General features: G+C 37.2%; 1 protein-coding gene across 10 annotated transcripts; it reads right to left on the bottom strand.

Annotated features, from left to right (window-relative positions):
- Positions 1 to 35,049: 35,049 nt before the first annotated feature.
- abi3bpb (ABI family, member 3 (NESH) binding protein b) lies at positions 35,050 to 64,304 on the bottom strand. Of its 10 annotated transcripts, none has more exons than XM_051095429.1 (22): positions 64,032 to 64,304; positions 57,883 to 58,062; positions 54,566 to 54,634; positions 54,245 to 54,377; positions 53,164 to 53,345; positions 53,019 to 53,071; positions 52,498 to 52,534; positions 51,760 to 51,831; positions 51,474 to 51,548; positions 49,661 to 49,861; positions 48,329 to 48,496; positions 47,192 to 47,257; positions 44,903 to 44,971; positions 44,616 to 44,726; positions 44,413 to 44,502; positions 44,098 to 44,307; positions 42,016 to 42,121; positions 41,350 to 41,429; positions 39,929 to 39,958; positions 39,154 to 39,312; positions 38,950 to 39,072; positions 35,050 to 36,394 (listed from the first exon to the last, which is right to left on the bottom strand). In XM_051095429.1, exons 1-22 carry the CDS (start codon positions 64,120 to 64,122, stop codon positions 36,279 to 36,281), a joined length of 2,421 nt encoding a protein of 806 aa, XP_050951386.1. In that variant the 5' UTR covers positions 64,123 to 64,304; the 3' UTR covers positions 35,050 to 36,278. The 10 variants fall into 10 exon arrangements, with proteins under 10 accessions (XP_050951386.1, XP_050951385.1, XP_050951388.1 ...); XM_051095428.1 differs by having other exon boundaries at positions 44,616 to 44,729; positions 64,032 to 64,303; XM_051095431.1 differs by lacking the exon at positions 47,192 to 47,257.
- Between the last annotated feature and the right edge of the window lie 7,785 nt (positions 64,305 to 72,089).

Here is a 72,089-nt window from a genome sequence, read left to right as displayed (position 1 = left end):
AAAATGATAATATAATATAATATAATATAATATAATATAAGTCTAAGAAAGTTTATTAAAGTCATCTCCCAAATAATGTAACTATTAATATTTCTTATAATTTGTTCACAAACACTGAAATAACACATAATAATATAATAATATAATATAATATAATATAATATAAAACTTATTTCAGAAAGTTTATTAATCTCCCCAAATAATGTAAATAAGTAATAATATATTTTTAATTCATGTGCACAATCACTGAAATAATATAATATAATATAATAATGTAACTTATCTAAGAAAGCTTATCAATCTCTCCAAATAATATAAATAAGTAATAATATTTCTCAAAAATTGTTCACAATCACTGATAATATAATATAATATAATGTAATATAAAATAAAACTTATTTCAGAAAGTTTATTAATCTCCCCAAACAATGTAAATTAGTAATAATATTTTTAAATTCATGTGCACAATCACTGAAATAATATAATATAATAATATAATATAATATAATGTAATATAATATAATATAATATAATATAATATAATATAATTTGTATTATATAATATATATTTATTATATGTTTTTTTTTTATAATAATTGAAAATTTAATTAGTTCAAAAAGAGAAATTTTGGGTAATAATAAAACTATTTCTCAGTGCAAAATGAATATTATAATATTTAAGTAAAATATAAAATGTGAAGGTTACACTGAAAAAGATCCAAATTAAAAGCAATTAATAATAATAATCATAATAATAATATAAATTATTATAGCTAATATAATAAACATTTGCAATATATATATTTTATTTTACCCATTGTATTAATAAATTATATAATTTTAAAAGAATTACAAAAAATTGTAAATAATAAATATCTCATTCTTAAGGATATATTTTGCTGCCTGTGCTTTCCTAAAGTGTGCAGCTTAAAGTAGAAAGGGTGCAAGAATTTTGGAGTCTAAAACTGGGTCACAAAGTGAAAAAATATGCAGAACCACTGATTTAAATCAAGAGGATTTTAGGTTTCACAATGGACGGCCGCATGCCAGACACCTTCACTGACTTCTGCTGAATGATGAAGATACCCTGCTGACTTGTGGCCGAGGTAATTTTCACCTTTAATACGCTGGAATTAGACTGCGGTCTTGTCCGAGACCATAAGCCGAGACCCAGATCCAGACCAAGACACTGAGTAATGAGAGCCACACCACGGTCACATTAATGTGGTCTCGAGAGGTCTCGGGAACAAACCCGCAACATCAAGACTCTGATTAAAAGCGTATTCATTTGAAAATATTAATTGGAAAGATTGGTACCTGACATGCAAATGGAAACCCTATTTGTCTTCAGAAAACACTTTGGATGTTCCAGCAATGACACTGTGGTTCGTGTCTTCCAGTTTTCTTGTCCGTTTCAATGCCGTCTAAGCGCTTTGATGAGCTGAGAGTGGAGATGTGGAGAGAGTCGGATGGCAGGACCCAAGCCAGTGTGGTTTCTGCGGCAGACCTACTCTGACAGGTATAAACAAATGAAGTCGAAGCAGAAAAAAAAGCAGGATAAAGCAAGTACGCTAATGCTAAGGGGTCATTTATGGTATCAAAGTCAACCGAAAATGCTCGTCAGATCGAAATAACGTCATTCTTTTGTGAACAAAACACTCCTAATGTGTCTAACGTCTGATTCCTGGACAGGCTTGTCAAAGTTGAGAGGTTTTTAATAATTCTTGTGCTGTCCACGATGGTGAAACTGTGGCAGGGCTTTGGCCTTCTCTCTCCGCCTGTTGCCTGCCATGACTGTGAGGTTCATTCCATCCTGATTATAATTGCTTTCATCTTGTATCGTGACTGTTTTCAATTCTTCACGGCCCTGTCTGCTCAGCGAGGTTCACAGAGGTTGCAGGAGTCCCATATTGCTGTGATTTAGGTGAGGATTTAATAAACACTTGTTTTGGGCTCCGTTATCAATGTGAGTTTTGTTAAAGAAATTATTTGGGTTTAAAATTAAAGGGATAGTTCAGCCAAAAATGAAAATTCAACTGATTTACTCACCCTCAAGCCATTTTAGGTTTATATGACTTTCTTCTTTCAGACGAGTACAATCAAGAGTTGTATTAAAAAATGTCCTGGCTCTCCCAAGCTTTATAATGGCAGCGAATGGGTGTTGAGGTTTTGAAGCCCCCAAAAATGCATCCATCCATCATAAAAAGTACTCCGCATGACTAGGCCAGAAGGCTAGTAAAGGCCTTCTGAAGTGAATCGATGCATTTGTGTAAGAAAAATGTCCTTATTTAAAATCTTATAAACGGTAATCTCTAGCTTCCGCTAATTGTTGTACGCGCGTTTACGAGAGTGGCGTTCCAACGACTGACGTATCGCATCGATTCACTTCAGAAGGTCTTTATTAACCCCCTGGAGCCGTTTGGAGTACTTTTCATGATGGATGGATGCACTTTTTGGGCTTCAAAATCTCAACAGCCATTCGCTGCCATTATAAATCTTGGAAAGAAGAAAGTCATACGAGGGTGAGGAAATCATGAGGTAATTTTCGTTTTATCCCTTTAAGCTATTTACTTAATTTTAGTGTTATTTAAAAGTAAGTTATTTACATTTAAAAATTTCCTGTATATTATTTATTTATTTAATAATCAATGGCATATTTTCTGTAATTCAATTTTTTTTTTTTTTTTTTTTTTTTTTACATTTTTATGCATGTTTAATTTAATATGTTGAGACATTTTTACAAATTTTTGTTGAAATTTTTAAATTTGGTGTTACAGTTTGGCACATTTTTGTAATTTTGCACATTCTTGTCAAGTTAAAATTACTTTTTCTTAAATAAAAATGTATTTTCTGTCAAAGTTACACTACCGTTGAAAAGTTTGGGGTCGGGAGATTTTTTTTACTGACCCGAAGCCAAAAACTCTAAAGTTTTTAATGCATTTTAAATATCCACCTCCAAATATCATTTCATAACAGGGTTGACATTTTAATATTATGTTAATAGTATCTTGAAGAAGAGTTGTTTTTTTTTTTTTTTTGCAAGATTTATGGTGTTATATGTTTTCATTTTTTTTATATTTAGGGAATAGTTTAAGATGAAAATATGATAATAAAAGGGTTTACTTTTTAGTAATGTCTTACTGACAAACGTAATTTATATGTAACTTACTTGATAGGTTTTATTGTTTGTTTTTTTGTTTTTTGTGTATTTGTAGAACAATTTAAGATAAAAATATGATGGTAACAGGGCTGATGTTTAAGTATTGTTTTACCAACAAACTAAAAATATAAGATAATACCTAACTGAACTGGTATGATGGTGTCATTGTGGTAGTGTTATTTTATGTTTAGAACAATCTAAGATACAATATGATGATAAAAAGGTTGACCAAAAAAAAAAAAGGAATAAAAAACGTTTATAAAAGTTTGGGGTATGTAAGATTTTTAAATGTTTTTGGAATTAAAAAACATATATATAATAATAATAATAATAATAATAATAATAATAATATATATATATATATATATATATATATATATATATATATATTTTTTTTTTTTTTTTTTTATATTTTTTTTTTTTTAAGAAACATTATTAATGATGTTTCACTGGTTTTCAGTTTCATTTTTTTTGCAGAAAACAGTGTCAGATTTCTCTCCCCAGGATTTTTTGATAAATACAAAGGTAAAAAAAAAAAAAAAAAAAAACAGCAATTATTTGAGAGAAATCTTTTGTAACTTTTTGAAATGTGTTTACTGCCACTTTCGATCAATTTAATCCATTTAAATTTAGCCAGGCTAATATCAGATGCAGAACTTTTATCAATATTACTGTAACAGAACTGGTGTATTCAGTCTGAGACTGACATATTCTCATTTCAGTGTTTGGATAAGAAAGTGTCTGCTAACTGACTAAAGTAGCTAATCATTAAATACATTCTGGGTTTAAAAATGATATTATCCTTGTCAGGCTTTAATGTTCTTGCCAATTGCAAGATGCAGTTTCCATGCCGTTTATTTTCCATCTATTGTACTGTAGGTCCAAGTGACGTTAAGATGAATCATTAAGGAGTATATTGTAAGGTCCTTCCAGTACTTTAATTAAGAACATGTTCACATGGAAAGAAGTTTGATGTGTTTGACATGAACAGATAAAAAATTACTTCATTGAATCAGCATAGTAAGCTAAAATGCTGATTCATGTTGCTGATTCATGTTTATTTCATGTATGTATAGCTGCATATCCTGACAAACTCCTACACTGCGATCAATGCATTTCACTTCATGCTAATTTATCCTACAGGTGTTTGATTAAATGGCCTGGTAAAAAAATCAGCTCTCTGAGGAGGAAAATGTATCTATCAACCTGAGATACATCACATAATTAAAGACGTAGTGGCTTAGCATATGTATAATGCATTATTTTAAGCAGCTCACTGGGGTTTTTCTATCTTCCTGTCTTTTCTTTGGCAGCTGACAAAAGGATGGAAGAGGAACAGGAAGACAGTTTTTGCCTTGCAGTGCTTTGGAAAGAATCAATCTGAAGAAACATATGTTGGGTGGTGAAACAGGCACCTTTTCCAGTTTGAGAAGGTGAAAAGTACATTTTGTACAATTTTAAACATTCTCTGAGACAAAAAATACACTAATGAGTTCATTGTGCCATCACAAGTAAAATAATATACAGTATTTAATGCATTTTTAATATCCACCTCTAAATATCAGTTGTTGAAGTCACAGCATGGTAACAGGGTTGACATTTTAATATTATCCTACCAACAAAGTAAGAAGAAAAACTTACTTGAAGAGTGAGTTTTTTTTAGGATAAAAATATGATGGTAACAGGGTTGATGTTTAAATAGTGTCTTACCAACAAACTAAAAATATATGATTACTGTACGATACCTAGCTTCAATGGCTAGGTGATGGCATCATGATGATGGCATCATTATGGCATTTTTTTTAATGTATAGAACAATCTAAGATAAATTATGACACACACACACACACACACGAACTACCATTATGACACCTGAATACTTTAAAGAATTTAACTTACCAAAGAAGTTACTGCATGCATTTGTCACAACATCGTGTCCGGGGAATGAGGAGTAGGGAATATTTAGGGAATAATTTAAGATGAAAATATGATGGCAACAGGGTTGACATTTTATTACTGTCTTACCAACAAATTAAAAGTACAAGATAATAATACCTAACTTTCTTGAAGGGTTTTTAAACTATTTTTTTTAACTATTTACTGAATTTTTTAACTATGATGGGATTTTGTCTTTTTTAATATATATATATACACTACCGTTCAAAAGTTTGGGGTCAGTACATTTTTATTGTTTCTTTTTTTTTTTTTTTTTTTTTTTTTTAAGAAATTAATACTTTTATTCACCAAGGATGTATTAAGTTAATAATTAAAAGTTTATTAAAAGTTAATAATAAATAATTTACATTGTTATAAAATATTTATATTTCGAATAAACACTGTACTTTTTAAACTTGTAATTCATGAAAGAATCCTGAAAAAAAAAAATTACAGGTTCCAAAAAATATTTGGCAGCACAACTGTTGATATTATCCAACATTGATCATTCTAATAATAAATCCGCATATTAGAATGATTTCTGAAGGATCATGTGACACTTAAGACTGGAGTAACAGCTGATAAAAATTCAGCTTTTCATCACAGGAATAAATTCTATTTTAAAGTATGTTAAAATAAAAAAACATTATTTTATATTGTAAAAACATTTTGCAATATTACTGTTTTTTTTTTTTTTTCTATATTTTTAATCAAATAAATGCAGCCTTGATGAGCATAAGAGACTACTTTAAAGACTATTACAAGTCTTACTGACCCCAAACTTTTGAACGGTAGTGTATATATACTTATAGAACAATTTAAGATAAAATATGAAGATAACAGGGTTGATGTTTAAGCATTGTTTTACCAACAAACTAAAAATGTAAGATAATGATAGCTAACTGGACTGGTACCTAGATACCTAACTGGTATGATGGCGTCATCGTGGGTTTTTTTGTTGTTGTTGTTGTTGTTGTTGTTGTTTGTTTGTAGATATATAGAACAATCTAATATGCAATATGATGATAACAAGGTTGACATAAACAAAATGATAACAATACATAACTTTTTTGACATTTCTTGAAAGTATTCTGGTGTCATAGTGGTAGTTTTTTTGTTGTTGTATTATTTACAGAACAGATAAAAATATGATGGTAACAAGATTCATTTTTTAATATTGTCTTATCAACAATCTAAAAATATAACTATAGATACCTAACTGGTATGATGGTGTTATTTTTTAATATATATAGAACAATGTAAGATACAATATGATGATAAGAGGGTTGACATAAACAAAAAGATAAGAATACATAACTTTCTTGACAAGTTCACTTTTTGTGAAATATTCTGGTGTCATAGTGTTTTTTTTTTTTTTTTTTTTTAATTTACAGAACAGATATTTTTTATATTGTCTTACCAACAAACTAAGAATATAACTATAGATACCTAACTGGTATGATGGCATCATAATGGTAAGTTTTTATACATAATGATTTTAAACATAATGATAACAGGGTCGACATAAACAAAAATATAACAATACATAACTTTCTTGACAAGTTCACTTCTTGAAAGTATTCTGGTGTTGTAGTTTTTTGTTTGTTTGTTGTTGTTTTTTTTTAATTTACAGAACAGATAAAAATATGTTGGTAACAGGGTTGATGTTTCAATATTGTCTTAATGACAAAACTAAAAAAGCATTTTGAAAAAGCATCTTAAAAAGTTTACTTTTTTAAAAGTATGATGGTGTCATTATTATACTTATTATTTAAAAAAAAAACGGATTATTTTGTGATAAAAATATGCTGGTAACAGGGTTGATTTGAAAAAAATATATATATATATATATATATATATATATTTGTCAATACTCTTTGAAAAAATCACTTCTCAATGGTGTCATTTTTTAAATAGAACAATTTAACATAAAATATGAAGGGAACAGGGTTGACGTAACCTTGTAACACACAACTTTAAGTCTGTTAAGTATCTTCAAGTTGAATAATACATTTTTGAATACACACAGAGAAAATAAAGGCAAAATGTATTTTGTTTTCATGAACAAAAAATGTGAAACATAACACAAGATAAAATAAGAGAGATCAATTAAAATAAACATTTTTGCCTACATTTATTTGAGGGACATAAATACTGTCACTACCTATTCTGTAACTCGAGGGCCTAAACAGAACAGATGCTTATTTCTGGATAGATATCTCTGCAATAACAACATGAAGGTTTATGCTGGAAGGATCTGCTTTGGGTCATTGCAGTCTTGCAGTGTTTATGTTGTCCACCATCTTTTCTTCATCTCAGAACATGCTGTTCCTGAGAGACGTGTCCTGTTGAAGGTTTGCTTACTGAGTTTTGATGTCTTGTGATAGTATCTGGTCTCTTCATTACGACAGTCCCTCTTGAGACAAACAGGGTGAGTAAAAACATCTCCCTTCGCAAACTCATGCGTAGTTGCGCACCAACTTTGGCGTGCGTCATGAAGACTTATAGATCATAAGAATTGTGCAGAGAAAAGAATGAATATGTCTTCTTTTGAATGGGAAAACACGCTTTTTGGGTCCAAATGATGTGGTTAAAACCATGACCTGTTGTCTGGAACTACATGTAATTCCTAGTGTAAAGCGACATGCGTTTTAGGAGTTGATGATAATTTGTTCCAATGATTCTTCCTTATGGTGACATAAAGACAGTGGAGTTGGCCAAATGTCCTGAAAGAGTCGGCCATTAATCTGGCGCACAGACAGACGTCAGCGAAGCACCAGGATCGTTTGAAATCAAAGATGACGTTCATAGCGAACATCGAAACAAAGGCGCTTTAACGTCGAGGGACTTTACCCTTCACTTTCAATTGAGTAATTTCTCGCTGTACATTTGGATGAAGGACTGATGGAGGGTTAAATGGATCAGATTGGCCAGTATGCATCAACAAACCATTTTCCCTTCACACCTCAGTGCTACTGGCCTCATAAATTGAGACTTTGAATTCTTGCACACATGGCTTTTTGCTTGCCAGTAGTCAATATGACTATGAAACGTCTGAAATGAGATCCTTCATTCAACAGTTTGAGTGTCCACACGTGCTGCCAAACTCTTCCCTTGATGGTCTGTTCCCCTCACGCTCTCACTTACCATGGTGGTTGTTTGAAGGAAACTTCATAGTTTTTTTTTTTTTTTTTGGCTGGAGAGTGGTGACAAGATTAGCATATACTCTTCAAAGGAATATGCACGTCGCATTATTCTTCAATGCAATACTTGGATGTTGCATGTTACAATATTATTAGCACTACTAATAGTAGTAGTAGTAGTATTTAGTATTTAAAAAAACAACAACAACAACATAAGAACATAATATTAGAAGAATAATAATTGTATTATTTTCAAATGCATTTTTTTTTTTATTAAAAAAAAAACTAAATAGTACTACTACTACTACTACTACTACTATTAGTAGTGCTAATTTTGTTGTTATTATAACAACAATGATAAAAAGTAAAAAAATATATATATATATTACAAATTATTATTATTACAATTGTTGTTGTTGTTATTATTATTAAACATTTTAATAAGAACGGTTTATTATTTATTATTATTATTGTGTTAATTAATTAATTAACTATGTATATACATATTTATATATTAATATAATTTAATATATAACTTAAGTTAATTCTTAAATTGTTATTATTATTATTATTATTATTATTATTAACACTAAACATTTTTAATGATAATAGTAGTTGTTGTTGTTGTTACGTATGAATTATAGTTAGTTAAAATAGTTATATAGTTTAATTAATTCATGTATTATTTATTTATATATTAATTTAATTTGGAAAACAATTAAATTAATTATTATTAAACATATTTAATGATAAGAATAGTTTTATTATTATTATTATTATTATTATTATTATTATTATATGTATATATGTATATATATATATATATATATATATATATATATATATATTAATGTAGTAATATTATAAGTGTATTAGCAACACCACCACCAATAATAATAATAATAATAATAATTATTATTATTATTATTATTATTTGTGTAATAGATACTGTTTACATATGGATTATTAATATGTGTATTATCATCTATAATAATAATAATAATAATAATAATAATAAATGTGTAATGGAAATTGTGTAAATACATATTTTAAAAAATATACATTTTGTAAATTTATTTTTTTGTATTATTAATAATAATAATAATAATTCCTTTCTAATCAATATTATGAACAAAAACATATTTTGTCAGCATTATCGTCATAATCGCCATTATAATGATTATTATTTGTGTGAATTCAATATTTAAATATGCACATAAATAAATTACAATAACTGTAAGCGAATAGCATTATACATAACATATTTAAATATATTTCAAAATATTAATATATAAATTAAAAACACAAATTTACAAAAATATTATTATGATATAGTTGCAGTGTCTGTATCTGTTTGTTATTTGTTGAGCTTATTTGCTTATACAATCCAATGCACCATTTATTCTTAACAGAAGACGTTTTAAGATTAAATCCTAAGATTAAGATTTCTTAAACCTAAGATTTAAGTCTGATTTAAACAAATTCCATTTCACGACCGTTTGTTTATTCCACTACAAGCCTTTTCAAATTGTTTTACAGTAACGACCGCCTGACTGTACAGTACATAATGCCTTATATGCAACCAAATGTCTCTGCTAAATTTCATGTACGCTGCTTTAATCAACCACAGGGCTATTAAAACAACCAACGAAACATTCAAATAATTTAAAAATGACCGATCTAAGGATGGCGAGGCAGTGCACACAGTCCATTCATCAGCGGTAATTACATTACATCACAAGCGTGCAAGCCGCAAGGCCTTTCTTGCTTATGTAACCCTTAGTGGTCTTTCCCTCTCTTTCCGTAGACAAATGAGAACCATGCATGTATGCGCGCAATCACGCAGACGTCGTGGAATCATAAACACTGTCATTTAAGATTAAAAGGACGGGTTGCGAATGCAAGACAGTGTGTTTTTTTGTTCCTGAGTCACGTACTCAATCGCGTATCATTTTTTTTGCTCTTTGATTTCAGCATCCTGTGCTTTTCCCGACTGACAAACCTCTAAATTGGATCTGCAGACGACCATCTTTGCAGTTTGGAACTGGACCGTAGTTTTTCTCTATTAATGCGCAATTGAACCGGATCAGAGTAGCGCAATTTAGCAAATCTGTTTTCTTTATTAGGAACCGCTCGGAAACAAACAACCTGGCGAATCGCAAGCATATGTGGAGAAACTCTCACCGGGCCCAAGGCCTTTCTGCACCTACAACGATGCCGAATCGGTGACTTCTACGCATAAATCCACGAGTTGCGCCAAAAGTGGAGATTACAATCGTTCGAAGGGCTCGCTGCCTGATTGTATGACAGCCAGGTTGGCGGGCACAACGATGGCCTGCGACTGCAGAGCTCATCAGGTGGAGAGATATTCGGAGGATTCGTTTCCCTCTTCTTTTGTCTGTTTAAACAATTAAGGCCTGGACATGACAGAGAATTGGACGGGCGTCCCCTTCGAGGTCCCTGGCGTAAGATCCTGCTCCAGCCGTGATTAAGTGATGTCTTTTGGAGCCGGTGCCGGTTTAGTTATTTCTTTTGTTTTGGGCTCCAAGGAAAATCTCCACCAGAGCAGATGGTGGGGTAGGCAGGAGTGAAAGGGAGATGAAGGAAAGCGAGAGAGAGGTGACACATTTTCTCCGGGAAACCTCAGAGGGCTCATCACGGACTGCTGATCGTCCAACTGCTTCAGAATATTTTAGTGTTTTTCCTTCTTATTGCGAGCTTAGAAACTCGCAGCGCTGCGCTCCAGTCCATCGCGAGTCCAATATTCGTGTCAGATATTATCTACGGCTTCTGCTTCCAGAGATGTTTTCTTTATAGATCAGGAAGAGTCGAAATGATTCGGTTGTAAAGAGCCAAATGATGCAAATAACTTTTTTGCAGGTCAATTTAAATACGAGTGGAAAATGGCTTACGTGAGGTTTGGATTGCATTGTTCAAATCTACAGGCATTGCAACAAAACTCTCATGCTGTTTCAGACTTGTGCATTTACAATGGAGACCGGACCTTTCAGGCTTCTGAAAGGGCACAAAAGCACCATAAAACTGTCAAAAGTACTTCATACTCTATATTCCCGATCTCCCTTATGAACCTTTTTGTAAGGGGGGAAAAAAAGCAATTGGATAGTTCATACAGAAATAAAAAATTGTCATCATTTGCTCACCCTCATGTCGTTCCAAACCCGTAAGATCTTTGTTCATCTTTGGAACATAAATTAAGATATTTTAATGAAATCTGAGAGCTTTCTAAACCCTGCATAGACAGTAACGCAACCGACATGTTCAAGGCCCAGAAAGGTTGTAAGGACTTTGATAAAATAGTCCATGTGACATAAGTGTTTCAAACATAATGTCATGAAGCTACGAGAATACTTTTTGTGTGCAAATAAAACAAAAATAATGACTTTATTCAACAATTTCTTCTTTTTTGTGTCAGTCTTTGACGCGCATTCACCACGGTACCACGTTGCAAATATTCCATGTAACATGGAATATTTTATCGATGTTCTTACTACCTTTCTGGGCCTTGAATGTTTCAGTTGCTGTTTATGCAGGGTCAGAAAGCTTTAAGATTTCATCTAAAATATCTTAATTTGTGAAGATGAAAAAGGGTCTTATGAGTTAATTTATGACAGAATTTTCCATTTTGGGTGAACTATTCCTTTAAATATTTGGTTACCACACTGCAAAAAATTCTTTGTTACTTAGATTTTTTTGTCTTGTTTCCAGCTTAAAAAGTTTTAAATCAAGAAGGATTTTGTAAAAAAAAAAAAAAAAAAAAAAATATATATATATATATATATATATATATATATATCTTGATTTAAGAATTTTTAGATATTTTGGTTTGGAAACAAGACAAAAAATTGAAGTAAGAAAAGCATTTTTTGCAGTGCAACATTCAACACTCGACTGGATCGGTCTGGTTCATAAACAATTCATTCACACTAAATCGAAAGATTAACTGAAAATGTTCGACTCGAACAATTTTCTGTGAACAATGTATATATATCAGTGTGTTCCTCACACTGGGTCTCATTGTGACTGCACATTTTCATCAACTTTTGCACTTCAATTTCTAAATTTATAAAAATAAAATGTAGGAAGAACTAAAACAAGTGCATTTTCTCCAAGGAGGCAAGGGAGGCAGTGTCTCCTCAAAATATTAGATGAGAAAAAAATTCATAGTACATAAATAAAACAACACCAGTATTACAAAATTAAATATTAACTCCCCTCCAGTGTTTCTGAAAAAAGTTGCCAGCCACCGCCAGCGTTTTTCACTAAAATTTCATGGGGCCCAGAATGTTTTGTTATATAAATATGTGAACATGCAATACATCAAAATAAAGAACAGACCCTCTACTTTTAACCTTTTAACTGTCACCCCCATTTTTGAGCGTACACTGTCTCATGCAGTGCAACACATCTTCTTCGCATAGAATTGATCAGGTTGTTGATTGTGGCCTGTGGAATGTTGGTCCACTCCTCTTCAATGGCTGTGCGAAGTTGCTGGATATTGGCAGGAACTGGAACACGCTGTTGTATACGCCGATCCAGAGCATCCCAAACATGCTCAATGGGTGACATGTTTGGTGAGTATGCTGGCCATGCAAGAACTGGGATGTTTTCAGCTTCCAGGAATTGTGTACAGATCCTTGCAACATGTGGCCGTGCATTATCATGCTGCAACATGAGGTGATGGTCGTGGATGAATGGCAAAACAATGGGCCTCAGGATCTAGTCACAGTATCTCTGTGCATTCAAAATGCCATCAATAAAATGCACCTGTGTTCATTGTCCATAATATACACCTGCCCATACCATAACCCCACCGCCACATGATCCGCTTGATCCACAACATTGACATCAGCAAACCGCTCACCCACACGATGCCGTACACGCTGTCTGCCATCTGCCCTGTACAGTGAAACCCGGGATTCATCCGTGAAGAGAACACCTCTCCAAAGTGCCAGACGCCATCAAATGTGGGCATTTGCCCACTCAAGTCGGTTACGACGACAGACTGCAGTCAGGTCGAGACCCCAGTGAGGTTGACGAGCAAGCAGATGAGCTTATCTGAGATGGTTTCTGACAGTTTGTGCAGAAATTCTTTGGTTTTGCAAACCGATTGTTGCAGCAGCTGTCTGGGTGGCTGGTCTCAGATGATCTTGGAGGTGAAGATGCTGGATGTGGAGGTCCTGGGCTGGTGTGGTTACACGTGGTCTGCGGTTGTGAGGCCGGTTGAATGTACTGCCAAATTCTCTGAAACGCCTTTGGAGTTAAGACTTTGAAAAAAGACTTTTTGTGACAAAAGTCAGAACTGCTGTTATCATGTAGATTTTTGAGGTGCACTCTTGTCTATTACTTTTCCAACATAATTTCTAACAAAAAAACAGTGCTAAAATATCCATTTAGGAGTCTTAGACCTTTATGATGGTTTGTTATGATTAGATTAGGATTTATTTGTAATATAGTGAAGTAAATTTAGGCGTCCCACTAAGTGGACGAGCGACAGTTAAAAAGTTAAACAAAAATCAAATACTACATCTGGATCATATTCAGTACTATCAAAGCAAAGATGCAGTTCTTTACCACTTTCTTGATTGACATTTCATTTGGAAACATTAGACAGTTTTCATTTATATGCGGTTAGTGTTGATGATCATATTACTTTTCATATGCATATGCGTACATATGAGATTGAGATTGCTTGTTTCTTCGTCTTCCTCGTTTGTGTTTTTAATCGGCACATTCTAGACTCATTCAGGATCTGTGGGAGTTTTTAGTGAGTAATCAGCTTGGTGAAATTTAAAGTACATCTCTGTGTCTGTGACCAATATTTACCGAGCTTTGAATGCTCAAAACTTTTACCATTAGAACGAAGTTGTGAGAAGTTCTCCTTTGCGAGAAAAAACAAATAACTGACACATTTACTAGTGAACAGAAACCATCGTATGACTTCAAATAACATTATATATCACTCAAGTTGCATATAACTCACTTTTTTGATACTTTTATGATGTTTTTTTGTAAATTTTAGAGCTTTGCTCATTCATTTTTATTATACTGAGAAGAGTAGACCGGATTGTCTTCAAAATTTTACCTTTTGTGTTCCAGGGAAGATGGCAAGTCATATGATTTTGATGACGAATTTCACTGATTTTTCATTTACTCCCTTAAAGCGCACCATAAAACATTTTGTTTTACATCCACTGGCATTTACTAGCAAATCTGTACTTGCGTTTTGAATTTGGATGATATAACTCCGACTTCCTTGACTCTTTCAGAACCTACTCCCACTGCTTTGTGTAATGCAAACCAGCGCTGTTCTCCATCATTCTCTGCGTATTTCTGGCTCCAGAGGTCCTGTGAAGAATTGCTGTCCACTTTTGGCCTTCAGACCAGGCCAGAAAACAGGTGGTGAAGCCATCTCCAGCAGCTTTTCTTTCACTTTAGCTCTCTGCGTACTCGAAAACGAGCCATGTGGCACGCAGAGCCACGTTAAAGGTGAAGGCAGGGATGGGTCAACACGGGCAGAGGATGGAGAAAGACTTTCAGGAAATTCTTGAGCAGAACAAAACGTTTGACACAAAGCCTGGTCTTAAAACCGATTGCTACATTTCTCACTCCTTCTCTCCAGCGTTTGCCGTGCCATATGTTTGATTTTCGTTTTTTATATACGAAGAAACCCAATGCCCTTTTTTTATCACACCAAACGGCACTGCGTTGCAAACAGCATTGACCTTTTTACGGGACCGAACTTTGCTGTTACTGGAGGCCTTCTTGCTAAACGATTTGAACACACATGATGGTAATTGACAGCGTATGTTCTTGCTGAAGTGCAATATGGAAACTATTCCTTCTCTCAAATGTAATTTCAAATCGCAGGTGTCCAAATACATGAGAATCTGTGGAGTGTTCCTTCATTCCAGTTGATGGGGTCAAGCGAATAAAGAGGGGGGAAGGATAATGACTGATGCAGTCACTCTGAAATGACTTCAGTGGATTGGAAATATCTGAAAAATTTCACTCTTGCTTGCCACAAAGACATTACGGAATATTTAAATGAGTGGCGAACCATACCATCACAGTCATGGGCTATTGAATACGGTCCTCAATGTGGCCCATTCACACTACAAAAAAATATTTAAGTAAAGTATGCTTTTTTTTTTTTTTTATGGAAATGTGTTTCCACCACATTATAAAAGGTAATTGATTTTTTTTTTGAGTTTATATCTGACAAAAGACTTTGTTTCTCAATATTCTGACTCTTTTTCTCAGCAAGGAACAAAGATAAAATATCTGAGAAAAAAATGCTAAATATCTCATAATTGCATTATAATATAAAATTGCAATTGCAAATTCTGAGAAGAACAGTCTGAATTGTGAGATAAACTCACAAAATTGCGAGATATACACTACCAGTCAAAAGTTTTTTAACAGTAAGATTTTTTGTTTTTTAAAGACGTCTCTTCTGTTCACCAATCCTGCATTTATTACAGAAAAAAACAGTAAAATTTTGAAATAGTTTTACTATTTAAAATAGCTGTTTTCTATTTATAATGTAATTTATTATTTATTCAAAGCTGAATTTTTAGCATCATTACTCGTCACATGATCCTTCAGAAATCATTTTATTTGCTGCTCCAAAAACATTTTTTATTATTATTATGTTGAAAACAGCTGAGTAGAGTTTTTTCAGGTTTGTTTGATGAATATAACGTTCAGAAGAACAGCATTTATCTGAAACAGAAATCTTCTGTAACATTATAAATGTCTTAAACATCACTGTTGATCAATTTAAAGCATCCTTGCTAAATAAAAGTATTAATTTCTATAATTTATTTCCATGAACTCCCTCGTAATTGCGATTTAAAAAGTCACTTAAAAAAATGAAGAGAATTGCGAGAACTGAATTGTGAGATATAAACTCAGTTCTTAGGAAAAAAATGCTAAATTGCAAGCTATTAACTCATAATCTTGAGTCTATAACTTGCAATAAAGTGAGATAAAAAAAAATCTGAATTGTGAGATATAAACTCAATTATTAGAAAAAAAAGTGCAAAATTGTGTAATGTTAACTCACAATTGTGAGTTTCTAACTTGCAATTTCAATATATAAAATTCTAAGAAAAGTCTGAATTCTAATATATAATATGAAAATTCTGAGAATTAAAGTGTAAATTGTGAGGTATAAACTCGCAATTGCGATTAAAAATCACAGACTCTTACCGTGAGTTAACATCTTGCAATTTTGTGTTTTCTTTCAAGAATTGTGAGTTTATGTCTCACAGTCCTGACCTTTTATTTCACAATTGCGAATTTATATCTCACAATTTAGACTTTTTTCCTCAGAATTAAGTTTATTTCTTGCAATTGTGAGTTATAAACTCACAACTGAGAGTCAACATCTTGCAATTTCAAGTTTTTTCTAAGAATTGTGAATTTATGTCTCGCAATTCTGACCTTTTCTCGCAAGTGACTATTATAATTGTGAATTTATATGTATATATATCATGATTCAGATATTTTGCTCAGAAACAAAAATCAGAATTTCAAGATATAAACTCACAATTCTTTGAAAATTTCAAGATATAACTCGCAACTGCAAAAAGAAAACTTAATTCTGAGAAAAAAACTAAATTGTGAGATATAAAGTCAGAATTGCGAGATATAAACTCACAATTCTTAGAAATAATCAAAATTGCAAGATGTCAACTCACAGTTGTTAGTCTATCATTCGCAATTGTGAGATATGAACATAATTCTGAGAAGAAAAGTTTGAATTGTGAGATATAAACTCACAATTGCGATAGTCCCTTGTGAGATAAAAAAATACAATTGCAAGATATAACCTCATAATTCTTAAAAAAAAAAAAAAAGCTAAACTGTGAGATGTAAACTCACAATTGATTTTATAACAATTGCGAGATTATTTAATTGTAAAATATAAACTCGCAATTGCAAATTCTGAGAAGAAAAGTCTGAATTGTGAGATATTAAAATTGTAAAAATACAAATCACAGTGCAAACGAGAAAGCTTACGGTCATCGCGATCACAATGACCAGTGTTGGGGAAAGTTACTTTTAAAAGTAATGCATTATATTGAGTTACTCCCTAGAAAAGTAACTAATTACGTTACTTAGTTACTTTTTATGGAAAGTAGTGTGTTGCTTTACTTTTGTGTTACTTTTTAAATCTGGGCAGGGCTTGCTTGTTTGTTTTTAATATAAAAAGTTCTATTTTTGGCAAATGTAAAAGCCTTTTCACACCAAAAGCCTCAGACTTTGAGAAAAGTAAATTCACGTCTGTACAGTAGACCGCAGAAGAAAATAATGTCAACTCTTCAGCAATAAAAAAAAAAGGAAAACAAATGTTAGATTATCTTGAGTAATTTTTGCTTATTAGTATGGTTGAATTGGGCGGCAGCAAAGACATTGGTTAATAAAATGGGATTAAATGCGTAAAGTATATTTGTATTATTTAAAGTATATTCTGAGTTGAACTTTACAGTTTTTATTCATTTTGAGGAATACTGAATCTGTTTTTTGTGAGTGAGATGAATTTATGCATGTTCACATTTATTCTAGAACTTACTAAATCTTACTCCAGATTTCCCTTTAACATGGGGACTGGAGAGCTTTTAATCAATAAATAGGGGGAAAAGTAACTGGCGTTACTTTTTGGAAAAAAGTAACTCAGATATTTTCTTGTCAATTAAAAAAGTAATGTGTTACTTTACTAGTTACTTGGAAAAAGTAATAATATTACATAACTCGCGTTACTTGTAATGCGTTACCCCCAACACTGACAATGACAACATCCCGGATCAACACTGTTCATGTACTGCAGTTTAAGATGAAATGTGTTTAATCAGTTTAATATGGAGAGGCACTGAAATGTTGATCTTCATTTTGTATTTTTGACCTACACTGTACATGATATGAAAACTGTGGTTTAGGTTTGTGTACATTAGAATGGACTTACTAACTTCAACGTTAGCTAGTTTTAACCAGAGATATCTTGCAAAAGCACAAGATGACATTAACGTTCTGCTTGAGTAGATGAAAAGAAAACAAATGTTTTCATCTTCATTGTGATTGGGATGGAATGCTTTAGGGACATTTTGCTCTGTTTTGGTTGGGTTTAGGAAAGCATCTCAGCATACCTAATCAATGTTACAAGTACCCCAGGCACATTGTTTTTCCATTTTTGTAGCATAATCAACCTGATGAAAGCTTTGGATCTTCCGATGTTTCTCTATGGCGCTGAAACCTAAAGATACTCAACTGCCACTGGCTCATCTGCGTTCGAGGGGAGGGGCTTACCAATAGGTCAATTGTGAGATATAAACTCACAATTCATAGAAAAGAAACGTCGAGTTTATTACACACATTTCCATGCTATAAACTCTTAATTCTTAAAAAAAAAAAAAAATCTGAATTTTGAGATATAAGTTCGCAAAAGCAATTTTAGCTATTTTCATTATACAGTTATTGAACTTAAGTTTCCCTGTTTTTAACTTTAAGATCCTTAAAACAAGCATAGTATAGTTAATTATATAAAAATAAAGTACATTTATTTGAATTTTTTTAAGTCTTTGAACTGGATAATTAGACAGAAATCGTTAAAAAATTGGGTGAATGGAAAGCAGCAATAAACAACCAAAACCAGAATAAAAAGTGATCTTTTCAGCAGGACACTGTTAAGCGTTTAGGCATTACTTTAGAGAAGAAGTCATTTTAATGAAAACATGTTAGGAAAAACTACAAAGACAGCTCCTGACCTACATGTCAGTTAAAGAAATTCAAAATAAAGATCATCTTGTAGCGTCTGGTGGAAAGATAGTGAGAAGCAATTCAGTTTCACTCAGAAATCAGGTCACCAAATTATCTTTATGGACAAAATCTTCTTTTGTTTGTTGAGAAGATTTTTTTGGTGTGTGGCCTTTTTTGAATCCATAAATTCAGGTTTTTCTTTGACAGTCACAATTTGGCACATGGGAAACCCCACTGCATGCGAGTGTAATTTTATCTCTCAGGGGTCGACAACTTTTTGTTTTATTAAGGTCACTTTTTTTTTTTTTTAATATTGTGCCTTTATTTATTTGTTCTGTTTTACCATTATCATTATTATTACCATTATTTTCATTTTATTTTTGGTTTCAAGTTTTAGGTAATTCTGTTATTGTGAATTATTATTATTATTATTATTGTTTAGATATTTCTATAGATTAGCTTTAGTTTTTATTTCATTTTAAAATGTAGTAATTTAAATATTTATACAAAAAAGTTTCTTTGGAAACTAAAAAGTAGTTAAGTTTTTAAAATTTTCATGAATATTTATGAATATATTGTTAGTTGTAAGTCTGTTTCCCATGCATAAATTATTAGCTATAAAATTAACCTTAGCAAAAACAAACACGTCTGTGGAAGCCCATTTCTGCCAAAAAAGAAAAAAAAAAAAAAGGAGGTTTTGCGATTTTATCTTAGAATTGTGTGATATAAACTCACAATTGCGAGAAATAAAGTCACAGTTGCAAGATAAAAACTTGCAATTCAGATTTTTTTTCTTTACAATAATGGGTTTATATCTCCCAATTCTGACTTTTTCAGAATTGAGATGTAAACTCGGAATTGTGAGTTATAAAGTCCAGTTTTTAAAGGGGAGAAAAGTTAATAAAACTTGCAATTGCATGTTATAAAGTCAGAATTGCGAGAAAAAAAAGACAATTGTGACGTCATATCTTGCAATTCTTGCTTTATTTCTCAGAATTGTGTTTTTTTTTTTCTTTAAATTGCGAGTTTGTCTCACAATTCTGACTTCGCAATTGTGAGTTTATATCATGAAATTCAATAAATTTCTAACTAGTAAATTTATTTATTAGATTTGCAACAAAATATTTCACAGAGTTGAGTTTATTTCTTATAATTTAGTTTTTTTCTTGGAATTTCCCTATCTGTCGTACACTCCGAGTTGTGTCGAGTAGTGTACGACACTAGGGGTCGCTCTTGAGAGCCCAAACACCTCTGACAGTTTTGAGAAAGGCCAATGAAAATTGGGTGTGCAGATTTGCATAGCTGGCCACGCCCCGGCCATCCGGGTATAAATAGGGCAGCGTGTGCATCTGCTCACTCGTTCTGTTCTTCGGAGCCGAATGCAGCGTCTCTGTGTGAGAAGCGGCAACATTCACCTCTCTCGTCGTTGGATCTACGGCACAGACAGCGGTCTCTCCCTCTCTGACACGGCTCGTGTTGTGAGAGTTCCCCTGGGTGCATCGACGGCGATCTTCAGGAGAAGATTTTCCTCTAATCGAGCAAATTTTCTCTAAAAGAGCTCCACGGGCGGATTGTGTGTTTCACTATGCCTTTCCGTCCGTGTCCAACTGGTTGCGGATTCTACCTTTCCCCTAACGATCGGCACGATCGCTGTGTTCAGTGCTTGGGGCGTGAGCATGCTGATGCAGCGTTCGCTGAGGGAGGTTGTCAGAACTGCGAGGACATGCCCTTGGGCACGCTTCGCTCACGAGCCGCGTTCTTTGCGAAGAAGCCGCGGCGCGATTCAACTGCTTCCCGCTCCGGTCCTTCTACTTCCGGGTACGAGGCCGCGGCAATGTGCGTTGAAGAAGAGCGACAGGTTTTGAACGACGCTTTGCCGGGTACGTCCTCGCAAACCGTTCACCCTGTGTGTCCACCGATGAAGTCTCCGGACGATTTTGAAAGCTCGTCTCAGTATGGGCTGGATCTTTTGTTCGGGGCTCCTGCTGAGGAAAAGGCAGGATCAGTAGCATCAGAGGGAGAGCCGTCAGAGGCTGACGTCACAGCTGAACTTGCCGCTCCGGCGGTAGAGTCTCAGTCTGTGGCAGATGCCGAAATGGCCGCCGCACTAAAATGGGCAGCAAAGGAGATTGGGGTTGTGTGGGTTCCCCCGCCCAGCCCTGAGCCTTCGAGGCTGGATGACTGGTTCCTGGGCAGTGGACGTGACTCGAGGCCACGTTCCTCCCCGGTCCCGTTTTTCCCGGAAGTGCATGAGGAGTTAACAAAGTCGTGGAAAGCCCCTCTGTCGGCTCGTTCACGGCACGCTATCTCCCCGTCCCTCACCACCCTCGATGGCGGTCCAGCGAGGGGGTATACGGAGGTCCCCCAGGTGGAGAGAGCGATTACGATGCACTTGTGCCCGCAAAACGCCGCCTCCTGGAGGGGCCGCCCGAGACTCCCGTCCAGGGCTTGTAAGTTTTCGTCTGCGCAGGTAGCGAAGGCTTTTGCAGCCTCTGGACAAGCTGCGTCCGCCTTACACGCTATGGCGATTCTGCAGGTCTATCAGGCTAAGGTTCTCAAAGACCTGCACGAGGGTGTTCCTGACCCAGAGCTGTTACACGAGCCGCGCTCTGTGACCGACTATGCGCTACGAGCTACGAAGGTTACGGCGCAAGCTCTGGGAAGGGCGATGTCCACTATGGTGGTCCAGGAGCGCCACCTATGGCTAAACCTGGCCGAGATGCGAGACGCTGAGAAAGCACGCTTTCTTGACGCTCCCATTTCCCAGGCTGGTCTCTTCGGCGAAACCGTGGAGGAATTTGCCCAGCAGTTCTCCACGGTGAAGCAGCAGACGGAGGCCATTAAACACATCCTGCCTCGGCATGCAGCGAGCGCTGGCCCAGCTCAGCGGACGCAGCAACCTCCGCCTGCCCCCCGCCGAGGGAGACCCCCTACAAGGGTAGCTCAGGCCCCGCAACCTGCCGGTCCTGCAGCAAGACCCGCCCAACGGTCCAGCACTCGTAGGAAGGTGGCACCGCCAGCCCGTCCTCAGGCCACTAAGAACCCTCGTCAGGCTTCAAAGCGTTCCTGAGACGGGCAGCCCAGGGAAGGAGGATCATCTGACCTGTCTGGATCCACACTCGACGAGGGGACGAGCGCTGGATTCGGCTTCTACCCGGCTGTCTGCCACCTGGCAGACAGCCACCACATGGTCAATAAAAGAGCAATTTCCATCTTCTCTGGGCGCAATACACAGCACCTCCGACCCTCTACTCGACGGTCGGATGCTGTCTCTGTTATCAAAGACATGCGGTCGCACAACACCTGTGCCCCCGTATGCTCTGAAACAACGAGCTCGTTCAGACGATCTCCCCTCTCGGACGGATCATCTGCACAGCTCTCACGGATCGGACTCCCTGGGCAAAACAGCCAGTGCGGTTCGGGGCTTCTCACCTCCGGCCACACACTGTTTTCCCAGCGACGGTACCCCCACCCTTGGTACACCGAATGTAACTCCTCTGAGACCCCTAGCGGAGAGTTTTTTGGATTGGTTAAATCTCCCCAATCCTTCCCGCTGGCTCCTCAGGACCATTCGGCTCGGCTATGCCATCCAGTTTGCACGTCGTCCACCCAAGTTCCGTGGGGTTCTCACTACGTCGGTTCAGGGCCCCAACACCACGGTTCTTTGGGCGGAAATCACAGTCCTTCTGACGAAGGGTGCGATAGAAACTGTCCCCTCAGCCGAAATAAAGAAAGGGTTCTACAGCCCCTACTTCATTGTACCCAAGAAGGGTGGCGGTCTCAGACCAATCTTGGATCTGAGGGTCTTGAACCGGGCCCTGCTCAAGCTCCCGTTCAAGATGTTAACCCTCAAGCACATTCTCACGTGTGTCAGAGTTCAAGATTGGTTTGTGGCTATAGACCTGAAGGACGCGTACTTTCATGTCTCAATCCTCCCAAGACACAGGCCGTTCTTACGGTTTGCCTTCAAAGGACGGGCATATCAGTACAAGGTTCTCCCCTTCGGCCTCTCCCTGTCGCCCCGGGTCTTTACGAAGGTAGCGGAGGCCGCCATTTCCCCCCTCAGGGAAATGGGCATACGCATTCTCAATTATCTCAACGACTGGCTGATCCTAGCTCACTCGTGGGATTTGGTTTGCGCACACAGGGACATGGTTCTCAACCATTTGGCTCAGTTGGGACTTCGGGTCAACTGGGAAAAGAGCAAACTCTCCCCGGCACAGAGGATCTCTTTTCTCGGCGTAGAGCTGGACTCGGTCAGTATGTCTGCGCATCTCTCACCGGAGTGTGCACGGTCAGTTCTGAGGTGTGTGGCAACACTCAGATGCGGGTCAGCGGTCCCCCTAAAACAGGTTCAGAGGCTCCTAGGGCACATGGCATCTTCAGCCGCGGTCACGCCACTGGGTTTGATGCACATGAGACCGCTGCAGCACTGGCTTCATACTCGAGTCCCCAGGTGGGCGTGGCATCGAGGCACATTTCGAGTGAACATCACACCATCGTGTCGCCAGACACTCAGCCCTTGGACAGACATTGTGTTCCTACGGTCAGGAGTTCCCCTGGAACAGGTGTCCAGACGCATCATTATCACCATAGATGCTTCCAAGACAGGCTGGGGTGCCACCTGCAACGGGCAGGCAGCTTCCGGGGTCTGGACAGGCCCCCGACTGTTCTGGCACATAAATTGTCTGGAGTTGTTGGCAGTGCTCCTAGCCCTGAGGAGGTTCCAATCTATGATTCAGGGCAAGCACGTGTTGGTCAGGTCCGACAACACTGTGACTGTGGCCTACATCAACCACCAGGGCGGTGTACGCTCCTTTCGCATGTCACAACTAGCTCGCCACCTGCTGCTCTGGAGTCAACACAGACTCAAGTCTCTACGAGCCACTCACATTCCGGGCGAAGCCAATCGTATGGCCGATTCCCTGTCACGACAGGTTTCAGGCGAGTGGAGTGGAGACTCCACCCCCAGTCGGTCCAACTGATTTGGGATCGATTCGGCCAGGCACAGGTAGATCTCTTTGCCTCACCGGAATCCACCCACTGCCAGTTGTGGTACGGTCTAACCGAGGCCCCCCTCGGTATAGACGCACTGGCACACAGTTGGCCGAGGGGCCGGCTCAAGTATGCGTTTCCCCCAGTGAGCCTCATCGCACAAACCTTGTGCAAAGTCAGGGAGGACAAGGAACAGATTCTCTTGGTGGCCCCCTTCTGGCCCAACAGAACCTGGTTCTCTGACCTGGTGCTCCTGGCATCAGCCCCTCCCTGGCGCATTCCTCTGTTGAAGGACCTCCTTTCTCAGGGGAAGGGCACAATTTGGCACCCGCGCCCCGATCTTTGGAACCTCCACCTTTGGTCCCTGGACGCGACCAGGAGGACTTCAGAGACCTTTCACCTTCAGTGGTGAACACACTTCTACAGGCAAGAGCCCCCTCTACCAGACGGCTGTATGACCTAAAATGGCGCATCTTTGTGAACTGGTGTTCTTCTCTCGGGAAGGACCCACGGAGTTGTGGCATCAAATCAGTGTTATCCTTCCTTCAAGAAGGCCTGGACAGGCACCTGTCTGCCTCAACACTCAAGGTTCATGTTGCAGCTATATCAGCTAACCATGACTTGGTGGGAGGCAGATCGGTGGGGAAACACGATTTGATAGTCAGGTTTCTAAGAGGAGCCCGGAGGCTTAACCCCCCTCGGCCGCATCTCATCCCCTCTTGGGATCTTGCTGTGGTTCTCCAAGGTCTACAACAAGATCCATTCGAGCCCCTTCAGTCAGTCGAACTCGATGCTCTTTCCTTTAAGACGGCTCTTTTGACTGCGCTCACTTCCATCAAAAGAGTGGGAGACCTCCAAGCCCTCTCTGTGAACAGTTCGTGCCTGGAATTCGGACCAGCGGATTCTCACGTTGTCTTGAGACCCCGGCCTGGATATGTGCCCAAGGTCCCCACCACTCCTTTCAGAGATCAGGTAGTGACCTTGCAAGCTTTCTCTTCTCAGGAAGATGACCCCAACCTGACCTTGTTATGCCCAGTCCGTGCCCTGCGCATCTACATGGAACGAACGCAGCCCTTCAGACGTTCGGAACAGCTCTTTGTTTGTTACGGAGGACAGCAGAAGGGGAAAGCTGTCTCCAAACAGAGGATCTCCCATTGGCTGGTGGACGCGATCCGTATGGCCTACCTGGCCAGAGGCCTACCCTGCCCTCTGGAGGTAAGAGCCCACTCAACCAGGGGCATCGCTGCCTCAGCAGCCCTGGCGAATGGGGCCTCATTAACAGACATCTGTAGAGCTGCAGGTTGGGCTACACCTAACACATTTGCCAGATTTTACAATTTGCGCACAGAACCAGTGTCAGCTAGAGTCTTGATTGCTAACTCTTGACTCAGCACACTGGTTGGTGTAGAGCTTGCATAAAGCGCTTCCCCTAATGGTGATTACGCTTCTGAGTTTCAGTAGGTTTCCTGATGCGAACCCTGGACACCCTCTCCATCTTTGGCACTTCTGCACATGGCGGAGTTTAGCGGAGAAACTCGCTATGGAATCCCTTCACAAGGTATGAACACCTTTATTCATGATTGGATTGTGCCCCATATGTAGTGGCTCCTTATGTGGCCCCATATGTGTATTTCCACCTATAACTCTTGTGGTGCGGTGTTTTCCCCTGAAAACAGGTTCTCTAGGGTCTGAGTCTGGCCATCTCCCCGGGTGTGAGATCCACCTCAGGTCCCATGTCTAACAGTGTCACTCTAACCCCCCCTGTTGGGCAGGTCGTGAACTCCGTAATGTCTGTTCCTTCGGGAACAGGCATTTTTCCCAACAATCTCAAGACACTCAGCCGCTCTTTGAGGAAGTCCCGGCTGCAGGACCCTGCTATACAGGTCAGTCCTTGGACGTTGGATGGTCACAGAGGAGGTGAGCTGCACTTACGTTAACACGTTGCCCTGTTAAATAAAAGATTATTTCTAAGAATTGTGAGTTTATTTCTCAGAATTGTGAGTTTATTTCTAAGAATTGCAAGTTTATTTCTAAGAATTTTGAGTTCATTTCTCAGAATTGCAAGATTATTTCTAAGAATTGTGAGTTTGGGAATTTTGAGTTTATTTCTAAGAATTGTGAGTTTATTTCTCAGAATTGTATGTTTATTTCTAAGAATTGCAAGTTTATTTCTAAGAATTTTGAGTATATTTCTCAGAATTGTGAGTTTTTTTCTAAGAATTGTACGTTTGTCTCAGAATTTTGAGTTTATTTCTCAAAATTGCGAGTTTAATTCTAAGAATTGTGAGTTTTTTCTAAGAATTGCAAGTTTATTTCTAAGAATTTTGGGTATATTTCTCAGAATTGTGAGTTTATTTCTAAAAATTGTGAGTGTTGTTTTAAGAATTGCAAGTTAATTTCTAAGAATTTTAAGTTTATTTTGAAAAATGTATTTCTAAGAACTGCAAATTTATTTTTAAGAACTGCAAGTTTGCCTCAAAATTTTGAGTTCATTTCTCAGATTCGTGAGTTTATTTCTAGGACTTGCAAGTAGAATTGTGGGTTTATTTCTAAGAATTGTGAGTTTATTTCAAAGAATAACAAGATTATTTCTAAAAATTTGGAGTTTATTGCTAAGAATTGATTATTTCTAAGGATTGCAAGTTTATTTCTAAAAAAATGCAAGTTTGTCTCACCTTTCAGTTTATTTCTTAGAAATGGGAGTTTATTTCTCAGAATTGCGAGTTTATATCTCAGAAATGGGAGTTTATTTCTCAGAATTGCGAGTTGATCTCTAAGAATTGCAAGTTTATTTCTAAGAATTGGGAGTTTGTCTCAGAATTTTGAGTTTATTTTTCAGAAATGGGAGTTTATTTCTCAGAATTGCAAGTTTATTTCTCAGAAATGGGAGTTTATTTCTCAGAATTGCGAGTTGATCTCTAAGAATTGCAAGTTTATTCCTAAGAATTGGGAGTTTTTCTCAGAATTTTGAGTTTATTTTTCAGAAATGGGAGTTTATTTTTCAGAATTGCGAGTTTATTTCTAAGAATTGGGAGTTTATTTCTAAGAATTGGGAGTTTGTCTCAGAATTTTGAGTTTATTTCTAAGAATTAAGTTTATTTCTAAGAATTGTGAGTTTGTCTCAGAATTGCAAGTTTAATTCTCACAGTATCTATGTAACTCACAATCGTAAGTTTATATCTCACAAGTCAGAAGTCACAATTACCTTTATTTATTTATTATTCATGGGCCTCCATTGATGTCAGCCATTTTAGTTCAAATAATCTTACAAATGTCACTTCCACCACTGTTGTTTTCATAGTTGAAGAAACACTCAGTACCATCGGGCTGTACAAAACATTTTTATCCATTGACGTCCATAAAGGCATATGGCTGCTAAACACAGAGCTAGCATGTTGCTATTAGTCATCTGAAAGAGAGGAGAAAATAAAAGCAGTTTCCCTTGTCTTTCTCATGATTAATGTGCCATAGTAGTATGTGATTTGGCTTCATTAAATCGCATACTGGATCGATGGAAATAATTTTGGTGTTGAAAAGCAAATAACATTACGTCTGTATTTGTGTGTACTGTTTTTCTGCTGAAGGTGACTCTCAGTGAATTATTGGAAATACTGACTCCCTCTGTTTTTCTTTCAGGTTGACAAGTCTCTCCCACTGGGTTGAGATTTGACAAATCGCATGGAGGAAATACCCTGATCTTCCCGGTGCTGGGATTCCCTGAGTGAGTGGAGCTGGATAAAGACGTGGCCTGCTTGGAGAAGGTGCCTGGCTCACAAGAAAGCGTGTGAGAGAAAGAAAGAAAAAAAACAAAAACAAGATTGATGGTGCTTGTCTTTGGGTTGATTGGCTGGCTGATTGGTGAGTAGTTCATCAGGATGGTAATGGTAATACCAGTCTCTCTTCTGTTGTCATCTCCTCCAGGTCTCAGTTCATCTAACATCAGTAGGTCCAGATTCTGACCAGGATGATTAACTTTAGTGGGCATTGGGAATATCAGAGGGGACACAAATGTGTTACGTTACCCTACATTAAACATGTTACCAATGCATCAACCTTGAGCAGTGCTGCAGCGTTAGTGTTATTATTATATTATCAACAACACTAACAACAACAAGATGTACAATTTGATTGTTATTTTATATTTTAGTTTCTGTTGTTTTGAAGTATTATTATTATTATTATTATTATTATTATTATTGATTACCAACAAGAGGAAGCATAGTTGTATCAAATGGTCGTCTAAATTAATTAATTTTTAATGGTAAAGTATTAGGAATAATAAGTTATGCAATGTTGTCAGTAGGTATTTTTGTAATGTCAGCTATGCTGTAATAATAATAATAATAATAATAATAAATTTATTTGTAATTAATACTAATAATTATACTATTACTACTACTACTGATTATTATTATTATTGTTATTATTACCAATAATAATAATATTGTTGTTGTTATATCAAAGTTTTATCGAAAAAAATAATATGAAAAAAAGTTTAATAATAATAATTGTTAATATTATTATTATTATTATTATTATTATTATTATTATTACTACTACTACTATTATTATTCCTTGTTAATAATACTAACTAATAATTATACTACTGCTGCTGCTGCTAATTATTATTATTATTATTATTATTATTATTATTATGATTATTATTACTGCCAATAAAAAATGTTTTTATTGTTGTTCTTGCAAAAGTATTTGGAATACAGTTAAAACCAATACATAATGATGTTGGTAGTTATTTTTATAATGTCAGCTAAACTGTTATAATAATAATAATAATAATTATTATTATTATTATTATTATTATTATTATTATTATTATTATTATTATTACTTGTTAATAATACTATACTGCTACTACTACTACTAATTATTATTATATAACAGTATAGCTGACATTATAAAAATAACTATTGACATCATTATATTATTATTATTATACTACCAGTAATGTTTTTATTATTGTTACTGCTAAATTATTAATAATAATACAGTATATACAGTTAATATCAATATATAATTATGTCAATATTTATTTTTTATAATGTCAGCTACCCTGTTATGTAATTATTATTATTATTATTATTATTATTATTATTATTATTATTGTCATTTATTATAATATTTCTTAATAATACTAATAATTATACTACTACTATTGTTACTATTATTAATGTACAGTTTTACCATAAATGTGATGTGTCATATAAAATAATTATCAGTTAATTGTTAATGGTAATACTGTGACATTTTATATTGCAATGATATATACAGTAAATATCAATATGATGGAAAAAGTAAAGTTTAGTAATGGTAGATTTTAGTATTTTTAATATATTTAGTTTTTTTTTTATAATGTAGTTGTTATATAATATATAAAATACAATGAATAATAATAATAATAATTATTATTATTATTATTATTATTATTATTAATCATCATCATCATCATTATCATTATTATTATTATCATCATCAAGGATATAATATAGTTCAAATTAATGCATAATGACAAAACATGTTGCAGTAATGAAATTGTGATTTTTGAATTTCCTTGGAATTATTTTGAATAAATTCCAGCAGTTCCATCAAACTGCAGTTCAACATCCTGTGGAATGTGGCCAATTCAGTTCAAATTCACACTAATTAAATAAGCATATTTGTGTGAATATGGTTGCATTTAGAGAAGGAAAATGAGAAAAATAATAATCAAACACTATGTGGCATGCCACGTTTTCCTCTGGCTTTAAAACATTTCTTTAATAACTTTTTGGAATTTAATTCCAAGGTGGATTAGCAGATTTTCTGTGGTGCTTATGAGCAAAATAACATAGTTATAAAAGCGTTTGAAGTGTTTATAAAGAACACTCTCACTTCCACTTCAATATTTCCATCTTGGTTACGAAGCATCTTGTGAACAAAATGCACATGCACATCTGGTTTGAAGTCTTTGAAGAGGAAAAAGAAGAAAACAAACGGATACTACACTCCTCCAGATAAAAATGGGGGTGAAAAAAAAAAACGGAGAAACTTACATTTCAAAACAGGATAGGATAAATGACAAAACTAGTGAAGGATGGTTCTGTGTTATGGTCTGAATCTTTTTAGTGCTCATCTATCTTCTGCTTCTAAGACCATATGCTACATATTGAACGCTTTAATCCAACTGGCAGATTTTCAGTTAATTCTGGGAGTCTGTGTCAAAGGGTCAATGTTTTGCTAGTTAGCATGTTCTGTTAGCCCTTGAAAGCAGATGTAACTGTTTCTAAATAACACTGAAAATATGTTGGTTCTTGTGTGGATGTGCATATGTGTCTGTGGTAAAAACCAAACATATATCCATCTCGCCACAACTGATCGAGGACTTTTAGTGACAAGGACACTTGCACACGTGTACACACATACACATGAAAAGAGCAATTCAGCAGTACTCCAGTGAGCCATGAAAATTACCACAGCACATTTTAATATGTTCTGTGGAGTTTATTTTGGTTCGGTTTGGATAGTCAGCACATTCACTCCTCTTCCCTATCCATCTTATAACCCCAAAAACCCTTTGTATTGTACGCACAGTTAAGGGCTTTAAAACTCAACGTTAATCAAAATGAATCCCAATTAATTGCAATATTTGCTGGGTAAGAAGACTCATTAAGGAATTGTTCACCCAAAAATGAAAAATACTCCATGATTTACTCACCATCAAGCCATCCTAGAGTGTAGGCGTATATGACTTTCTTCTTTCAGACTAATACAATCGGAGTTACATTAAAAGTGTCCTGGCTATCCCTTTTATCCTGCTTTTTAATGGCAGTGAATGGCTGTTGAGATTTTGAAGTCCAATAAAGTGCATCCATCCATCATAAAAAGTGCTGAAACGCCACCCTCCCCTACAACAGGTTTAACCCTTAAATGCATGAATATTTTGTCAATCACTATTACATATTCGGGTCCTTAAACAGTGCCACCTCAAGGAATAAAGGGGAATTGCATTCATTGAGTCATCAGATATTTGAATATTTTTGAGCAGAAAAAATATACTTACACTAATAAACACGCAATTGTTCGTTTATATTTTGCAATTTTGACCTTATATCTAGCAATTCTCACTTTATAACTTACAGTTGTGCATTAAAATCTCACAGTTCTGAGAAAATAAGTCAGAATTCCGAGATATAAACTCACAATTTGGAGAAATGATGTCAGAATTGTGTGAGATAAACTAGAAATTCTGTGAACATGTCAGTCTTTTTTCTCTTCAGAACTGGACTTTATAACTCGCAGTTGTGAGTTGTATCTCATAATTCTGAGCAAAAAAGACAGAATTGCAAGATACAAACTCACAATTGCGAGAAAAAAGTCCAGACTTTAGACTCGCTTTAAAAGACTTTATAACTCACAATTGTGCATTTATATCTCAGAGTTCTGAGAAAAAAGTCAGAATTGCAAGTTTATATGACACAATTCTAAGAAAAAACTTAGACTTGTGAGATGTAAACTTTAAATTGTGAGAAAAAAAGTGAGATAAAAAGTTGCAATTACCTTTTTAATTTTTTATTCAGTGGCGGAAACGGGCTTTCATAGAAGAAAATGTAATTCTCTCAGAATGTACATTTTAGAGCCATTTCTCAATGAGTTCGAAACGATTCATTCGAAGTGGTTCAGAGCTCACAGTCTGAAAACCCCTCCCTCCCATAAACCTACTCTACTCAATGATTTGCAGATCCTGAGCAACATCTAATTTTCTAAAATGTGTGTTAAAGTACAGTGCCTTGCGAAAGTATTCATACCCCTTCATTTTTTTCACGTTTTATGTTGCAGCCTTATGTTAAACTGTTTGAAATTATTTTTTTCCCACATCAGTTTACACTCCATACACTGTAATGACAAAGCAAAAAACAGATTTGTGACAACTTTACAAATTTATTAAAAATAAAATACTGAAAAAAGTACATTGCATCAGCATTCATACCCTTAACTCAGTACTTAGTTGAAGCACATTTACACCCTCAAGTTTTGTGAGAGTCCCATTTTTTTATTTCTGATAAATTTGCAAAGTTGTTACAACCCTGTTTTGTGCTTTGTCATTGTGGTGTGTAGAGTGTAGATTGATGTGGAAAAATGTAATTTAAAGCAGTTTAATATAAGGCTGCAACATAAAACATGAATAAATGAATGGGTATGAATACTTTTGCAAGTCACTGTACTGCCACTCCATAGTATAAACATAGTATGTGTGATCGTGAATTTTGTGAAAGTAAAAAGCAAGCGCAGGTTCAAAAGCGATTTCAGTGCCCCACAGACTTGCTGTGTGCTTAGGTTCATTGTCCTGTTGGACGGTGAACCTTCTGCCCAGCCTGAGGTTGTGAATCCTATCTCAAAGCTGTCTCAATATTTTGGAGCACTAAGCTTTCCTTCTACGCTACTCCAGGAGGCCAGCTCTAGGGAGAGTCCTAGTTGTTCCAAGCATCTTCCATTATGGATAATGGAGGCTAAATGCTTCTGTGAACCTTCAATGCAGCAGAATTTTTTGTGAACTCTTCCTCAGATCTATTCCTCGATGCAAGCCTGTTTATGAGCTCTACAGGCAGTTATTTTGATCTCAGGGCTTGGTTTTTGCTCTGATATGCATTTTCAGCCTTTTCTAAGAGGTGTGTGCCTTTTCAATCATACTCATTCAAATGAATTTGCCACAGCTTAACTCCACTCAAAGTGTAATAACATCTACAAGCGATATGAGTGCTTCTGAGCTAACTTTTAAGTGTCCTAGACAAGGGTATGATTCATTTCAATGGAATCATTTTAGTTTTTTATTTCTGATAAATTTGCAAAGTTGTTACAAATCTGCTTTGTGCTTTGTCATTATGGTGTGTAGAGTGTAGACTGATGTGGAAAAATGTAATTTAAAGCAGTTTAACATAAGGCTGCAACATAAAACGTGAAAAAATGAAGAAGGGGTATGAATACTTTTGCAAAGCACTGTACTGGCACTCCATAGTATAAACAGAGTATGTGTGATCGCATGTTCAAAGGCGATTTCAATGCCCCACGTATTAATAGCGGCTCCTTGCGAAAGTATTTATACCCCTCAATTTTTTGTCAAGTTTTGTTATGTTGGGGCCTTATGTTAAACTGCTTTAAATGACCTTTTCCCCACATCAGTTTACACTCCATACACTATAATGACAAAGCAAAAAACTGTTTTGTGACAACTTTGCTAATTTATTAAAAATAAAGCACTGAAATAAGTACATTGCATAAGTATTCATACCCTTAGTAGTTGAAACATATTTATAGCCTCAAGTTTTGTTGGGTATGATGCGACAAGCTTTGCACATCTGCATTTGGCAATTATCTGCTATTCTTTACCTCACCTCTTCACCTCTCAAGCTCTGTCACCTTGGATGTGGGCTGGCAAACATTTTCAGGTTTCTCCAGAGTTGTCTATAAGCCACTCTTGCTTATGCTTAGGCTCATTGTCCTGTTGGAAGGTGAAACTTCTGCCCAGTCTGAGGGACTTAGTATTTTGGTGCATTGAGCTTTTCTTCTACTATGGGGTATGAATATTTTCGCAAGGCGCTATACTGCGACTCCGTAGTATAAACAGAGTATGTGCGATTGCGAATCTCGAAAGTGAACATAAAAAGCAAGCTTGCTTTTAAAAGCGATTTCAATACCCCATATATTAACAGCCCGAAATTTATAAACAGAATAATTACCCAATTATATAATTGCGAAAGAAAGTATTGAAATATATTTTTTTCCATTCCCTTCAGGGGTTCCGTAGTACATTTCCTTTTCGGATATTCGAATTCTACCACATCCCTGATTTTAATGCTAAATTGTGTCGAGTTGTGTAATTGAAAAAAGACACTGCATAATGTCTTGCAGTCTTCGCATGAATACCATGTTTTTAAAATGACTTGTCAAGATTAAAAAGGTTGAAATTTGGAAAGAAACGCATCCTGTATACACAGCTTCTTTTTAAACAACCCAAAACTAAGCATTTTCCTGCCAGCTCTTAGTACTTCAGCAACCCTCAGGCTTGTATTGAGCAAGCCATTGTATACACATTTGCAAATTTGCAACCAAAGTCTCGTCAGTACACCCACAGCCTATTTAATAACAAACCAAAGTGTATTTATGATCGTTCCCCGGGTCCTCCCAGCACGTGTTGGGACCTAAATTGGACACTGGACTGGTCGCAGGACGCTTAATTCTTCCTGGCTGCGTTCTTGCTGACACGGACCATGCAGTGGCTACTTTGAACGCAGCTGTGAGAAGATTAAAGTGAGCTGTAAAGTCTGCAGAGAGAGAGTTGTTGATTTGTGTGAACGCCTCGCTGTCGAAAACAGCCAAGTAAAGATGTGAGGGTGGCCTGGAATCGATAAGTTTAGATTAAACGTTGTACCAGGCGAAGCTTTCCGTCAGTGTCTTCTGAAAATCTGGACTTCAGACCCATTTCCCCACAAGCTCTATAGCCATACATACGTCATTGAGTTGGCTACAAGGTTAGGTTGCATAACAGCGACGTTTTTATGTAAAGTTTTGGAAAACTATGACCAAACAGATTGTTTTGCCATTTGTGCTTATTTGGATGGAGAATATCTGTCTTTAATTCTGTCGTCAACCCAAACTAACGTTTATATCTTTATATCTCTCTTATATACGCTCTCCCATTCTTTCTTTTGGTTGGAAACCTAATAAAGTCACCGAGAGGCATTTTGAATTTTATAGTCTTTTTTTTTTCCCTCAAGCTTTGTGGTTTTCGGAGAATGTCCCTGTATTGGGTTTGGCAGGGCCAACTCCTCTCTTTTTCTAGCTCTGGAAAAGTATAGTAATGCAGTAAAGCATGTATTGATGTTTATTTTTATAATTTGAGTTGGTGAGATGAGTGGAGTTTAATGGCGGTCAAATTCCCAGAGTTCCAAGAGTTAACCGACCCACCTGAGAGACTGCGTTTCATCGTATTCTCTAAAAAAATCTATAAAAAGCTACGCTACAACAAAGACAGGACGCAGAGGATTAAAAAAGAAACAAAACTTCTGTTTTTTATTATTGTAAAATACATACAGAAGAAAACAAATCCAGAACAACAACAAACAACAGTTTCATCTTACAAACAAATTCCATGAAAATACGGATAAGCCAGAGAAACTCTGCCAAGGGCTTGGCAGGGACAAAACTGTACAAAATATGGGACCCGGACAAGCTCTACAAGTATTACGATCTTCAAGACTCCTTGAAAGTTCTTGAAAACATAAAAAGTGTTTTTATTTAAACTTGTATCCTGTTTCACAAGCTTGAGGGGAAGGGTTCGTTTTAATTCTCTCAAAGGTTTCCTGAAAAAATACTCTCTCCATATACATATAAATATATTTGTGCTGTGCAAATTGCAAGCGTAAGGTCGTCCTTACGATCTAGAACCATCAAATATACCAGGACTTACATTGGAAGACTACAGCCATGGTACAAAGCGTCTGAGTGAATGTTAATTTGCATGTGTACGTGTGTAGATGTGTGCGCGTGTGAAGGAAATGATTATGTTCATCCCAACCCGTTGTAAACATAGACGTGTCGTCGTCTTGAGTCCGTTGTTTCTATTCTAGTGTGGGTATCCTGACTTGTCGAGCCAGTACAATGTGTTCGTAAAAGCAACGTAGCAAAGAGTCCCAGCTATACATATCATCTGACATATCAGAGAGCTAAACTAATACAGCTGCCTCTGGTGGTAGACAAAAGCCCAGGCTGTCTTTAAAGCGCTTAATAAAAGCCTGGATCTTTCTCACTGGAAGAAAGCCAGTGAAGAAACCACAAACTTCGATAAATAATATTACACAAAATATCAAAATAGTTTCAGGGAGCCAGCTTCCCAATATTTAAACAAGTATTCTTACCTTGCTTTTTCTTATGTTCATCACTTCAACATATCCGAAGTGTTTTTCCTCATAATGAGCTATTTTTTTATTCTTTTTTAAAAAAAAACTTTTAGTTACTGTATGATAAATAACAAGATGAGGCACTGTTTTGCTATTACATGTCACAAATGCACTCAAAAGTATTCCCTGACTCTTTAAACCTGTACACTATTATACATGGTACGAACTTTGGTGACGTAGGCTGAGGAGTGACCAAACTCACCGTCATTGGTGGGGAGAAAACAGAAAAAAAGCCTGTCATGTGACCTTAGCACGCACCAACCCCAACCAATGAGAGCTACTCTTTAGGGTTCCTTGCAGACGCTCACTCCGGTCCTACCATTTCCCTGGGATTGGCGTACCGCATTCGTACCATGCGACGTAGGTGATATGGGAGTTTCCACCTATCTGGCCGAAGTGGACTGGCTCTTGTCTCATTGCTCTGTAGAAACCTGAAAATCAGCAGGAAAAGCATTAGACTCAAACCAGTGATCATTTCATTCTTTTTTTCTCAGAATTGTCAGATAAACCCGCGAGCTATTTCGTGCAAATGTGAGTTTATATCTCGCAATTCCATTTTTTTTTTCTCACAATTCTAACTTTTTTTCAGAATTGTTAGATATATAAACCTGCAAATGCGAGTTATAAAGTCAGAATTGTGAGATAAAAACCCGCAATTATGACTGTTTTTCGTGCAAATGCAAGTTTATATCTCGCAATTCTGTTTTTTTCTCGCAATTCTTTTTTCTCAGAATTGTCAGATATACAAACCCACAAATGCGAGTTTATATTGAGAAATTCCGATTTTTTTCTCGCAATTCTAACTTTTTTTCTCAGAATTGTCAGATATATAAACCCTCAAGTTATAAAGTCAGAATTGCGAGATAAAAACTCGCTATTGTGACTGTTTTTCGTGCAAATGTGAGTTTATATCTCACATTTCTGTTTTGTTTTCCTTGAAATTTTAACTTTTTTAACTTTTTTTTTAAACCCACAATTGCGAGTTTATATTTAGAAATTCTGATTTTTTTTCTTGCAGTTGTAACTTTTTTCTCAGAATTGTCAGATACATAAAACAGTGAGTTACAAAGTCAGAACTGCGAGATAAAAACTCGCAATTATGACTGTTTTTCATGCAAATATGAGTTTATATCTCGCAATTCTGTTTTTTTTTCTCGCAATTCTTTTTTCTCAGAATTGTCAGATATATAAACCTGCAAATGCGAGTTATAAAGTCAGAATTATGAGATAAAAACTTGCAATTTTGACTTTTTCATGCAAATGCGAGTTTATAACACGCAATTCTGTTTTTTTCTCACAATTCTTTTTTTTTCAGAATTGTCAGATATATAAACCCACAAATGCAAGCTTATATTTAGAAATTATATATATTTTTTCTTACAATTAAATTTTTTTTTCAGAATTGTCAGATATATAAACCCGTGAGTTATAAAGTCAGAATTGCGAGATAAAAACTCGCTCTTATGACTGTTTTTCTCACAAATGTGAGTTTATATGTCGCAATTCTGTTTTTTTTTCTCGCAATTCTTTTTTCTCAGAATTGTCAGAGATATAAACTCGCTATAATGACTGTTTTTCTCGCAAATGTAAGTTTATCTTGCAATTCAGATTTTTACTCTTTTTTTTTTTCTCAGAATTGTCAGATATATAAACCCACAAGTTATAAAGTTAGAACTGCAAGATAAAAACTCACTATTATGACTGTTTTTCTCACAAATGCAAGTATATATATTGCAATTCCGGTTTTTTTTTTTTTTTTTCTCGCAATTCTAACTTTTTTTTCAGAATTGTCAGTTATATAAACCCACAATTGCAAGTTATAGTCAGAAGTGCGAGATAAAAACCTTGGTATTATTATTATTATTATTATTTTTTTTTTTTTTTTTGCAAATGTGAGTTTATATCTTGCAATTCTGATATTTTCTCACAATTCTAACTTTTTTCAGAATTGTCAGATATATACACCTGCACATGCAAGTTATAAAGGCAGAATTGCGAGCTGAAAACTTGCAATTCTGACTGTTTTTCTTACAAATGCGAAATTATATATATTTTTTCTCAGAATTGTCAGATATGTAAACCCACAATTGTGAGTTATAAAGTCAGAATCACAAGATATAACTTTTTTTTTCTCAGAATTGCATGATATAAACTCACAATTCTGACTTTTTATCTTGCAGTTGCTAGTTTGTATTTCACAATTCTGACTTTTTTTTCTCGTAATTGTAAGATATATATATATATAAATTTACAATTGTGAGTTATAAAGTTAGAATTGCAAGATATACACTTGTAATTCTGACTTTTTTTTCTCAGAATTGTGAAATAAAACCTCAGAAAATCCAATTCTGAGAGGAAAAATAGACTGATATGTTCTCAGAATTTTATATCTCATAATTCTGAAGTAACTCTCAACTGCGTGTTATGAAATTATAAAATATAAAAAAGATTTAAACTCACAATTCAGAGAAAAAAGTTTTTTCTTGTCATTTCGAGTTTATATCACGCACTACTGACTCTATAACCTGCAACTGCAAGTTTATATAAAATATTAAAAATTCAGAACTGCAAGTTTATATCTCGTGATTCTGACTTAATTTCTCACAATTTTAAGAAAAAGAGTCTGAACCGAGACAAAAAAAGCTTAGAAATGCGAGTGATAAAGTTCAATTTTATGAGGGAAAAAAAGACTCACAATTCTGTTATAAAATCAGAATTGCGAAAAAAAAAAGTCACAATTGCGTGATCTAAACTCACAACTCTGAGAAAAAGTTCTGACAATTCTGACTTTATTTCTCAGAATTGTGAGATTTTTTTTCTCTCAATTGTACATTTATATCATGCAATACTGACTTTATAACTTGGAACTGTGAGTTTATATCACACAATTCTGACTTTTGGAACACCAAAAAGGTGAGTACATATTGAGATTTCTTCCATCAAGGCACAATACCATCCTATTTGTGGTTTCTTGTAGTGTAAATACCTGGCCTGGTTGGTAGCTGGTCTGCAGGAAGCTGAGTACCCGTTCTGCCATCAAGGAATGAGTCCACAAACTGGCAATGGTCTTCACCATGACCCGTCTGGTCTCCAATATTGTAGAATTTACCTGAAGGGATAAGAAAAAAACTTGTAATCTACTCTAGCACAAAATTAACCCAATGTATGGATCAGTTTTCGGAAGACTGACCATTGAGGGAGTCGCTCAGGTAGATCTTGTACCGTAGGGAGTTGCAGAGTTGGATGCCAACAAATTTGCGGTACCACGTCCTCTTGACATACTGCTTCCCATTGCACTCGGAATAGGAGTCGGTTTTGAATGGGAACTGGGTCCAAATGGCATCTTTACCTGTATGGCATGCCGAGAAACCCCAGGATGTTATTTTACAAACTGACGAGGCCAGATATTACGTTCTGGCACAGACTATGCAAAACATTGTTTTTTTCAGTGGACTTCTAAAAAGATCACTGGAGTACAGACCCTGCTTTTGTTTATACACGTGTTAGCAAAGGCCTTCTGGACATTAAGAGCTGAGGGGCTGCTCCATGAGTGTCTGTTTCCATTGGCTCCCGTCATAACCTTGTCTTACTATTGGCTAATTTTCCACTCTATAGCCATTGTTCCATTTCTCTGTCAATTTTGACTAGAGTAGACAATACACAGGAAGAAATCGAAGGAGATGGATATCAAACTGGCCCTTTCTTGCAGCTCAATGAGTGCGAGAAAGTACAGAGGCACAGGGATGGAGAAGCATGGTGTTATCCATTTGCCACTCTTGGGTAAATGTTTTGTCTGGCTGAGAACTTGGTATGGAAGAAGTGAACTCATAGGAAGTCTCCCCAGCTCCTTCAGCCGTTCTTTTTCTGACTTTCCTCTACTAGGACTGCTTGTTACATTATCCATTTATTCAACAGATAGGAATTTGTCACCTGAGAGAAATAGGGTGCAAAGAAGGAACACGTACCTGAGACGTTCTCGCTCACTCGCGGATCCGCTGCAAGAGAAAACAGGGCGAGAATGAGGAGATATCAGAAATTATGGTTTTGTTTTAGAGCCACCTGGTCATAGAGACTATCAAAATGATCTGTAGAGCGTAGGAAAGTTACTGACACAAATCAGCCAACTCTGCATTGGCTATCCATGGGTGGGCAGAGTGCCTCAAGCAAAAAAAAAAAGTACAATAAATTCCAACAAGCAGAAAATACTGCGCTTTTCCAGCGGATTTTGAATCTCCCTTATGAAGAGAGATCAGCTGGCATGAACTAACCTGCCGGACCTGCCAAAGCTATAGGGGAGAGACTGAGCCTCGGGGGCTTTGGCGGTAAAATCTCATCATTCAGTTTTCCTCTATTTCTTTCCCGTCATCACACATATGGACTGTCTTTCCTTCCTAGTTGCCTTTGCCCTGCTTTCCATTCTGTTGCTAGTCTCTTTATTCACGCAGGCCAAAGCGAGGTTTAAAACTAAAGCCCCCTCCCATAAAACATGTGGATGATATGGGTCTTTATTTGTTTCTTTTTATGATATGTTGTTAGTGAGCTTGTAAGACAGGGAAAGGTTGGCTGTGTGACAGCACTCCAGGGGTGCATCTGCCGGCAGTGATGGGGCCAAACATTACAACAGTATGGGGACATGCTGGAGTCATTATGTTAACGGCAAACAACTCATTACATATATCTCTGAGAGATAAAGGAGAGATCACAAATATTGGCTGACGCAGACAGCAGGACCGCATGCAAAGCCACGGCGAAGCAATTTGCAGTTCTTCCCCTGGGGATATTGGCATTTTATGCCTAATGTACGACTTTCAAAACATATTTTATGTTAATACTGGGATTTGGTTGGGATACAGTGACTCATGGTTAAACTATGGCTAAAATAAACTTCCATTCAAATAGCTCCAGGGCATATCTTTTACATTAAAATGGCATTTATTTTAAAGTATGCCTAAAACAAGATAAGCTGAGGATTAAATTCTTTTTCTAGTTTAAAACACATGCCAAAAATATGCTTTTCATATTCACAGATTTGTATGTTTCAAAATGAGCGTTTTCTGTACACATCTCAAGTTTCTAAATATACTTTAGATTTTTTATTATTATTTTACAGATATCATCAATGATTAATTCAAAAATGTCATTAAGTGTTCCAGGGAGTTACACCACATGAAGTTTTACAACCTTGCCATGTCTGAAAAGGGTCAAATTATCTGATATAAGAGACTAATTGACCTCGACACATAGTCACGAGGCACCACATTACTTTTCTGATTGCATCACATGGCTTTGTTTTAGAGACAAATGTTTTTCAAATTAGCAGTGAAGATGTTTTCCTTTTTTCCTAAGAAGTAATTCTACATGAAAAAAAGAAAAGAAAATGCATTACCAGACTCTGTATTGAAGGTCACTGGTTCGCTGGGCGGCCCTTCGCCGAGTTCATTCTTGGGCTTCACCTTGAATTCATAACTGTAAGGTAAGACAAATACAGGTGATGAGACATTACATTTCTGCTTTGATCCATGTAAAACCATTAGGTATATTCATTTCGGATCTAATGTTACACTCTTGACAGAGCAGAGAATCTGCTTAATTTAAAATTAGTTTAAAAAAGATTTCTCTGTTGGAAACCTGGTGGGTTGTTGTCAAATTCCAAGCAAAATGAGGTTCTTATTTCCCGTCTTCTAAGCCCTGACACTTGATATATTTATTCTGCAGAGTCTGAGCACTCAAAGTCTGTTGCCCCCTTTAATGGATCCTCCATGTGTGATGTAGAGACATTACCGAGACCCACGTGCCTCGAGTCGCAGTCCATAGGAAGCACTGGTTTATATTGTGTCACCAGATCTTGAGCCTATATTCAGCCTCATTAAAAAGCTAGCAAGCGTGGCGGCTCCCCTACAGCCAGACCACAGTGCACACATCCAACACCTTGTCCAGACCTCAGGACCTAACACCACTGGTATTTGACACCCATCTCAGCTAAAATACATCTATCAAATTTAGCAGGGAGGGCCTTACATAGAGAGGTTGGAGTTCTGTATTGAGACTGTACCTGCTCTCTGGTTTGAGGTTCTCCACAGCTGTATGAGTCTGGTTGGTGGTCAGAATGGAAACCTGTTCACCATCAGGACCTTTAGTAGTTGAGATAACCTCATATTCTGTGGAAAAAAAGACAAATAAAAAGGAAATGGATTGGGGATTGATTAAAGTTGAGAGTTAGTATTTGACCGCCTAAAGTCTCGAGTGTTTGATTGACTCAGGGTTAGACTCCTAAAGTTGGGGGTTATTGTTTGACTCAACAAAGTTGAGGGTTCATGTTTGACCGGTCAAAGTACAGGGTTAGTGGTTGACTGATTGAAAGCGAGAGATAGTGTTTGATCAATAAATTTTAACCAGCCAAAGTAGAGGTTTACCCTGTTGAAAAATCCAGCATATGTTGGTTAGGATTGTTTTGAAGCATGACTGCTGGTTTGAACTGGTTTAAGCAGGTCATGAGCTGGTTTTGGCTGGTCTTGTGCTGGTCCTAAGCTGGTCCTGAGTAGGAGCTAGTTGTTTAGGACCAGTTAAAAACCTTAAACCAGCTAAGGACCAGTTTAAACCAGCTCAAACCAGCAGCAATGCTTCAAAACATACCTAACCAGCATATGCTGTTTTTTTTTTTTTTTCCAACAGTGTAGAGTTTTATCAAAGTAGATGGTTAGAATTTGACCAATCAAAATCGAGTGAGTTTGAGAAACTCAAAAGAGTGTTTGACCAATCAGATTAGAGGGTTAGTGTTTGTCCGACTGAAGTTGAGAGTTAGTATTTGATTGATCAAAGTAAAGAGTTGATGTTTGACCGATAGAAGTTGATAGTTATTGTTTGAGAGACTCAAAGTAGAGGGTTACTGTGTGATCAATCAAAATAGAAGGTTAGTTTTTGACCAAATAAATCAAAGGTTAGTGTTTGACTGATCAGAACTGACCAATGAAATTAGAGGGCGAGTGTTTGATGGATTAAGGTCAAGGGTTAGTATTTGACTGATCGAAGCTGACAAATCAAAGTAGAAGGCTTGTTTTTGACTGATTGAAAGCGAGAGTTAATGTTTGACTGATCAAAGTTGACCAATTAAAGTAGAGGTTTAGAGTTTGATTTATCAAAGTAGACGGTTAGTGTATGTTCAAAATCGTGTGTGTTTAAATAATTTAAAGTAGTGTGTGTTGACAATTAGTGTTTTACTGACTCAATGTAAAAGGTTACTGTTTGATCAATCAGAATAGAGTGTTTTTGACCAAATAAAATGGAAAGTTGGTGTTTCACTGATCAATTTAGACAGTAAACGTTTGATGGTTTAAGGCCAAGGGTTGGGATTTGACTGATCAAAGTTGACAAATCAGAGTAGAGCTTTAGAGTTCGATCAATTAAAGTAGATGGTTAGAGTTTGACCGATCAAAATCTAGTGTTTGATGAATTGAAATTGAGAATTAGTGTTTTACTGACTCATTGTAGAAGGTTAGTGTTTGATCAGTCAGAGTAGAGGGTTAGTGTTAGACTGATTGAAATCTAGAGTTAGGGTTTGACTGACTCAGATTTCAGGGTTAGTGTTTGACTCATCAAAGTCGAGGGTTCATGTTTGACCCATTAAAGTACAGGGTAAATGTTTGACTGATTGAAAGCAAGAGTTGGTGTTTGACTGATCAAAGTTGATCAAGGTTTAGAGTTTGATCAAAGTAGACAGTTAGAGTATGACCAATGAAAATCAAGAGTGTTTGAGTAACTCAAAGTAGTGTTTGACCAGTCGAGGTTGAGAATTTGTGTTTTGCTAACTAAGCGTAGAAGGTTAGTGTTTAATCAAAGTAAAGCAGGGCTGTCCAAAGTCAGCCCTGAAGATCCACTGTCCTGTAGAGTTTAGCTCCAACCCTATTTAAACACACCTGAACCAGCTAATCAAGGTCTTAGGCATGCTAGAAACCTCCAGGCAGGTGTGTCGAAGCAAGTTGGAGCTGAACTCTACAGTGTTTCAGTCATACCCTAAACCTTGCCTTTAATTTGTCACAATAGTATATTGCACATTGTATTCCTTAGATACAAATATGTATAAACCAATGGACTTAGGACAATGGTTTTCTTTTGATGATCCTTCCTTCAGGCCTACCTGTTGTCTCATTATCTGTTTTCTCCCAATCAAGAATAATGAATGAGGGGCATCCTTCCACGGTTACAACAGTGAGGTTGGACGGGGCTGTTCTTGGAGGGTTGGTGACATTTTGTTCTCCAGCCTCCTCCTCAGGGAAGTAACTCAGAGAGGTGGTGATGGAGCAGGGTTCATCTGGCTTCTTATCCGTCTTATAGACCACATGTGGAGCTGGAAAACAACAACACATTGGTGATTAAATTCTCTGAAACTCAAATTTGCGTCACTCAGAGCACTTGGCAAGCACAGCTACAGTAGTAAAGAAAGTTCACTTACCGATGTAACGTTCTTTTCCCATGGCATCAACTTTAGAAGCAGGAACAGAGCTGAATACTGAGGAGTTCTCCCATGTTTCAAATCGGGGTGCTAGGACACCAAACAAAGTGTATTTTTATACACCATGTAAAAGACTATTCAAAAAATGTTCAACCTTCCGCAGAATATTGAAGAATCATATAAAACTTCCTATTAAACCAAACCTGTCACTGCAGGAGAAGATGTTGTTTTTGGTTTGGATGGTTTTGCTGTAACAGGTGGGAGCTTGGGTTTCAAGATGGAAGCTTTGTCCTGATTCAGGCCTGTCATCTTGTCTGCTGTTTATATGAAAGTGTATACATAAAATGTTTTAAATCATAGCACCTTACCAAGTCGTTTAGTGTTAATTCACAAATTAATTCACATTGTACTTTTCATTTTGCAGATTATGGGGTTCCATGAGGTGGACAAAAGTCTTTCAACTTTTAGGTTTAATTAACAAGTTACCCACCTAATCCTCCAGGTTTGCCAACAAGATTAGGCTTTTTTGCTGGAATAGGAAGGCGTGCAGCTGGAGAACCTGTAATGATGGAAGCGAAAGTCATGAAGATTCAGATATCCTACTCTCCTATTTCTTTCCTCCGTTTCCAATATGAACTAACAAGGACGCAGTCAAAAATGGCACCTAAAACACTGCAGCAAGAGGTCAAAAGTAACCCTTCCCTCTAACCTCCACACATTCTCGTAATATTCACACATTTTCATCAAGTTGTCTTATGATTTTATGAAAAACAGTGGAATACATCACTACCACCCTTAACGTGGTTGGTTTAGTGAAAAACCTACAACGTGTACCTTGAAAACACCTGTTTTCAATTAACCATTAACCTCCAACCTCAAAACGTTGCTAGCTTAGAATATATTAGTTCAAAATACGGAACATAAGATGAAATGCCCTCATTCTGAACCACAATGTTTCAAACAAAATCTCCAAAGATGAAAACACCGATTTCAAATCTTGTTCCTATGCTATGGAAATTGGAGTATCTGATACTCTAAATACAACTGAGCATAATTCTTGTTTACTTTTGAGAACCTACAATTTGGATGCTTTGCTAAATGAGAGTAGCAAATTGAGAGGTCGAACTCGCTTGTGAAGTTAATGGCAAATGAAATAAAATTCTCTGTTTTCTTTCTGATTGCATGGGTGAAGTCTAAACATTGGCACTTCAACTGCCTTTCAAGCCTTCAGTTTTCAATGCCATCTTGCAGTCCAGCCAAAAGCAAACAGGCTAGAGCATGTGGACTCTTCCCAGGAAAACTGATTCAATTTACATCCGAGGCACCAGTTGTGAAACCCTCAGTTCATCACAGGGCAATCAAAAGAAGCTCAGCTACCTAAAGCCTGTGGCACGAGTAAAAACTGCAAAGCTGGGTGGTGAAAGCGCCAAACTTTGCTGAAAATAAAACTAAGGACCAACAGATGTCATACTTTTGCAGAGGGAACGTAATTTCCAGAGAGCCAGCCGAGATTTTTGGTGATGATGCCCGATGTTTTGGGTGATCTAAAACTGTTGTGGTTAGATGATTTCAGGCAGTCACTGTCAAACAAATCTGCCGTGGGTCCTCTCTTCAATGAAAGCCACCAACCATCTCCTCAGATCCTCCTCAGAGAATTCATGCCAACAATTTTGTTGTATTCCACTGTTTTTGCACAAGCTGTAAGTAACAAGATGTGACAATCATTTTGCAGACTTTGTTTTGTCTGTGATTGCTTTATTTGTGTGATTTTCTACTGATAATGGCAGCAGCAATTCATCAAATGATCAAATAATAAGGAATAGTGGTATAATACCCAGATGTTTAATGTAGTTAAACATGCTTTTGGAAATTTATAGAGCCACTTCAGTATCTGGATTGCGGTGGGTGCAGTACAGTCTTTATAAAGTACGCCAGATTGCAGAAGTCTGCTGCATTTTCCAAAACCAAGACTAGTCAAAACTGGTTTGCTGTGCAGATTGTGTTAAGTTTTGCATATTTTGTGGCTGTTTTACTGCTGATACCTGATTTTTATGATTTTGTTAGTCATCTGGGCACTAAATCAACTGTTATTCTATTCAATTCTTGGCAAGTCTTTTGCCATGTTTACTTCAATTTGTGAAGTAGAGTAATGAGAATTAATAGTTCATGGATAAATACTATCATTTATAATCTGTCAGCCTTTTTTTGTTTTTGCTACATGGATAAACAATATGGAAGACCAAAAAAAAAGACCTCAAACCACATGGAAGCTCGTGACTACAATAAAGCATGCAAGTCGTCATGCACACAATGAACTTCAACCAGAAGCAGCTACAGTCCTCTGCAGAAGTTTCAAACATTATTGCTGAAATGCACAAATAAAAGAGCCACAGAATGTTACGAGACAGTTTAGGACATTGCGGTGGGTTTCTGTGTCCTCCGAAAGACATGTTTTTCTCTTGAAAATAAATGTCCTACAGCACCACGATGGTTTAGAAATTAAAGAAACCAATCTGGGGAAAAGCTTTGACAATTACACCACAAAGCTCGCGGCAGCATGGGATCTGCAGAAGCTTGCAAAACGACAACAAATGTCAAAGACAACATGGCAGATTTGCGAGCAAATGGGTTGACTGGTGAATGAATGGACGGATGGATGGACAGACACGAGTTTACAGGATGGGAAGGACACCAACATGGGCACACGGGCTGCGTTACAAACAGACTTTCTGCAGGTTAATGTTGGCTAAAACACAGAGGACGAGTTGGCTCTGTTTACCCATTCTTGTTCTGGACCACACGACTGGTTTGGGGAGAGAAAGTCCCTTATGGTGCTCACCGTTAGCTGTTGGAGGGGAAAAGAGTGGGTGTTATGGAGAAAAGGAAGACTAAGGCAGCATCACATTGTTTGCTGAGGTGCACAGCAGCTGAAGACAACTGGGGTTTTACATAAAGAGTTATAGGCTGCCGCTCAACTACCTGAGGGGAAGAGAAGGCTTTCAAGATCAGATTAGTGCAAATGTTGGCGGTCTGCGTGCCCATCGGGCTAAATCGCACATACTTCGCTGACAGTAAAACTGTCAGGTGTGACAGAGTATGATGGTCTGCACACACACACCACATGTTGCAAAGGAGAAAATTTGGCTCTTGAAGAAAAATTGCCCCAAGAGAACTGCAACCAAAATAACACAGCTGACGGGGGAGAATAAATAGCTGACAGGGGAGAACAAAGAGGGGGAAATTATTTTCTTAAGTGTTTTTTTGTTGTTTTCCAGTAAAAAAAAATAAATAAAAATATAGTATTTTAACAAAATTTATAGAATTTAAAAAAAAAAAAAAAAAAAGTATTTTTTTATTGAGATTTATACATCTTAAAGCTGAAAAAAAGGCTTTTCATTGATGCATGGTTTGTTAGGATTGGACAATATTTGGTCAGTGTACAACTATATAAAAAATGTGGAATCTGAGAGTGCAACAAAAAAAAAAAAAAAAGAAAATCGCCTCCAAATGAAGTTCTTAGCAATGCATATTACTAATCAGAATTTAAGTTTTGATATATTTATGGTAGGAAATTTACAAAATATCTTCATGGAACATGATCTTTACATAATATCCTAATGATTTTTGGCATAAAGGAAAAATTGATCATTTTGACACATACAGTGTATTGGTGGCTATTGCTACAAATATACCCGTGCTACTTATTACTGGTTTTGTGGTCCAGGTTCACAAATATCCCTTGAAAACAAATCTAATTAAGATTTTAATTATATGAAATTTTAATAAAAGTGTCTTTTTGCTAAAAAAAAAACAAGACAAAAGTACTTGACGTGAAAAAATAAAGAAGAGCAGAAAAGAAAAAGAACAGAAGAAAGAAAAAGACTGGAGTACGAGGGGTAAGAGTAATATCTTTTACCCCCATATCTTCTGGAGGAGTCACCAAGCCTGGGGGAAGAAGGTCTCATGCCATTAGAGAGAGAGAAATGGTATCTGCCCAGGGATGTCTCGTTCCTGGAGGTCACTGTTAAGACTGAATCAACGGGTTTGGGTGGAGAAGAGATGGATTCTTTCCGGATGTTCTTACCTAGATTACAAAAACAACAACAACAGCAGCTTTGGTTATGTATTGTCAACTCTGTGAAGTACTGCATGTTGAGGCAGGCACTGTACAATCATGTTAGGCCTGCTATGTGTTAAAAAGATTTGCCATCTGCGAGCTGATGAGAGATGTGAAAGTTAGCTAGTTGTGTTTCAGGTATCAACTCTGCTAACTGACTGATTTGGAACACTTTCTGTAGGTAGAAACTTTTGTGTTAGCATGTTGCTAAGCTAACAGTGCAAAATTTTCAATAAGCATAAAAATGTACAAAATATGAAAACATTGTATGACTGTATAAGTTAATTTGTAATTACAATTTTATTGATACTTATTGGTACTGGAAGAATTATATCAGTAATTACAATTTTCCCAGTGCATCATGGGATTGGCTATCCCACATTGGATGCATATTTTGGAACACCTATGATGACTAAAAAACTGTAAGTAGCTTACAATGTTTGAAAGAGAGAAACTATTATTTATAGTACAGCTGAATGATGTGTGATTTTAACAATAAATAATGTCTGTTCTGACTGCAGTAAAACTAAATCTGACATGCTGGTGATTGCAGTAAAGTGCAGCAGTGCATTCCTGTGAAGACAAAACATGGTAGGGGAGGATACAGGAAAGCTTGATTTCAGACAATAACACAGACATGATATACACCAATGGGACGGTTGTGATAGCTTGCCTGACAGAGCAAATAAATGAGAGGATTATGTGAACTGATGTCACTGGTTCTTGCTGTTTTTACTGGCAGTCTCAATTGCATAGACTACAGACAGCTCTTCCTGTAATCCATTGAGCTGGAGTGTGAAATAATGTCTGTTTGTGGCTGATGTTACCAAATTTGCTTGACTGAAACGTGGTTTGAACATCCATTAATTTCCTGCGTATCACTTTTCTCTGAAACCAGTGGAGAACGAATTGAATAAAGCTTTGAAGTCTGATATTCTGGTGTTTAGTCTAATTTTTGCGGTGGTGGAACGCATAGCCAAAGGTTGAACGGCAAACGCCAAAATAAAATTCCCAAGTATCTATGTGACTCACTGAAGTAATATGTTATTTTTTCATTACCTGTCAACCATCAGATCCTGAAAACTGAATTTTTAAAGAACTTAAAAAAGAGGAAGGAAACATTGGAATTACCAGAGGAACTATGTGGCATCTGAGTGGCACTAGGTGCACTGGTTTGGGAGTGTCCGTGTGGGGGTGTCCGGGTACTGCTGGGTACGGAATAGGGGGTAGGGGTGACCGAAGGACGGGAGGGTTTAGTGGATAGGAGTTGGGGAAGGACGGGAGGGATCTCCACCAGTTGAGAGGAATCATTTCTAACATGGCTGTCTGAATCTGTTTAGGAGAAAGGAGCAGATGAGCTCTCCATGCTGGAAAAACCAAGCCTTTACACCTCACGGAGGTCTAGTTGGTCAACCAGTTGAAGATGGAACATGGTTAATCGGATCACCAGCTTAGCCAAAAAGCTCAAACCAGAGGTCCCACCAGGTGGTAGGACAACTGATGATCTGTCTAGCTTGGACCACCTTAAACTGGTTTTATCTGGATTTCCCAGCAGGACTGATTATTGAGACCATTAATGGAGTAAGATTCCCAACAGGGTGGCCTGTACACTCAAAGGGTACAGTGATGTCATAGAAGGTTCTCCAAAGAACCTTCTTGAAAGAATAGTTTTTCTTAGTGTGAAGAACATCTTTAGTAGAATGGAAAGTTCCATGGATGTTAATGGATCTATACGGAACCATCAATGCCAATTATCTTTGAGAGTGTTACGTTAAGAATGTTTGGTATGATATTTAACACATCTGTAACAGTTACTCAGTCCCATCCCATTGACTCTTGATGGTATGGATACTTGAGTGCCTGTTACCGACGTTGAGTATTCATTCTGACTGTTTTCTTAGGGGAGATGAGAATGAACTTGATGACTTTGGTCTCATAATCAGTTTGGCTCCAAGTGGAAAAACACAGAGAGAGTTGTACTGTTATCTTATCCAGAGTTCAGAGACAGAGGAAGACAGGAAAGGAGGTGGGACTCCCAGAATTCTGCCTTTCCCCTGCAAGAACTAACATGGGACTGATTCTTTCTCCGCGTGCAGTGACTTCATGCAGACTGAACAAAGGCCAGCAGATCAAAATGCAAAAATTCTGAATGAAAGGGTTGATGAGATCATAAAAAGAGATGGTTTAGAAGTTCAGAAGATAGAAAACAAGATGAGGTTCAGAAAAACAGACTAAAGAGGGACGGTGTCCTGCAGAGTTTAGCTCCAACTTTAGCCTCAGCACACCAGTTTGGAAGTTTCTAGCATGCCTAATAAGACATTAATTAGCTGGTTCAGGTGTTTAATTAGGGTTGGAGCTAAACTCTGCAGGACACCGGCCCTCCAGGACAGAGTTTAGAGAAAGGATTCACATTGACACAGAAGGACAAAGAGAAAAAAGACAGAAATAAAGACATAGAGTGCCATTTATGGCTGCAGTAATAAAACAGATGGGGGACTGAGGAAACCAAACATTTATAACAGTTATGATGTGATTGACAGGTGATGAAATGATAGGGGATTGAATGTGCAGAGATGAGCGTGACAGGGAAAGAGCTGATTGGTGGACACAGAGTGTCTGACTGGTGCTGATGGGTGGAGCGTGAGCAGGCCTACAGAAACCGCGCCAAATGCGTGACCATGCGTGACCACAGAGGGGCTTTCGCTGTGCAGCACCCTGTGAAAACTTACACTCACACTTCCTCCTTCTCACTGTGGAGGCGACCGGTCAGGAATCCTCATCACGGCGGGATCAGGACTTTCTAACTCGACTTTCTTACAAGGCATGCCAGCATGCAGCCAATCATAACAGCGGACGTCTTTAATCCCCACCCACACCCAGCAAAGCGATTACCAACTGACTGCTCATAAGCAGAATGATTCAAAACAAAACATCTCTCGGTTACCCAATGGGAGCTGAGGCCATTTTGGCTCATTGGCTCTTGGAGCAGCCACAGTTCCTTGCTGGCCCATTGGTGGCGCTGTGGGAAATAATGCAATGTTTTCATAAATGGAAAAAAAAAATGAGAAAGAAAAAGTGAGCAGGCATCCCCAACAAGGCTTTTGAGAGGGGGAAAGTACTGAATGTCTTTACTGTGACTTCAAATGCCAGTTTAAAGGGAATGACTGGAATAAAACCAAATCCTGTATGAAAGAAGAGTGCAAACAGAGGGAGTGAGAGGGGAAAATTACCAAAAGATGTTCTGGGACCTCCATTAACGCCTGTGTTTTTGGGCTGTCCTGGCTGGCTTATGTTGTTGAGAACTAGAAAGGAGATTGCGAAGGAAGAAACCAACATAAAACGTTTTCAAACAGATCTCCAGGTTTGACTCATTTTACAGATGGACCAAAAGACAGATTAAAGAATAAACATTCACTCAAAAATGAACAACCTGTAATGCAGCATAAAGTGACTAGGATTTGCCAAGCCATGAAAAAGGCTATCAAGGTTTAAAACCTAAATACACCTTAAAACTATGTAAAGACAATGATAGTGTGCAAACACTGCTGTGTTATCAAAACATTCCTTTGTTTATTTAAGGATTCTGACCAGCCTAGCATAGCAACAGTGCCTCAACCAATAGTGTGAGTTTGGGGTGGAGTTTGACCAATGCTAGACTGTGGTTATTAGAAGCAAAGAAATTACACACTTTACATTTCAATTTTAGCATGTTCCATATTCAAAGCTACCTAAGCTACTCTTTAAATGTCCCAATACTATATTTCTTGATACCTTTTAAAGTTTGACAGCCTTTGTCACTATATGCTTCAACTGTATAGAAAAGAACAGTGTGCTTTTGTACAAAATTATTTACAGAAGGAAGTAAGTCATGCAGGTTTGAAATGACATGAGGGTGAATAAATGATGACAGAATTCTCTTGTTTACTACATACAGGGCAATTCTTAAAAGTAGTAGTTGATGGTCTTACCAATTCTAGGTGGGAACAGACTGGTGTGGGGTCCAGCCTGTAAAAACAGGGTTACACACATTTTTTTCCTTCCTTCTTTAAAAAAAAAAGACGTGTAGAGTGAAAGAACACAGAACAGCTTTCGGTCTTCATATCATGTAAAGAACTCTGTAATCAGGGTCTCTCCACCGTGTCTAAAGTGTTCCTGAAATGCCTTGACAGGCATGTATTATTTCCAGTCTCCACTGAGAAAGTCAAGTCTCTTACAAACATCCATATGCCAACAACTGGTTTCTTAACTCAAGAGATTGAGAATATGTGAAAAAAAGAGTTTGCTCGCAGGCAAATCTCTTTGTGTTCATGACAGTTCAAAAACAGACTATGGCAGAAAAGAAACTAAGAAAGGAAATCCTGGCTAAACATGGTGGGAGACCAAATAAACAATTCTAAATAATCTTAGACAGGCAATCCAGGAAGATATAGCTTTGAAAAATTCAAAGCATAGAGTGCTAGCAAGATTGACATGAAACAACATTACATACCAAAGTCTTGGCAAGGGGACGGCTGGGCTTGTAGTTCATCTGCATGTTTTTGTCTGAAAAATGGTAGCAATGAAAGTTACGCTTGATCATATTTCAGTTCCTAAGCCAAAATAAATTTGAATCAATGTTTTGAGGCATCTGTTACCTCCCATGTTGGTGTTGTGGATCACTGGCTTGCTCCACATTCCACTACGGTCGTCCTTGTTGGATCGGACACCAAATTCGTAGTTTGTGTTGGGCTTGAGGTTGTCGATCACAGTATCAGAGGTGGGGCAGGTCTGGTAAATCCACTTCCTGTTTCTTTCTCTATAGCGGATGGTGTAATGCCTGATTCAAAGACACATTGGTTATTGTAAATATCTAGTAGACCAAGGTTCTCAACTCTGGCTCTTGAAGTTCCCTAATCAAACTTCAGCTGATCAAGGTCTTCAGGATTACTAGGAAAGTTATTGGCAGGTGAGTTCTTCAGAAAAGTGGACATTGAGGGCCAGAGTTGATAACCCCTGTAGCAGACAAACATCTCATGAGTCATTTCTGCACCCTTATTTTGGCTAATCATCAAGTGATGCTTGTTGGAGACCCCATAATTTGAATAAACTGATTTTCTGTCACCATAGCAGTGGTCAGGTGTTAAACAGAGGGGCTTATGTTAGGTTTATTAAGAGTACTGGTACACGACTTCAGCTCCCAACTGTTTTGGTCTAGGTCAACTTTTCCAATGGCTTTTCCAAAAGTCTCCCCTTAACGGAGAAAAAAGTTCACATACTTCTGCATATGAAAACCAGAGCGAGTTAGGGAGGCTGAGCGTATGTCAGTGCGTCCCAACAGTGCTTGTATCCTCAAAAAGCGTTTAAAAGTGGACGCATACCACACCTGCAGTGGCAGGGATCCATATCCCACACATTTTTTTCTTCTAGGGTAGAAAAACATCACACTCATTGAATGGGTCTCTCGGTTACGCGACATAAATCCAGTCTCCTGTCAGTGCAGTGAGAACTTTGAATAAAAACCTGCACTGCACTGTAAGGTTTCTAAGGACGGGACCCCTAAATGCTGGAGACAGGTTGCTATGATATTTCATTATCTTTTTTTCTCCATGTTTTTCGGGTTAAATGGACCCTAAATATGAAGTGAAGTAAATTAAGTCTTCCTCTGGGATTTAGGGCACTCATATGGAACACGTTGGTGGAGGAAAAAGTAAAATCCAGATGTTGTGTGCAACTCACCCATCCTCCAAGCAGTCGTTCATGATGTTTCCCTCGTAGGGTGTCTTCAAGTAGGTTCCCCAGGACAGAAGCACGGATGTCGGCGTGACAGAATCGATCACCAGGTGAAGAGGTTTGTCCAGGTTCACCTTACCTGTTCCAAGCCCAGATTTATTCAAAGTTACCAGAAGCCAATGCTAACTGAAGGTCTTCAAAGGTTCCTACTGGTTCAATAGCACATCTGTTGCGTGTTTTCCACTAAATATACCCTGTCATGGACTATTTCGATTTTTAAATCCATTGCCAATACTTTTCTTTTTTAAAATGTATTTTGCATGCTACCTGTGCAGTGCTTCTTCACATCGTTGGTTGGGATGGGCTGAACAGCTACCAGGTACTTGGGCTCAGCATCTGTGAAAGCAAACATCTCAAGTTATTTAAGGGTTCAAACAAAGCCATAAAAAGGGCAATTTCATGGTGCAGTGCAAGTTCCTTTCATGAACTTCCGACCAACAAGAAATGTAAAGGCTACAACACATGTCAACAAAAGGTTGACCCTTGAAGGCTCTCATGACTGTGTGTCAAAGTCTTATAAAATCAGATAATTTGACCTTTTTGACAGTGGTTTCAATTCCTGGTCCTGAAGAACTCCCAACATTGCACATTTTAGATGTGTACCTAATCAAACACACCCGATTTAACTCCTCAGCTCATTAGTAAAGACTTCAAGACTTGTCTGTCAGATAAGAGCGGCATCACAAATGTGCAGGACCAGGATTGGGAACCACTGTTTTATGACATGGCAAGGTTAGTTAAGGTCGTAAAAAATACATTTACTTTGACAAATCCATGTAAAACCTCTTATTTGGAAAATGATTAAGATATTTACACACTGAAAGTATGTAGAACAAGTTTCATTTGTCATACCAAGTCATTCACTTTAACATTTTGTTAAAAATGATATAAAAGTTTGTTGTAATTACTTGTTGCATGTGATTCAGGCCTTTACTATATCAAGAACACTCATATTTGTCACTGACCCACAGTTCTGAAAGATTCTAGTGGACTTTTGTTTAATAAAATGTCTTGAGTTGTTTAATGGGAATCGTTTCACACTGTTTATAGCTCTGTGATGACAAAAGGTTTGCTAAACATCCATATTTCCAATGTAACAGAATTAAACAGCACATTTGCCAAATATTTGATTTGTTGGGGTGATCAGGTTGCCTTTCTAACAGTTATGAATAAGTACACAGGGAAAAGAGCCCATTAGACTGATACAAAATGCCAGTACCTAAGTCCACATGAATCTAAACATTTATGAGTGTATGTGCGTGTGGCATGTCAAGTTGGGAAGACGCCAATAACTGCTTTCGCCTTTCGACCATCTGTTGTGCACGTGTATCATATTGAAATCTCAGCACACACTGTAAATTCAAGTGAAATGATCCTTCAGTCTGCAGCCAGTATTGAATAATGATGTGACTGTGTGTTCCCGTGTTGGATTGCATAGGTAAAGAAGCCAAAAACTCAGAGGCCCTTCCTTTTGGAACAAACAATGCTTTGTTTTCAGGCTTCTGGATAAGCGTATAAGCGTCAATGCACAATCATTTATATGCTTGCATCAGTGCTTTCCACTGAACTGAACTTCAAAGGCCTCGACTTGAAGGTTGATACCTTATTTATTTCAATCTTAAATCTCGACAGAGAGACACATATGAATGCATTGTGTGCCGTCAACACTAGTGACCAGAATTGCATTTTCTAGGTTATTAAATTATGACACTGATAAGCCGATAATGATTTTCACATCATTGCTGTTAACCGATAAGTGCCCGATATTAAAATTCTACATAAAGCAAATACTCATTTTCATGTTATGGCTGATAACTGATAAATGGCAAATCTAAAACTTCTATACAACATTGATTATTTGCATTTTCTAGGATATTAAAATTTTGTGTGACACGATAGGCCGATAATTATTTTCACATTAAGTTAACCGATAAGAGTCCGATTAAAATTCTACATAAAACAAATGCTTATTTTCATGTTAAGGCTGATAATGGCCAATATAAAAATTCTACACAAAGTTGATCATTATTTTCATTTATTTTCATAGCTGAAAACCGATAAATAGCTGATAGTAAAATTCTATTCAATTTTGTTAAAACACTTAAACTAAAATACTTGTTTTAATTGCTATAAGTAAACTTAGGCATTATAATGTACAGTATGGAAATGGATATTCATTTTGAGATTTGCTAAAAGTAACATTCAGCAGTGTTTTTAAAATATTATTAGGATATTACAATTCTAATACCGATAAGCCAATAATGATTTTCACGTCATTGTTGTTAAGTCCGATATTAAAATTCTACATAAACAAATACTTATTTTCATGTTATGGCTGACAACACATAAATGGCAAATATAAAAATTCTATATAAAGTTGTTAATTATTTTCATGTTATAACCGATAACCGATAAATAGCCGATCAAAAGTTCTATCCGATTTTGTTAAAATAAAATACTAAAACTAAAATAATTATTTTAATTCCCATAAGTAAACATAGGCATCAGAGCTTATTTTGTTAAATTTTGTTAAAATAAAACACTAAAAGTAAAATAATTGTTTGAGATTTGCTAAAAAGAACATTCAACAGTTTTTAAATTAATATTATTATTTTAAATAACTTAAAAGTCAACATTAACTGACAGCATATATATCTCTTATATCGGCCAATAACCAATATGGTACCGATAAATCCAGTGAAATCCACAAACAGCTGCATTCTGTTGTACCAGCAAAATTGCTAATATAAAAATTCTATATACATTTGTTGAATTTGATTATTATTTTATGTTATAGCCAATAACCGAGAAACATCCTATAGTAAACTTCTATCCATTTTTATAGTTAATCAAAGGATCTATTTTATAATTTTAAGATTTGATAAACATTTAACAGTATCTTTAAAAATTTATTTATTTATTTATGGACTTAAAAACTAATGTTAAATGGCAGTGAAAGTTATCTAAAATCTAAAAATAAGAGAAACAAGTATGAACAAATAGCTATCAAATATCGTCCAATACCGAATTTAACAAAAAATCCAATGAAATCTACAAGCAGCTGCACACTGTTATACCTACAGAAGCAAAATGAAGCACCTGGCATGGACCCATTTTGTAAAAAATAATATTAGCTTTAGGGTCCCTATGACCTGACCCTAACCTCTTCAGAATGAACTCTAGGATTGTAGCTCCTGGGAGAGTGATGATGAATGGACAACAGGAAGTTATTTTACAGAAAAAAATAATGTGGTTAGTGTTACTGGGAGTAATATGTGACCTTTTTACCTTGTCAAGTGTGATGTGTGGCTTTTTGGTGAAGACAAATACTGTGGTTACCAAACCCTTAACAAATAGCATTCATTTTGGGTTCGATTACAGTTTATGTTCTCAAATAATGGCAGAGTTGGCCTAACATAGGTGTGCAAATCAAAACGGTGGTTTCGATGGGTCAAGGAATCAACATTTGTGGTTACTCTTCCATTCCCATGCTAACCCACAAAACAACATTAGTGATTGTTTTGTGGGCTTCATTCAAGCTCTTAAGCGAAATAACGGCTGCCTGTGGTTAAACTCAAACTTACCAATCTCAGTCTCATAGGGTTCCCCGTTTTCTGGAAGTTGAATGAACTGTTTGGAAAACATGCTGGAACCGTAGCCCAAGATGTAACCTTCAAGTTTGACGTCAGGGTTGGGTCGGACGAACTTCAGTACTATGGTGTCCTCGGTGGCGTTGATGCGAACCTTCATATTCTGTCTTCTTACTGTGAAAAGGAAAAAATTGTGTTTGAAATACTTTTAATTGGCTTATGAAACAGTGCTGCAGCTCTTCAAACGTTTTGTGTTTCTATGTTTGACATTCAATGGAACTGCGTAAAAAGAGTGACTTTCAGAACACCGCAATGAATAAATGATTAATTACTTAAAGAGTAAAGAGTAAGACTTTATGTTTCCCATGTGTTTGTGAATTTATGGGGTTTATTGATTTATGAGGCCAAAGGGGGACAGAGGAGTACTCTTTTGAGAAGCACAAAAGTGTGTGCCATGAAAATCATCGTTGAGGTAAATCAAGGACAATGGCTTTCACAGTTGAGCTCCTCATCACTTCCCTCAAAGGACAGTAGCATATGGACCTCCAATATTGCGCACTTGTTACGCGGCATTACATTCAGAGGAATTATGAGCTTTGTACAGTTTTGGGAATTTGACACAGACACACTTTTAAAGTGATCTGATTCATTATCTGTTCAATCCCGCGCCAAGCAATTCATTATAAATTACCTCCTTTTTATACCAGCGTCGTCTTTCACTGCCATTTCATTGGATAATTTGCAGCGTGGAAAATGTCTCGAGTCAGTTTCAGGCCTATTCTAAATCCAATAAGCCACCAGGCTGAGCGGAGGTTTTTCCGCTTCCACCTTTTTCCCATCAATCAGAACTGTTTAACGATTACGCTGAGTTAAAGAGGCCACGAAATGTCCTCCTTAAACTGATTTAAACTGGTTGGTCGGGGCCTTTGGAAAGTGATGTGTGTATTTAATGTTATAAGTAATTGCAAGCGTGGCAGGTCAAGCTCTTCGCCCCTATTTGTCAAAGTCATGATGATAAAACACAACTTTAACCGAAGCTCTCATTAATCAGGCTTAATACAGGGGCAGTTCACCCAAAAATGAAAATTCTGTTAATAGCTATTCACCAACCTAAAACCATTTGATGTCTGTAGAGATTTTTTTTTATATATATATATATATATATATAAATATATATGAAAAAGTCTTCAACAAAAATTACCACAGAGGTTCATACGACAGATTTGTATTATAAAGTCAAGTCTTTTAGTGAGCTGGTAATTCAAGAACTGCACTGACCAGATGATTAAGTCAATGAGTTGAATGCAAAAAATGGATCAGTGAATGAATTGGGTTAAGCTGGTCGTGAGCTGGTTATAAGCTGGTTATGAGCTGGTTCTGAGGAGGAGCTAGTTGCCTAGGACCAGCATATGACCATCCTAAACCAGCTCAAACCAGCTGCCATGCTTCAACACATAGCTAACCAGCATATGCTATTTTTTTCAACAGGGAGTCTCAATAAAAAAATGATTCATTCATTGATTCACTTCTTGAGTTCAACTCAACTGATTCAGTTGCAGAGGTTCTAGAGTTAACAGCTCAGCAGAAGATCGTTTGACGTCAGAAGACTTGAGTTCAACTCAACAGATTTAGTTTTAGTGATTCTGGAGTTCCCTGTTGAACAATCCAGCATATGCTGGTTTGGTATGTTTTGAAGCATGGCTGCTGGTTTGAGCTGGTCCTGAGCTGGTTTAAGATGGTCATGTGCATAAACATCCAAAAACAAAAATAAATCACCATAAAATTATTATAAAAGTGGTCCTGAAGTTGATGCACTATATTATAAGTCTTCTAAAGTCATACGATCTTCTGGTGAGCTGTTAACTCTATTGAAAAAAAAACTAGCATATGCTGGTTAGGTATGTTTTGAAGCATGGTTGCTGGTTTAAGCTGGTTTAAGATGGTCCTTAGCTAGTCATGTGTTGGTCCTAAGCAACCAGCTTCTGCTCAGGACCATCTTAGGATCAGCACATGATCAGCTTAAACCATCTCATGACCATCTTAAACCAGCTCATTTTTAAACAGGGAAACTCAATAAAAATGATTTCATTCACTGATTCACTTCTTGAGTTTAACTCAACTGATTCAGTCGCAATGGTTCTTGAGTTCCCTGTTGAAAAATCCAGCATATGCTGGTTACGTATGTTTGGAAGCATGGCTGCAGGTTTGAGATGGTTTTAGCTGGTCCTGTCGGAGAGCTAGTTGCTTAGGACCAGCACATGACTAGCTAAGGACCATCTTAAACCAGCTCAAACCAGCAACTATGCCTCAAAACATACCTAACCAGCATATGCTGTTTTTTCAATAGGGTGAACAGCTCACCAGAAGATCGTATGACTTCAGAAGACTTTTAATATAGCGCATCAACTTCAGGACCACTTTTATAACCATTTTTTTGTTGTTTTTGGATGTTTACGGTCACGTTGAACATTGTTTGGAAAAGAGCTGCATAAGATTCTTAAGTTTTAAGTGTTTTTTTTTTTTATTGCATGCTATTTTTGTGTTGATGAAAAATAGCAGCATGCAAGTCTGGAAGAAAATAAAGGTGAGTGAATAATGACAGAATTTAATTCTGAACTATCTATGAAGGCGCCTTTCAAATCTTCCTACATTGAAGCATAGACGTGGAAAGTCAACATGCTAATTCAGTAACTCGTCTTCTTAATCTTTTGAAATCAGTTAAACAAACAGAAATGAGGAAGCGTGTGTGGTCAGGGAAGCTGCTGGATTTGTACGAGGGAAAAAATACAAACCACTAAATCACTGGGATCATTGTAAAATAAACTCAGCAGTGAAGACCACTTGAAAATGAGCTCCACTTTAGGTGTTCCCTACCATTACAACAATGTACTGTATCACTTTGATTAACTATAATTAACAGGCAGGCGCAGTCTTGCTCCTTCATCTATTCATTCACGTATTTTTCAATTCCTAAACCACGTCAGAGTAGCTTTACACTGAGGCCAAGACTCTGAGTCATGGGTAAGCTTGACACTTGCGGTTGAGCGGTGTTATTGGTTTACCTGTTCTCACCAGCTTGTTACCACAAATGTTTAAAAGCTGTAGCTGAGGGATTTTTTTCTGTTCCCAAATTTTAATAGTTTTACATCTGACAAGAATCGTAAAAAAGCTGTGTTGCAGTTACAAGAGTTTTACCATGCCAGTGGAAGAGGGCTGGACGATGGTTTGACCTCTGTGGTCAAGGGCAAGGAAAAACACAAACGCATTTAAAAGCATGTCAGTCTGGTGGTTCTATTTGCATTCATTCACACAGAAGTGAATGAAAGCAATGTATAAAAGAAATTAATACTTCCAAAGTTCATCAGTTGTGCAGAATAAAAAAAAAAAAAAATCTTGTTTTAAGGGAAAACAAAAGCCAACAAGCCAAAGTCTATTACATTTCAACTTAGAAAGAATAACATTTCCCATCCCTAAAGAGTTCAATAACTCGAGTAATTATAGTCTTAGCCAAGTCACGTTGCACACTTCACTTTCTGAAGTAAATAAAATTATTGCTAAACTATTGGATTGCACATGGATGAAAAAGAAATCGACTCCACAGAATCAGTGTTTCCTTCCTGTGTTTTTGAATCCAAAGATTTGATGCAGTACCCCTAACAATCTAGAAACGCAGAGGGTGGGCAAATAGCAGAGATATGCAGGGGAAGCAAAAGGGGGAAGGTATATCTCATTTGACACCACTGACAAGCGTAATCATGCATGCTCTTTCCTGGCGCTGATGTTGAATGATTTCCAGACTCAGACTGATCAGCTCCCATCCAAAGCCCTGCCCCAAAGCTGTGTTCTGTCAGATACGGTTCGTTTTTAGCTTGTGCATGAATACGGTCCAGTTTTTTATTGGATGTCTGGCACTTGTTCCACTTGAAACATAATTTACAAACACATTGATTTCTAGAAGGGTCAGTTTGATTCACAGCATTCCTCTTGGAATGAAGCCATGCAATACAAGGCACTTGCCAAGTCTGGATTTAAGATCAGCTCACTTTATCAAATCGAGCGACTTGTTGCTGACTGTATTTTCATTATGTTTAAGTCTTTAAATAAGAAATTAGTTAATCCCAAAAAGTTACAAGTACATCTTCGTCCAAATCTATATGACTTACTTTTTTCTGTGGAAGATAACAGTGTTTTTAAACATGTTTCGTCCACAGTATCTTAATTTGCAGAAGAAGGAAGGCTGTAGAGTAATGAAACGACTTGAGGGTGAGTAAATGATGACAGATTTTGTTTTGGGTTGAACTATTTCTTGAAGTCAGCACTTTTGATGGAAAATCCAGAAATCTGGTCCTTATGTTGAACTCCAAGCTCTTGCGCACCACATTACAGGACAAACATGATGATTTAAAAAAATGGCACCAGACTTCAGAAGAAGCAAATCACCTGAGGGCACAAAGGGACTGTAAATCTACCGTTTTCCCAGACTTCAGCAAATCATTCGTCTTTCAGGCACGTTTACAACAGTTCTGATCTCTGCACTCAACAGCTGCTCTCCTCTCCCCTTCAGCCCCCAAATCCTTTCATCCTCCTTGTCTCGTTCTGACTTTTCTAAGATGCTCACTTAGACACATTTTGATATGACCACAACCAGTATTAGTAGCTTACAGACAACCCTCGACTGTTAACACCACACCCAAACACATTGAAAATTCAATGTTATTTTTCTCCCCTCCCTGATAGTGTTTGGCTTTGGATCTCAGGGTGCATTGTGAACCTCCTGTGCTTGCTTTTACAGTACATCTGCCTGCACATGACTTGTTAAGCCGTCTTTGCCCCAAGGCAAGTTGGAGTACAGTAACAAGTAGAAGCTATGTCTGAGGCGAGTGAACATGCAGACATCTCAGACTGCTGAAAAAACCAGCCTAGGAGGGTTTGCTGGTTTTAACTGGTTTAAGATGGTCTAGAAGGTCTCCAAGCTTGGTCAAGCTTGTCTTACCTGGTTTAGCTGGTCTCCAGCTTACCAAGCTAATGTTGTGGAAGTGGAACCAGCTGAAAGTGGCCCAGAACCACTTTAAAACCAGCAAATCATACAAGTGTGTTTCTTTTCAGCAGGGATGAGATAATTTATTTTCAATGTGTCTTGTTGAATTCAGCCCCACCCGGTAATTTAAACCCTGTCTTTTTGTCCACTCAACATCCATAAGGAAACAAAGTTGGCCAGCGAAACATAAACACAGAGTGCTGCTAGGCTGATTGACTAGCTGTGCCGAATGACGCTCGGTACAAGAGACAGGGCACCGAGCCAGCGCAGACATTCCTCCCCTCCGGAGATGGAGGTGGTTTTTAATAGCTGATAAACGAGCGCTGATAGTGAACCGAGAGCTTGTATTACTAATGCCGTAGCTAATCTGAGCACTCAGGGATGCTGGGAGCTAGAGATCTTGCAACGATATACATTATATACGCACATACATCTGTGGCACTGAGGAGGCTGGTGCTGGAACATATGTAGATACATTCAAAAATGCACTAATTTAGCAAGCCCTAGAACACACACAATCAAGCACCATCACGGAATATATACACACACGTACACATGCACAAAAAAAAAACATTGGTTTTGGCCAGCTGCGCACACCATGAGGTAACCATTATCGCTCTACTGTTTCAAATTTTAGCCTATCAAAATTAAATGTTATTTTGCAACCGGCGAGGACAGAAAATCAAAGTGCCTGGCTGGTTTCTGAAGCAGGATTTTGGACATCTGCGGACAAATTGCACGTGCCTAATTTTCCAGCACCTTTCAGGTTCAAGCTCATTTTTTTTTCCCCCTTTGCAGAGTTTGGCCTCACCCCATCTGTAATCACGCTGCATATAATTTCCCTAAAACTCCGCTCATGCACGCCCAAATGCACCTGCAAAATGCATTGCATGTTCTTAGAAATGAGTGAAAAATAAAAACAATGATTGGGCATCTTGCGATGCAAATGCAACAGGTTAATCATAATGATTACTTGAGCGTTAACTTGTCCTTAAAAGTTAAAGCTCAACACCTTTTTGAGGTCACATTTCAATCCTAATTTTATAAGAACTACTGCATGACGTTTAGAAACTCAAACAGGTGCATAATAAAAAACACTGCTTGCCTCTGACTCTTTGCGCTGAGCTGCATGCGAAGAGGAGAATTCCTGCGAGCGTCAGAAGGAAGCCCGAGTGAAGGACAGTGCTGCCTGCCATGGTGCTCTGCTCCAATCGAGAAGGGATGCTGCCCGATTTCTCTAAGTCTGCTGCTGCTGCTGGTTCTTCTGCTGGTGTCAGGTCAGGACTTCTTGAGCTCACCGTGTGCCTCTGCTGAGTGATAGACAATGCGAGGAGTCCTCCAGGATGTATAGTGACCAGGGAGGGAGGAGATTGCTGATGTGTGCCTCAATCACACCCACCCTCACCGATCCACTTACGCACACACACATTTGTGGGGGGTGAGCATGGCTTTCATTTACTGGTCTCGCTCGACCACACACTCTCTCACTTTTTCTTCCATCAAGGATTTTTTTCCTGCAGCTTGTGTGTTTGTGGGTGTACAAGTCTGTGCTTGTGTCAGAGTGTTCCCTCCAAAATTTGATTGGACCTAGTACATGGACTTGGGGCACCCCTTCAATGTCAAACAGCCCAAAGGGAGTCTGTGCTCCAGGAGGACAATGAATGCATAAAGTGGACATTAAATGGACAGAAAGATGGCATATACTCTATTTCATCATCATGGACAGAAGCACTTGTCTATCTATCTGTGCCCATTGCTAACCACTGTACATTACGTCTCGTCTAGAAGGGAGTCCAGCACAGATTCTCTGCCAAGGAACCTCACCTCCAGGGACATGGGCGGAAATTAGGGAGGTGGGGGTGGAAAGTGATTATAACGACAAGTGCTTCCAACACGTGCCACCGCATGCGACGTGCAAAGGGAGGCACTCGCTCCAGTGAGCCTCGTCTGACCCACAGGATGTGAACAAAGACGTATTCATGAATCAAGCCACCCAAAAATTATGCAACTGCAGCCTACCATGTGTCTCCTACTACATCATCAGCACAGATCACCATAAAACAAGAGCTCCACTCCAGAACGTCCCGTGCTCCGAGAGGAGTTATTTTAAAGAGCATTACAAGCAAAACAAACCTGAAAGACGAAAAGAACAATTTGGGAAACCACTCCCAATCATGACTCAAACAAAACGTCACTCATTCGCCTACAGCTGCTTGATTTACCAACACAACAGTTTACAACCAAGCGAGTTGCCAGAATCAGCTCGGCAGGACATGCGATGCCTTCGGCTAGAGCGTTAACCCTGCGTATGTATATACATAAATATGGTTTCTACAGCTGGTACCGCTCTGAGTCTCCGTGATTGCCTTGTAAACTCTTAATGAGTCACTTCAAAAGACAGAGGTGGATAGTCTTGGACAAATTAGAGAAGACTTGTAGAGCAGAATCAGGTCATTACAGCTTTGTTTTTCATACCTGGAAACATGTTGACCTGTAACCCTCCCTAGGAACATGCCTCAAATTGTTATGCCGCCATTTAACTGCTTAACCATCACCCTGAGGTCAAGCAGCTCACCTTTCAACCGAGCAATGGATTTTGCAATGTTTCAGCTTGAGTTGTGGTATGCCAACACCTTTGTAGGTTATGCAGTTCATTTGTAAGGATATCGAATACACCCTACTGGTGGACCAGCATAGCAAACATACAGTTGAAGTCAAAAGTTTACATACACCTTGCAGAATCTGCAAAATGTTAATTGGTTGACCAACATAAGAGGGATCATACAAAATGCATGTAATTTTTTTAATTTAGTACTGATCTGAATAAGATATTTCACATTAAAGACATTCACATATAGTCCTCAAGAGAAAATAATATTTGAATTTATTCTTAATACTGTATTGTTATCTGAATGATCCACAGCTGTGGGTTTTTTGTTTGTTTGTCAAGTAATAGTTGTTCATGACTCCCCTGTTTGTCCTTAAACAGTTAGACTGCCTGTTGTACTTTAGAAAAATCCTTCAGGTCCCACAAATTCTTTGGTTTAACAGCATTTTTGTGTATTTGATTCCTTTCCAACAATGACTGTATGATTTTGAGATCCATCTTTTCACAATGAGGACAACTGAGAGACTCACATGCAACTATTACAGAAGTTTCAAATGCTCACTGATGATTGAGACGGAAACATGATGCATTAAGAGCCGGGGGGTGAAAACTTTTGGAATTTTAAGATCAGGATAAATGTAACTTATTTTGTCTTCTGGGAAACATGTACTATAAGTATCTTCTGTGGCTTCTGAAGGGCAGTATTAAATGAAAAAACAAAGATATTTAGGCAAAATGTACACATCTTCATTCTGTTCAAAAGTTTACACCCCCCAGATCATTCTGAAGCATCAGTGAGCATTTGACCCTTCTGCATATGAGTCCTTCAGTTGTCCTCATTGTGAAAAGATGGATCTTAAAATCACACAGTCATTGTTTAAGGGTTCAAATACACAAAAATGCTGAAAAATCAAAGAATTTGTGGGAGCTGAAGGATTTTTTTCTGAAGAACAGCAGGCAGTTTAACTGTTCAGGACAAACTCATGAGCAACTATCACTAAACAACTACAACAAAACAGCAGGTAACAACACAGTTTTAAGAATCAAGTGTATGTACTTCTGAACGGGGTAATTTTTATTAATTGAACTATTATTTTCTCCTGTAGACTATATGTGAATGTCTTTTATGTGAAATATCTTATTCAGGTCAGTACTAAATAAAAAACAACATGCATGTTGAATGATATCCCTCTTATTTTAGAAAAATAATTAACATTTTGCAGATTCTGTAAACTTTTGACTTCAACTGTATCTAATAACAATGCAAATAACAATCTTTTGAATCGAACATGTGCCAAAATAATGTTATTGTTGACTGTGCTGTGATATCGAGAACCGTGAAACTGGTATCAGCTACTGAAATTTTGGTACGTGTCCATACTAGAACACACACAGATGACACACAATCTGCTCATGGTGTCTCCTGCTACAGTACATATCAAATTGTTGAGTGTTGAAACTAAACAAAAGATCTGACAGGCTCCATGCAGTGTGCATGTCATAGAAATCACGGCTTGCATAACAGCTTCACCACGTCTGGCCTGCAAATCAGGCCTTTTAGAAGGGAAAATCATTCTTAGCCTTACAATGCAGCCATTGTCTTTTAGCCTTGAGCAAATGGCATCAGTTGGAGGAGTGTGATGTGGATCTATGAAATTTTTCTAAAAGGGAAACAAACATTTAAAGCCTCCCCTCCAGCACCCCCTGCTATACATATATAACAGATTATATTAATGAGATGTTCCATGACCTACCTGTCAGGTTGAATTGCCTTCCTCACAGGTATCACTGACACAGGCCGTATTAATGCCGCTCAGGTTTGGGCTTGTTCCATTGTATTTCACATGGATGAGAAGTTAAAGCTCTAAACATCTGAACTGCGTGGCTTATATTACTGCAAAAATGGCCAATGAAAATGTCTCATCACCTTAATGGCACATTTCTGATTCTAAACCTCAGTTTGCACACATCAAGCAGTTCCTTGGATTTCAAGGCCTGTTTGATACGTATACATAGAAGCATTGTTAGTCCCATCTGTGAAACATTTCATGCTAAAATGAAGCCCAGCTCAAAGCAGCTCTGAATTACCACGGCAAACGTTCAACAACACTCTCTGGTGACTTTCAACAAACTCCAGACGCTTGATTTACCAGTAGATGCATTTAAATAGAGAAAAGAGAACTTGCAGAACTGACTTTTAAATGCTTAAAAGTGCTTTTCTGGTTAAACTTTTCAATGCAAAAGTTTTCAATGCAGTAAGTTCAACCACTGATGTCAAAACAGGAAACGTTTTGCTTTTATGATCTGGAATGGTTCTAATATGTGTGTTCTTAAAACTGAAACCCATCTGAAAATTCCCTGCTGAGTCACACGACCCATAATTTCATCCTCATCCTCCGAGGAAAAACACTCACCAGTTTTGTGACATCCATTCATCATCCGTCTGTTCCTACCCTCCAGTGGCATGTTTTCCTCTCTGACCCAGAAGAAGCACATTGATCTCGAAGAACTCCAGCATGTGCTCATGGACATTAACCTCTATTCTCAAACCATCAATCACTGTATTCTATCTGCTGGAGTGAATCAAAGAACATGTTCTCCAGCATGTAACCCATCTGTTACCTTAGAGATCACCCTGAGCTGCTGAGATTTGACTGAGGATTAGTACAGAACAGTCTGTTACATTTTTTCAGCTGGAAGTTGTTGGACATCAGTAATTGTGCATGAGTGGATAGTGATTTATGTTTTGTTTTGGTCACTGAAAATGAGGGGACAACTTGGTCTTTGCAGCAACCAGCCAGTGCTCGAGTAGCTCACGGGGTTTCCCAACCTTAAACCTAAATCAAATTTTGTGCGTGGGTTAATGACGTCATGCTTTTTTTGTCTGGATCTATCAGTTAATTCCAAAACACATAAAAATGCAATTCATACTTTTTTTTGTCTTTGATTCTGGTCCCTTAACTCTTAAGGGGATCAGGGAGCCCCGTCAACCTGAACGCTGTGAGGACCAGCTGTACATCTGGAACCGGCTGAAGAGCAACGTCCCAAGCCCCCTTTGTAGGAACGGCATGCTGGGTATTTTCCACCACTTTATTTGCATGTCTAAGGGGAAAAGAAGATCATTAGGTGAATGTAGGTCAGAGTGTCTTCTCGTTCTGCTTTTGAGATCCAGATGAGACCCAAACCCTGTGGGTTTTAATGCCTATTAATGCTCTGGACATCTTGTGCATAAATGTGTGGACGTTACATGTTCCACATGTTCACAGTGGAAGAGACTGCAGTGCGTCAAACTTTAATTTCTCTCGCTTGAGGGGCCTGGATCACACCAAGACTCTTAGCACATTTAACACTATAGACAGGAGTGTGCACAGTAAAAACCCACATGTGGGCAGCTGACAAGACACATTTCATGGAAGACTGACATCTAAAACTTTTACACTTCTAAACTTTTAGGAGCTTATTTTATATCAACTACAAAAATATGATGGTGAAATATAATTAACGACCATTTCCTGACCATAAAACATATACACTTTCAATACAATTATAGAAATACATATTATATTATATTATATTATGTTATATTATATTATATTATATTATATGTGACATTGCACCACAAAACCAGTCTTAAGTAGCATTTGTAGCAATGGCCAAAAATACATTGTATGGGTCAAAATTATCAATTTTTCTTTTATGCTAAAAACATTAGGATATTACAAAGTAAATATCATGTACACTATGATATTTTGTAAATCTTTAATCGTGAAAAAATCAAAACTTAAATTTTGATTAGTAATATTCATTGCCAAGAACTTAATTTGGACACCTTTAAAGGCGATTTTCTCATTATTTTGATTATTTTGCATCCATACATAAGGGAAAGTATATTTATTCACCTTTCAGATGAATCTGTTAAGCTTAGAAGCACACGACTCTCAATCCTTTACATTTATTTAGCAGATTATACCGCTCCAAATGTATATTAATCTTTACAAAACTACACATAATTATGATGGTATAACGCTTTGGCTTCAATATGTGATCATTTTTTACGACAGAAATATTCCAAGTACGTTTTGACAGGAATTCAAAAACTGGACTGAGGAGTTTTATGTAATAAAGAACCACATACCTGTTCAAATTCACCTGTTCATGTGAGGCGTTTCCTGGCGATTTTAGTCCAACAGCAGTGAACATACCTAGAATTACTGATGAATTCTATCATCTTTACTTCAGATATCATCTTCATTCTCGACCGTTTTTAACTTATGCCGCTCTGAAACGTTGCCCATAATTAGCTCGATGAACAGTATTATGTATACACCTTATTTATTTATTTATTTATTATTATTATTATTTTTTTTTTTTTTTTACGTAAGAGCAGGTGCAGCCATTTGTAAATTGTATGGGTCTGGCTTCCGGTCGCATCCAGCTATTTTTAGCTGTACAAAACACCTGGTTTTGCTGCTCGATATTGCAAAGTGTCTTACCATATCATCTTAATTATGAACACTCTGGTTTGTAGTGCAAACCATTTTACCGTTTACTACACATTGTTATTCTTCTTACCTCTGTATTGAGGAATAAGGTGGATACAGTTATAGTGGGGACTTCTTAAACAGTTGTAGCCTTTAACATAAAATAGAAAACAACAAGTATATACAATTTCTGCTTTATTCTGTGATCAAAAACTACATAAAATCAGTAAAAGAAGTTCAGTGAAAGAGAGATATTTATCGACTATTATGTAGTCATAATAATCATACAAGATCAAACATGTCTTAAGTGGAAAATTGTGGCATAGGGTAAGCGATATTCCTCCAAATTTCAGAAGATACTCCTTTTGGTTTGTTGGGTTTGCAGTTTGGTTGCAGATGTAACCCATATTGACTGATCTTAAACAACTTGGCAGAATCTGCTTCAGTCTACTTATTTTGTGATTGTCACATGTTGACTTTTCTTGTGGTGCTTTGTTGGTAGACCATTGATGGTAGACTGAGGTTGATTCAAGCCAAAACTTGAGCACTGAAGCGTTTGTTTGCTTAAAATTCTGATTTCACTGGTGACCTAGAATCTCCATCACACCACATCTAGATGCTCCCAAAGTAGGCCCTGTCATCAACTACATTTGCAAGTAATATTTTGGACAGTTTGTTGAGGAACATCTGGACTTGTTATACTTTCATTTAGATGATTCATCCCTCAACACAGCGGCTTGCTGCGGAAATGAAAGTAGTTTTAAGCAACCTTGCTGTAATTGATATTGTACAGTAAAGAATGATTTCTTGTTGACGAGTTTTGTTTGAGACATTGAGGTCTCTTTCTGCTAAAGATTCGAAATAAGAAATCTGGACCAGACCTTTTGCCATTCATCAAAAGTCTGGTTACATGAGACTACAATGATGATATCTCAAGTGTCACACTTTGGGATTAAACCTACAACCTTACAATTACCAACTACCACTAAGCCACAGCCATTCCCATGATACTTCTGAGCCATTTAGTGCTATGCAATTATCCGATCTTGATTTCACTGTTGCTGAAACAAGAGCTTACACGGTCTCACCTCACATACAGAAGCTTCATGACCACTCCATGGAAGCACTGACACAAAATCTAGCCTCAAATATGTACTTTTCCCACATTTCCCATGTAATGCTGGCGAATTCCTTATCTGTGATCCGCTGCCAAAACATCTTAATTCAGTGGAAGCAGCAGTGGTTTCTGAGAGTCATAAATCGCATTGTCTGATGACATCCTCAACAAAGCCACTGCAGCCATTTCATGGTTTAGTGGAAAGTTTCTCTCAACTCAGATTTCTACCTTTCCTTGTTAAATGTTCCAAGACTTCATTCACGATGACCTTGGCCATCACCCGTAACCATCCACAAGAGCTTTTAGGCCTGAGGCTGTATTTCTGTTAGATGGACCAGAGAAAGAGAAACAGGAAATAGCCCAGCAGTGAAAAGAAGAGATTATTGAGTGGAATGTTTTTAAATGCCTATTTAACATTTTCGTAATCAGTATTTTTATCTTAATTTCCAGTTTAAAAATATCTGAATATCCCAAAGTTAAAGTATATACAACATAAACACACTATTGTTCAAAAAACCAAGGTCTGCAAGATTTTTTTAATGGTTTTGAAAGACACTTCTTATTGTTATATCAAGACTGCATTTATTTTATCAAAATATAGTGAAAACAGTACTTTAGCGAAATATTAACATTTTTTGATGACTACAAAGTAAAAGAACAGTGTTTATTTGAAATAGAAATCCATGTCAATTTTGATATACAACAAAGTTCCCTGATAATTTACTCACCTCTATGTCAACCAAGATGTTCATGTCTTTCTTTCTTCAGTCGAAAGAAATAAAGGTTTTTGAGGAAAACATTCCAGGATTTTCTCCATATAGTGGACTTCAATGGGGATCAACAGGTTGAAGGTCCAAATTGCAGTTTCAGTGCAGCTTTAAAGGGCTTTACACATTCCCAGCCAAGGAATAAGGGTCTTATCTAGCAAAACAATTGGTCATTTTCTAAACAATATAA

This window comes from Labeo rohita, chromosome 22 (genome assembly GCF_022985175.1).
Source record: "Labeo rohita strain BAU-BD-2019 chromosome 22, IGBB_LRoh.1.0, whole genome shotgun sequence".
Taxonomy (NCBI): domain Eukaryota; kingdom Metazoa; phylum Chordata; class Actinopteri; order Cypriniformes; family Cyprinidae; genus Labeo; species Labeo rohita.
This window is presented reverse-complemented; position numbering and strand designations above follow the sequence as displayed.

Bases quoted from the DNA above. Each gene is read 5' to 3' on its own strand.
- abi3bpb (XM_051095428.1), bottom strand. From the start codon at position 64,122: ATGGCAGGCAGCACTGTCCTTCACTCGGGCTTCCTTCTGACGCTCGCA. The intron at 53,346-54,244 runs GTGAGTTGCACA...TCTTTGAATCAG, and splicing joins AACGACTGCTTGGAGGATGG to GCATTACACCATCCGCTATA. The intron at 51,832-52,497 runs GTAAGACCATCA...TCTCCTTTCTAG, and splicing joins TCTGTTCCCACCTAGAATTG to TTCTCAACAACATAAGCCAG.